General features: G+C 41.2%; 2 pseudogenes; both read right to left on the bottom strand.

The window, feature by feature from the left end:
- Positions 1-18,479: 18,479 nt before the first annotated feature.
- On the bottom strand, positions 18,480-19,555 carry LOC149127833 (GPN-loop GTPase 1 pseudogene; annotated as a pseudogene).
- Positions 19,556-41,867: 22,312 nt separating this feature from the next.
- Positions 41,868-42,662, bottom strand: LOC149127832 (small ribosomal subunit protein uS2 pseudogene; annotated as a pseudogene).
- Between the last annotated feature and the right edge of the window lie 29,427 nt (positions 42,663-72,089).

Here is a 72,089-nt window from a genome sequence, read left to right as displayed (position 1 = left end):
TCTAAACCAGTCATATTAAGTAGAACAGACAAAAAAAACTACTAAGAGGGATAATGTATTTAGTTGTTCATTAACAGTCAGGGCTATGCTGATCAAGCCACCATTTCCCATAGTGTCCACCTCACTCCAACAGGTTTCCCTCTTGGTGTTCAGTCAGTCGTCACCGATCAGGGAGAACATATGGTATTTGTCCCTTTGGGACTGGCTTATTTCACTCAGCATGATGTGTTCCAGATTCCTCCATTTTGTTGCAAATGACTGGATTTCGTTGTTTCTTACTGCGGTATAGTATTCTAAAGAGTACATATCCCATAATTTCTTTATCCAGTCTATCGTTGATGGGCATTTAGGTTGGTTCCAGGTCTTAGCTATTGTGAATTGAGCTGCAATAAACATTAGGGTGCAGACCGCTTTTTTCTTTATCAATTTAAACTCCTTTGGGTAAATTCCAAGGAGTGGGATGGCTGGGTCGAACGGTAGGGTTATCTTCAGGTTTCTGAGGAATCTCCAGACTGACTTCCATAGTGGCTTGACCAGTTTGCATTCCCACCAACAGTGGGTTAGTGTCCCTTTTTCCCCACATCCTCGCCAGCATCTGTTGTTGGTAGATTTCTGCATGTGAGCCATTCTAACCGGGGTGAGGTGAAACCTCATTGTGGTTTTGATTTGCATTTCCCTGATTGCTAATGACCTTGAACATTTTTTCATGTGCCTGTTGGCCATTTGGATTTCCTCTTTTGAAAAATGTCTATTGAGGTCCTTGGCCCATCTCTTAAGTGGGTTGTTGGTTTTGTTTTTGTGCAGTTTATTGATCTCTTTGTAGATTCTGGTTATTAACCCTTTGTCTGTTGCATAGTTTGCAAATATTTTTTCCCATTCTGTCGGTTGTCTTTTCACTCTCCTCACTGTTTCTTTTGCAGTACAGAAACTTCTCAATTTGATGCAATCCCAATAGTTGATTTTGGCTTTGACTGCCTGTGCCTCCCGGGTCTTTTCCAGAAATTCTTTGCCTGTGCCAATATCTTGAAGGGTTTCTCCAATGTTCTCTAGTAACTTGATGGTGTCAGGTCGTAGATTTAGGTCTTTAATCCATGTGGAGTGGATTTTTGTGTAAGGTGTAAGGTAGGGGTCTTGCTTCATGATTCTGCATGTGGAAATCCAATTTTCCCAGCACCATTTATTGAATAGACTGTCCTTGCTCCAGGAATTAGTTTTAGATCCTTGATCAAATATAAGTTGGCTGTAGATGTTTGGGTTGATTTCTGGTGTTTCAATTCTGTTCCATTGGTCTATCCATCTGTTTCTGTACCAGTACCATGCTGTTTTAATTACAACTTCCCTGTAGTATGTCCTGAAATCTGGTATTGTGATGCCTCCGGCTTTGTTTTTGTTGTACAAGATTGCTTTAGCTATTCGAGGTCTCTTGTGCCTCCATATAAATTTCAGCACCATTTTTTCCAGATCTGAGAAGAAGGTCTTCGGTATCTTGATTGGTATTGCATTGAATCTGTAAATTGCTTTTGGGAGAATGGACATTTTGATGATGTTGATTCTTCCAATCCATGAGCATGGAAGATTTTTCCATTTCTTGGTATCCTCTTCTATTTCTTTCTTTAAGGTTTTGTAATTTTCATCGTAGAGATCTTTAACATCCTTGGTTAAGTTTATTCCAAGGTATTTGATTGTTTTTGTAGCTATTGTGAATGGGATTGATCTTAGAAGTTCTTCCTCAGCCATGGCATTGTCTGTGTATACAAAGGCTGTTGATTTTTGTGCATTGATTTTATACCCTGCTACTTTGCCAAACTCTTCTATGAGTTCCAATAGTCTCTTAGTAGAGTTCTTTGGGTCCTCTAAATAAAGAATCATGTCATCTGCAAAGAGGGATAGTTTGAGCTCTTCCTTCCCAATTTGTATCCCTTTAATTTCTTTTTCTTGCCTAATAGCTCTGGCTAGAACCTCCAGAACTATATTGAATAGCAGTGGTGAGAGTGGGCATCCCTGTCTGGTTCCAGATCTCAGTGGAAATGCTTCCAACTTTTCCCCATTCAATAGGATGTTGGCTGTGGGTTTTTCATAGATTGCTTTGATTGTATTGAGGAATGTTCCTTCCAAACCCAGTTTGCTTAGAGTTTTCATCATGAACGGGTGTTGTATTTTATCAAATGCTTTCTCGGCATCTATTGAGATAATCATATGGTTTTTCTTCTGCAGTCTATTAATGTGGTGTATCACATTGATTGTCTTGCGCACATTAAACCATCCCTGCATACCAGGGATGAATCCCACTTGGTCTGGGTGGATGATCTTTCTGATGTGTTGTTGCATTCTATTGGCGAGAATTTTATTGAGGATTTTTGCATCTATGTTCATCAGGGATATTGGTCTGTAATTCTCTTTCAGTGCTGCATCTTTTTCCGGCTTAGGAATTAAGGTGATGCTGGCTTCATAGAAAGAATTTGGGAGGACTCCCTCTTCTTCGATTGTTCTGAATAGTTTGAGAAGAATTGGAGTTAGTTCTTCTTTAAACGTCTGGTAGAATTCAGCAGTGAATCCATCTGGTCCTGGGCTTTTCTTTGTTGGGAGGGCCTTTATTACTGTTTCAATTTCTGTCTCAGTTATGGGTCTGTTTAGGTTTTCGATGTCTTCCTGGTTCAATTTAGGCAGGTTGCATGTGTCCAGGAATCTATCCATTTCTGATAGGTTTCCCTGTTTGCTGGCATACAAGTCCTTGTAGTAATTTCTGATGATTCTTTTTATTTCTGTGGTGTCTGTTGTTACATTTCCTTTTTCATCTCTGATTTTATTGATTTGGGTCTTTTCTCTTCTTATTTTAGTTAGTTGGGCCAATGGGGTGTCAATTTTGTTTATTTTTTCAAAAAACCAGCTCTTCGTTTGGCTGATTTTTTGTAATGTTTTTCTTGATTCAATCCTGTTGATTTCTTCTCTGATTTTAATTATTTCTCTTCTCCTACTAGATTTGGGTCTGATTTGCTGTAGGTTTTCTAGATCCTTGAGGTGAATGGAAAGCTCATCTATTTGGTGTCTTTCCAATTTCTTGATGTAGGCACCTATTGATATAAACTTTCCTCTTAACACTGCTTTTGCTGTGTCCCATAAGTTTTGGTATGTTGTGCTGTTATCCTCATTTACTTCCAGAAAGTTTTTGATTTCTCTTTTGATTTCTTCTATGACCCATTTTTCATTCAGGAGCATGTTGTTCAATCTCCATGTGTTTGTGTATGCTCTAGGGATTCCTGAGTTGGTAATTTCCAACTTCATTCCTTTATGGTCTGAGAAGCTGCATGGTATGATTCTAATTCTTTTGAATTTGCTGAGACTCGCTTTATGGCCTAGTATGTGGTCAATCCTAGAGAAGCTTCCATGTACTGCTGAGAAGAATGTAAAATCTTTAGCTGTAGGATTGACAGTTCTGTATATATCTGTTAGATCCATTTGGGCTATAGTGTCGTTTAAATCTACTGTATCCTTGTTGATCTTCTGACCGGATGATCTGTCTATTTCTGAGAGTGGAGTATTGAAGTCCCCCAGTACTACTGTATTGGGGTCTAAGTCTCCCTTTAAGTCCGTTAATAAATCTTTTAGATAAACTGGTGCCCTGTAGTTAGGTGCATATACATTGATAATTGTTATATCTTCCTGTTGAATTGATCCCTTAATCATGATATAGTGTCCCTCTTTGTCTCTCTTAACAGTTTTTGTGGTAAAGTTTATGTTGTCCGATATTAAGATGGCTACGCCCGCTCTTTTTTCATTTCTGTTGGCATGGTATATCTTTTTCCAGCCTTTCACTTTCAGTCTGTATGGATCTTTGTTGGAAAGATGTGTTTCTTGTAAGCAGCAAATAGATGGGTTTTGTTCCTTAACCCAATCAGCCAATCGGTGTCTTTTAACTGGACAGTTCAGGCCATTCACGTTCAAAGTGACTAATGATAAGTGGTAACTTTGCCCTGCCATTTGCCAAAGATAAGTTCTAATATATGCTTTGAATTCCCTGTGATCTTTTGCTGTGAGGTTTCCTTCCTTGGTTTCCTTCCTTTACCTTCTTTCATATTGATGACCGTGTTTCTGTGTTTCTGTGTGTAACACATCTTTAAGCATCTTTTGCAGGGCTGGACGAGTGGCAACAAATTCTTTCAATTTCTGTTTGCAATGAAAAGTCTTTATTTCACCTTCATTCACAAATGATAGCTTTGCAGGATATAATATTCTGGGCTGGCAGTTGTTCTCTCTTAGTACCTGGGCTATATCTCGCCATTCCCTCCTAGCTTGTAGAGTTTCTGATGAGAAGTCAGCTGTGAGTCTGATTGGAGATCCTCTGAGAGTAATCTGACGTTTCTCTCTTGCACATTTTAGGATCTTTTCTTTATGTTTCACTGTGGAGAGTTTAATTACAACGTGTCGTGGTGAGGATCTCTTTTGGTCATGTTTATTAGGGGTTCTGTGGGCTTCCTGTACTAGGATTTCTCTGTCCTTCTCCAAACCTGGGAAATTTTCTGCTAATATCTCACTAAAAAGGCCTTCTAATCCTTTTTCCCTCTCCATGCCTTCAGGAACTCCTGGAACCCGAATGTTGGGTTTTTTAATAGTATCCTGAAGATTCCCGACAATATGTTTCAGATTTCTAATTTCCTCTTCTTTTCTTTGGTCTGACTGTATCCTTTCCTGTTCTCTGTCTTCTAAGTCCGATATTCTCTCTTCTGCTTCACCCATTCTGTTTGTAAGGCTCTCTATTGTGTTTTTCATTTGATCTATTGAATTCTTCACTTCAGTCACTATCCCAGTTTCCTGTTGTACTAGTTGTTTCGTTTCATTTTGATTCCTCCTTAATATTTCATTTTCACGAGAGAGATTTTCTATCTTGTCCATTAAGGATTTGTGTAGTTCCAGAATTTGTTTTTGAGAACTTCTTAATGTTCTTATCAATTTTTTGAGATCTGCTTCTTGCATTTCTTCTATGTCATCATCTTCATAATCTTGAATTGGGGTGTCTTTTTCATTTGAGGGCGTCATGGTGACTTCCTTGTTTTTATTACCTCGGTTTTTGCGTTTGTTATTTGGCATATTGGAGATATTTGGTTTCTTCACTGTGGTGCTTTTTCTTGTTATACTATGACTCTAGATTAAGTGGACTATCTGTTTTTGATGGAGCCTTAGGGCTTGAGATGGGTGTGGCCTGAGAGCTCTGTTTGGTGTGCCAAAGGTGACACTCCCAGGTTAGGCGTGGTAAATTTCTCTCTCTCTCTCTCTTTTTTTTTTTTTTTTTGATTCAAAAGGGAAGTAATTCCGCACAGCTGAACGAAGTTGGAGGTAGTTAGCAGGCAAATGATATACCCACAGGAGCCAGAGATCGGAAGCTCTTTCCCAAGATCCCCACAGGGAATCTGTTCGGCCCTCAGAGTGGGCTCAAATTCTCCTTCAGCCTCCCACTGGGTTGCCAAAGTTACGGAATTGTAGCGTCTCTGGAGAGTGCTCACATGAATTCCGTGAGTTCTCTCCCCCACCGTCTCTTTTTTCACAGTCTCAGTTCAGTAGCACCACAAATTTACTAGCTCCTAATCTCCTGTTAATTCGCCCCGCCCAGAGTCAGGTTTTTCTGCTAGGCTCAGGGCCGGTGCAGACCTGAGGTCGCTCTGCTTATGACGTATGTCCAAGATGGCGCCTGCTCTTTGTCTTGCTCACCCTTGAGAGGTGAGCGGAGAGAGAGAAACCCGTGTCCGTACTAGTCACCCTTTTTTCTCTCTCTCTCTCTCTTCCAGTTAGCCTTGTGAACTTCCCCCCCCCCGGGGGTCGTTCCCTCTAGTCTCCTCTCTCCGCTTGCCTGCCGGTGTCTCGGGCTATTGAGGTTCGGCTCACCTCGCGTTCCAGCGCTGGTGTGTTGAGTCTGCCGCTGATGTCCCGAACTGTGGGCTCCCACGCTCTCCACGCAGGTCCGCTGTGAGTCACGCGTTCCGGAAGAGTTTCTTGTGCTGTTTCCTCCCCTACTCTTCCTTGAACCTGCAGTATCTCCACTTTTATTAAACTATCTCTCCCCAGACTATCAGTGTGCTCCCTTCCTATTCCGCCATCTTGCCGGACTCGGTATCTTCTATTTCTTTCTTTAATGTTTTGTAGTTGTCATCATAAAGATCTTTGACATCCTTGATTAAGTTTATTCCAAGGTATTTGATTGTTTCTGTAGAATACTCAGGGACTGTCGCTGTAGTGTAGTGGGTAAAGCTGCCACCTGCGGTGCTGGCATCCCATATGGGCACCCATTCGAGACTCAGCTGCTCCACTTCTGATCCACCTCTCTGCTATATCCTGGTAAAGCAGTGGAAGATGGCCCAAGTCCTTAGGGCCCCTGCACCCACGTGGGAGACCTGGAATAAGTTCCTGGCTCCTGGCTTCAGATCAGCACAGCTCTGGCTGTTGCAGCCATCTGCGAAGTGAACCAGCAGATGGAAGACCTCTCTCTCTCTCTCTCTCTCTCTGCCTCTCCTTCTCTCTGTGTGTAACTCTAACTTTCAATTAAATAAATAAATCTTAAAAAAAAAGTTCTTTCTCAGCCATGGCTGTTGATTTCTGTGTGTTAATTTTATATCCTGCCATTTTACCAAACTCTTTTATGAGATCCAATAGTCTCTTAGTGGAGTCTTTCAGATCCCCTATATATAGAATCATGTCATATGCAAACAGGAATAGTTTGATTTTCTCCTTCCTAATTTGTATCCCTTTGATTACTTTTTCTTGCCTAATGGCTTTGACTAAAACTTCCAGGACTATATTGAATAGCAATGGTGAGAGTGGGAATCCTTGTCTGGTTATGCATCTCAGTGGAAATGCTTCCAACTTTTCCCCATTCAATAGGATGCTGGCCATGGGTTTGTCATAAATTGCCTTGATTATGTTGAGGAATGTTCCTTCTATATACTGCTTGAAGTTTTCATCATGAAAGGATGCTGTATTTTATCAAATGCTTTCTCTGCATCTACTGAGATGATCATATTGTTTTTGTTCTTCGATTTGTTAATGTGATATATCACATTGATTGAGTTGGGAATGTTGAAACATCCCTGCACACCAGGGGTAAATCCCACCTGGTCTAGTTGAATGATCTTTCTGCTATGTTGTTGGATTAGATTGGTAAGAATTTTATTGAGGATTTTTGCGTTTATGTTCATCAGGGATATTGGTCTGTAATTTTCTTTCAGTGCTGCATCTTTCTCTGGCTTAGGGATTAAGGAGATGCTGGCTTCATAGAAAGAATTCAGATGGACTCTCTCCCTTTCAATTGTTTTGAACAGTTTGAAAAGAATTGGAGTTAGTTTTTCTTTAAATGTCTGGTATAATTCAGCAGTGGGGCCAGTGCCATGGCTCACTTGGTTAATCCTCTGCCTGTGGCACCAGCATCCCATATGGGCTCCTGGTTCTAGTCCCAGTTGCTCTTCTTCTAGTCCAGCTCTCTGCTGTGGCCTGGGAAGGCAGTAGAGCATGGCCCAAGTGCTTGGGCCCCTGCACCCACATGGGAGACCAGGAAGAAGCACCTGGCTTCTGGCTTCAGATTGGCATAGCACCGGCCATAGAGGCCATTTGGGGAGTGAACCAACAAAAGGAAGACTTTTCTCTCCGTCTGTCTCTCTCTCCGTTTATAACTCTACCTGTCAAATAAATTTTAGAAAAAAAAAAAGAATTCAGCAGTGAAGTTATCTGGTCCTGGGAGGGTCTTTATTACTGATTTAGTGTCTATTTTAGTTGTGGGTCTGTATAAGTTTTCTGTGTCTCATGGCTCAATTTAGGTAGGTTGCATGTGTCCAGGAATCTGCCCATTTCTTCTAGGTTTCCCTGTTTGTTGGTATATAGCTCTTGATAGTGATTTCTGCTGATTCTTTTTATTTCTATGGTATCTATTACATTTCCTTTCTCATTTTTAATTTTATTGATTTGGGTCTTCTCCTTTTTTTAGTTAGTTGGGTATATGGTGTGCCAATTTTGCTTATTTTTTTCATAAAACCATCTCTTCATTTTGCTGATTTTTAATAGTTTTTTTAGTTTCAATTTTGTTTATTTCTTCTCTAATTTTGATTATATCTTTTCTCCTACTAGTTTTGAGTTTTGTTTGCTGTTGATTTTCTAGGTCCTTGAGTTATTTGGTGTCTTTCCAATATCTTGATGTAAGGCACTAATTGCTATAAAGTTTCCTCTTAACACTGCTTTTGTTGTATCCCCTAAGTTTTTTTTAAAGATTTATTTATTTATTTATTCGTAGTCAGTTACAAAGAGATAGAGGGAGGAGCAGAGAGAGAGAAAGAGAGAGAGAGAGGTATTTCACATTTTAGAATCTTTTCTTTATGTTTTACTGTGGAGAGTTTTATTACAATGTGTCATGGTGAAGATCTTTCCCAGTCGTGTTCATAAGAACTCCTGTGTGCTTCCTGTACTTGGATGTCTCTTTCTCCAGTTTAGGAAAGCTTTCTCTTATTAATTCAGTAAAAATTCTTTCTGATCCATTCTCTTTCCACACCTTCAGGAACTCCTAAGACCCATATGTTGGGTTGTTTGATACTGTCCTCTCCAAAAATGTTTTATAGTTTTCTAATTTTTTCTTCTTGTGTTTGGTCTGACTTACAATTTCCAGAAATTTGTCTTATAACTTGGATATTCTTTCTTCTGTTTCTCTGGGTCTGTTGGTAAGGCTTTCCACTGCATTATTTATTTATTCTATTGAATTCTTCATATCTAAGATTTCATTTTGATTTTGATTTTTCTTTAAGATCTAAATTTTGTGGGAGAAATTTTCTTTCATGTCATGTACAGATTTCATTAGTTTGTAAATTTACTTCTGATTGCTTACAAGTAATCCTATGATCAATTTTTTAAATTCCATTTCTGGCATTTCTTCAATCTCTTCATCTTCACATTCTAGTATTGTGGTGCTGTGTTCTTTTGGGGGTGTCATGTTGTCTTCCTTATTCTTGTTTCTTGAATTGCTGTAGCTATTATTTGGCATTTGTAGAAATATTTGTTGCAATTATTCTTAGGTGTTTAAATTTTAACTGAAAAGTGATCCCTGTTAAATATAAGAGTGGGAATAAGAGAGGGAGGAGATGTACAATTTGGGACATGCTCAATTGGACTTGCCCCAAATGGAGTTAGAAATGTGCCAGGTGATTCCAATACAATCCCATCAAGGTGGCATGTACCAATGCCATCTCACTAGTCCAAGTGATCAGTTTCAGTTCACAATTGATCACACTGATAGGTCTAAGAGTCAAAGAGATCACACAAACAAGACTAGTGTCTGCGAATACTAACTGATAGAATAAAAAAGGGAGAGAACGATCCAACATGGGAAGCAGGATACACAGCAGACTCATAGAATGTCAGATGTCCTAAACAGCACTCTGGCCTCAGAATCAGCCCTTAAGGCATTCGGATCTGGCTGAAGAGCCCATGAGAGTATTTTAGGCATGGAAAGCCAAGACACTCTGGCAAAAAAAAAAAAAATGACCTAAATGAAAGATCTCCGCGAGTGAGATCCCAGTGGAAAGAACAGCTCATCAAAGAATGAGGTACCTTTCTCTGAAGGGAGGAGAGAACTTCCACTTTGACTATGACCCTGTCGGAATAAGATCGAAGTCGGCGAACTCAAAAGGCTTCCATAGCCTTGGCAACTCATGACTAGAGCCTAGGGAGATTACTGACACCATAAACAGGAATGTCAAATTGTTAAGCCAACAACAGGAGTCACTGTGTACGTACTTCTCATGTGGGATCTGTCCTTAATATGTTGTCCAATGTGAAGTAATGCTATAACTAGTACTGAAACAGTATTTTTACACTTTGTGTTTCTATGTGGATGCAAACTTATGAAATCTTTACTTAATATATACTGAATTGATCTGTATATAAAGATAATTGAAAATGAATCTTGATGTGAATGGAATGGGAGAGGAAGCGGGAGATGGGAGGGGTGCGAGTGGGAGTGAAATTATGGGGGGGGGGGGAGCCAATGTAATCCATAAACTGTACTTTGGAAATTTATATTTACTAAATAAAAAAAAAGAATTAAAAAGGAGAGATTGATCCAACAAGGGAAGCAGGCCACACAGCAAACTCATAGAATGACAAATGCCCTAAACAGCACTCTGGCCTCAGAATCATCCTTTAAGGCATTTGGATCTGGCTAAAAGCCCATGAGAGCATTTCATGCATGGAAAGTTAAGACACTGTGGCAAAAAATGACCTACATGAAAGATCTCTGTAAGTGAGATCCCTGTGGAAAGAAGGGGCCATCAAAGAAGGAGCTAACTTTCTCTGAAGGGAGGAGAGAAGTTCCACTTTGATCATGGCCCTGCCTAAATAAGGTTGGAGTTTGTAGACTCAAGTGGCTTCCATACCCTTGGCAGCTCTTGACAAGAGCCTGGGGTGATTACTGATGTCATAAGTAAGAGTGTCAATTATTAAATCAACAACAGGAGTCACTGTGCACTTGCTCCCCATGTAGGACCTCTGTCTTTACTGAGTTATGCTATGAGAATTAATGGTAAAACTAGTCGTCAATCAGTACTTTATACTTTGTGTGTCTGTGTGGGTGCAAACTGTTGAAATCTTTACTCAGTATAGAGATGATCTTCTGTATATAAAGATAACTAAAAATGAATCTTAATGAAGAATGTGATGGGAGAGGGAGTAGAAGGTGGGACGGGAGTGGGGTGGGAGTGCAGGTATGGGGGGAAGAACCATTATATGGAATTTACATTTATTAAATAAAAGCTTTGTAAAAAAAAAAAAAAAGAAATATTTGTTGGTTTCTTTTTTGTGTTTTTTCTCTGTGATGCCTTTTATCTTTGGACTATTCCTCTGAGGCTTAGTGGAGTGTCTGCTTTTTCAGTGAATACCCAGAGGTGTGTTGTAGAATGTGGCCAGGGAGCTCTGTTCAGTGCTCCAAGGTGAAGGGGGCATCCAAAGTGACACCCAGGTTGGGTGTGATAAATCTCTCCACTTTTTTTATTGGGGGGAGGAGTTGCTGCTCTGTTGGAGTTGTCTCATGCTCACCCCCTCTTTTTAAAGGACACCAGTGCCTAGGAGCTAGCCCAGTTGGTACAATATTCATCCACGCTGCCCCAAGAACCACACAAACGATATGTGCAGTCCTTGGTGTGAGCACGGATACAACAGCAATGACCCTCACCAGGGAATCAGGGATCCCTGAGCATGTGGAGCCACCCAGAGAGACCGTGCAAAGTCCCAGCAACACCCTGCACCCTCCCACCTAGCCACAGTGTTATCATTGTTCCAGAATGCAAGCCTCCCACAGTCATGAGTACCCAGTCCCCTTTCAGTTCTACCAGCCAGACTCAAGCATCTCTGCTTGTCTGGTTGCTGGGTACACAGACAGGAGCTGGTGCAGCTATTACGTGTGTCCAAAATAGTGTCTGCCTTCTTTTGGCTTGTTACAGGTCACTGGTACAGGGTGTTTGGAGAGAGAGAAACATGACCTCCTTTATTCTCATCCAGTTTGGCAGATATACTGTCCCCCATAGGGCTCCAAGTTGGGTCTACTCCAGGCTCTCCCCACAGCTTTATCTCCAGTGGCTTGGGCTGCTGCAGTCTGGTCTCACCTCAATCTCCAAGGCTGGTGCTGAGGCTCTGGGCTGCTGGGGTCCTGAGTTTGTACATCCACACCCGCCACATAGATCCACAGTGTCCCTCTAATTTGAATGAAGTTTACTCCACCATTTTTCCCCTAACTCTCCCCTAGGACTGTATTCTCGCCACTTTTTTTTAAGCTATCTTCCCTTAGACTAGAGTAATAAGCTCCACCTTGGTTCACTCCCCCATTATCTTCTCACCATGGTAGATGTTAATATTTATTTTGTGATGCAAAAGATGTTTTATTACTTGAAATGTATATGTAAAAAGCAAAATATAAAAATTGACATGACAAAAATAGATTCAAGAAGTAGATTAGTAAGTAAAAAACAAATAAAACATTTTCAGAGCATTTGGAATATATATCCAGCAAATTAAATTTCATAATTTTTTGTCCAAATGAATAATGAACTAAACTCTTGCATATCATTGTAGAAAGTGGAAAACTACTCATTTTTTCCCATAGAATGACATTTAATTCCAAACATTAATAAAAATTTTATAAAAACTATAGACATATTTGTACTGTGAATATATACATAAACAAAGAAAATACCAGTGAAGAATTTTTAGTAATGTACTTCACTCTTAAAAATATCATGAACATTCTGTTTCCCTGCAGGCTCATGGCCTTTGGGTCACCTGCTCTCTGCTTCCCTGCCTGCATACTTGCTCCACCTGACTCTCTGCCCGCTCTCTGCCTTTTCTTTGCTGCCATGCTAAGCTACCTGTGGCTTCTCATAACCATACACTCACTGCATGTGGCTGGCTCCTGGTCTGCTCTCTGCCTGGTATGGACCTGTAGCTTCTAGATCTCTCTTTCTCCTCTAAATAAAGCCATCACTTTCCTGTGCATTTCTCTTACTGAATAAAAAGTTTTAAAAACTTTAAAAAAAAAATACCATGAACAAAGAGAATTCAACCCAAGAATATAAGTCATTCAACAACAAATTTAAGAAAATGTGTTATACAATGCATGATTGGGCAACCCTTGGGACATTCGGATCTGACTAAAAGGTCCATGAGAGTCTCTCAGGCATGGAAAGCCATGACATGGTGGCAAAAAAACAATCTAAATGAAAGATCCTGGTGAACAACACTCCAGCAGAAGGATCAGGCCATCAAGGAGAGAGGCGCCTTTCTCTGAAGGGAGGAAGGAACCTCCACTGTAATATGGCCTTGACTAAACAAATTCAGAGTTGGTGAACTCAAGGGGCTTCCATAGCCTAGACAGCTCATAGCAAGAATCTCGGGTGATTGCTGACATAAATAAGAGTACCAATTGTTAAATCAACAACGGGAGTCACTGGGTTCATGCTCCCCTCGCAGGATCTCTGTCCTTAATATGTTTATCTATGAAACTCAAATACAACACTACTAGTCGAACAATACCCTATACCTGGTTCGGTTGTGTGAGTGCAACCTGTTGAAATCCCTGCTTAGTATATACTAAATTGATCTTCGGTATATGAAGGTAACCGAAAATGAAACGTGATGAAGGGGGGGGGGAGGGGAGAGGAAGTGGGTGAGGGGAGGGCCACGGGAGGGAGGGAGGTCGGGGGGAAGCCACAACAATGCAAAAGATGCATTTTATATTCTACTTAAAACTATTGGTTGAGCTCTGTAATTAATACACAATTACTCTTAGGTGTTTAATTAATGCTGTAACTAGTACTCAAATAGTATTTTACACTTTATGTTTCTGTGTGGGAGCAAAATGTGGAAACCTTTACTTAATATACGCTAAATTGATCTTCTGTATATAAAGATAATTGAAAATTAATTCTGATGTGAAGGGGAAGGGGAGAGGGAGTGGGAGAGGGGAGCGTTGTGGATGGGAGGGAAGACATGGGGGGGGGAGGCTATTGTGGTCCAGAAGCTGTACTTTGGAAATTTATGCTCATTAAATAAATTAAAAAAAAAAAAAAAAAAGACTGAAAAAAAAAAAAAACAATGCATGATTGGGGCAAGCATTTAATACAGCAATTAAGACACCACTTGGGACACCCAGGTCTCATATTTTAGTGTGTGAATTCCAGTCCGGGCTCCACTTATGAGTTCAGATTCCTGCCATCGTTTACCCTGGGAGGTAATAGATGATGATTCAAGTTCTTGGATCCCAGCTACCAACATGGGATATCTGAATTGAGTTCTGAGCTCCAGGCTTCAATCTAGTCCACTCCTAAAAGTTATAGATGTCTGGGGAGTGCTTTTCTCTCTCTCTCTCTCTCTCTCTCTCTCTCTCTCTCTCCCTCCCCCGACTCTCTACCCTTCTCTAATAAATAAATAAATTTTATAAATACAGGATTATGGGTTTTTTTATTTTTATTTCACAGGTAAAGTTATAGGCAGTTAGAGAGAGAGACAGAGAGAAAGGTCTTCCTTCCTTCACTCCCCAAATGGCCGCTACGGCTGGCGCTGCACCGATCCGAAGCCAGGAGCTGGGTGCTTCCTCCTGGTCTCCCATGCAGATGCAGGGACCCAAGCACTTGGGCCATCCTCCACTGCCTTCTTGGGCCACAACAGAGAGCTGGACTGGAAGAAGAGCAACCGGGACAGAATCCGGCACCCCAACTGGGACTAGAACCTGGGGTGCTGGCACCACAGGTGAAGAATTAGCCAAGTGAGCCACAGCACTGGCCAGGATTATGTTTTTAAAAATCGATATTTGAGATTTCTCCTTACAGGTTCAGCTCCGCCTGTCCCTTTCTACCTGCCCCCTGTCCATCGGATGCTTATGGCCCTGTCCATCCTCCAGTACCCGCAGGCTTCCCACCATAGCCTAGCCTCCCCAGCTCATCACCCCCATCTCAAGTTTTCCATGAAAAGTGGGACTCTGGGGATTCCCGAAGCTCTTGCAGGTAGTGCTATCCCTTCAAGGCCATTGCAGCCACACAAGATCTCCCAGCTGAGGACTCACCAAATGCGCTTAAGGAGTTGTGGAAAGGGGGATATGTGAAAAGGGAGTAAAAATATGGATGGAGTCAAAACTAGTGGAACTGATACAAAAGTTATCTTAGCCATTGTTCAGGCTATCCCACAGTACCAACAGATGCACAAAAAACTGCATCAAATTTCAACTCCACTCTGTATCCAAAGAGAGCACATTCTGACAATTGAGATGTGGGATAAAAAAGTAGTATATTCATTTTGGAGTAAGATTTCAGCAAATCCAATCCAGTTTTGGGGTCTTATGGTGGAGAGGAGGGCAGCAATTAGAGGGGAATAGAAATGGAAAATGTAGTCAATATACAAGAATGAAAGAGTATTCCAACTCCAGCCAAATGAGTGTGATTCCAGGCAGGGCTTGGTAATTGTAAAGGAATCAATACACAATCAGGAAAGCAAAACAGTAGTCTAATCTTGGTTTGAGTTCCCTCAACTGGAAACTCTGAGACAATTGAATTAAAGTTGTTTATTCAGGAGCTTTGCAAATAAACTGTGAGGAAGATTACAGGAAACACCACATCCTCCTTCCGGGCAACAGACAAGGATGAGGAACGAAGAGTTATCCACCAACTAAAGGAAATGGCCCCTGAAAGATGCTGGTGTCACGAACATGATCCACTACACTCAGTTACAGACTTGGGAAACAGCAGAGGGGTCAGAGAAAGGACAGGCACGTTGCAAGCTCACTGCAGTCACATTGGATTCTGGATTTGAAGAAAAATACGAATTGTGCCACCACAAGTGGTCCAAATCTGCTCATTTTCTGCCTCCCTCAGGACAAGGACGAGCAATACCTTGTGAGTCCTAAGTACCTACAGCTGGGTGAGAGCAGAGCTGGCTAAATGAACATCACTACCATGGATTAGAAGAGATTTTAAGAAAGAAAAAAATATTTACATCTACTTCAATTAGTGTCAGAAAATTATTTTACAAAAGCTGAACTCTTTTTCCCAATTAACAATTTTGAAAAAGGAAAAAAATCGCTTCTTCCTTAATATAAACCAAAATTCCTTCAAACCATAGGTTGGTACTGAAATCATTGCAACCCTCTCCTCACTAACCACCCCTGCTTGGAGGATCTGACATCACCTGAAATCTTCAAAATTCCCTCTCTCCTGATTTCCACTAGTGCTAACTTCTACCTCCTATTTCATGGCTTCCCCTGTCATTGTATCTTGAGATGCTGAAATGCCTTTCTATTATCATTTCTTCTTAATTTTTACTGTATGTCAAAACCACACTATTTACTAAGTTCACATCTCTGATTACTGTAATTTGATTTTTAACGTGTAACTCTTGTATATCTGGTCTGTTCTTTAGACTGAAATATTTATAAAAATCAGTACAGCATCTAATTCATCATTGCATGACCAGTGCTTTCTTAACACAGGAGTTAGCATATAATGGCTAATTACTAGATATCTGTTATGTAAGTAAATATATAAAATTATTTTATGTTAAAGTATAAAGTCTTCATAAAACTTTGGCAAAATTTTTTTTGCTTTCAAAATATTCTGAAATAGCCTGGGATTCGAAAGCTTTCTGGAATATAGAAATATTCTAAATGTTATTTTATTTTAATTTGAGAGGCAGAGAGAGACAGAAAGACTGAGAAAAAGCTCCCATCCACTGGTCACTCCCTGAATGCTGCAAAGGTAGGGGCTAGCTAGGACTGGACACAGGAAACAGCAACACAATCCAAGTTCTCAAGAGGGTGGCAGGAGTCCAATTAGCTGAGCCATCACTGCTGCCTCCTGGAGCCTGTCTCTCCTGGAAACTGGAGTCAGGCACTGGAGTCAGTGACCAAACTCAGCATTCCTGCCCTGGGATGCAGGTACCTGAACTGCTAACTAAATCCTCATTTCCTAGAAATATCTTTTAAAATAAGGAAGTTGAGAGAGTTCTATCAGACCATATTACACATAACCAAATGAAGTCATTTGATAAAACTGCAATAAGATATGACTACACACCCACTGGTATATCTAAAATTGACTATGCCAAGTGTTGCCAAGTGGAACCCTCAGGCTGGTGGTGTGAATATAAAATTTATAGGACTTTGGAAAACAGCTTGGCAATTTCTTATGAAGTTAAATACACATTTTTAGGAAGTAATCCAACAAAGATAAAAGCATATGTATATACAAAATTTACACACAAATGTTTTATAACAACTTTGTAGAGGAGGAAAAGGAGACCAAAAAAGACAACAATAGTTTCTACACAAACTTTTCTTCTTTGCTAAACTCCAAGCCAGTGAAAATGTGAGAAACAGATATAGCAGAGTACCAGGTATTGAGGAAAAAATATGGCTCCTATCCAAGATGAATCCCTGACCACAGATAGTGAAAAAGAAAAAAGTACACAGCAAAATGCATTCATAGACACTTGTGCCCAAACCCCGGGTGTCCTGCAATGGGTTTTGCCTAGGAGATAAGTTGCAAGCAGGGATGTTTGTTTCAGGTGATGTCAGTGAAACTAAGTGAAAGGATAGAAGAATGGATATCTGAGTAGAAAACATCACTCTGAAATTAAATCTTCCTTGACACTGCCTGCAGTAACTTATTCTGCCCTTTCAAGGGGGAGATGACTGAGAGCAGAGTTGCAGGTGCATGGATTCTTAAAGAAATCTGCTCATGGGGCTCAGATATACACTACTCCAGGTATTTTTTCTGATACCGAGACACAAGCCTGTTACTGGCACCTCTGCAGCATCAGTCCACTAAAAGAACATTTCTGTGTGTTTGCTTTCTTTCTCCACCATACTCCAGAATTACACGTGTGCAATGCTGACTGTGCAACAGAACAAAACAATTGATGTGTAAAATAAGTGACAAACATAAACATACTTCAAAAATTTTGTGAAAGGTTGAATTAAGAGATATTTATTATGGTGCAAAAAAATTTTGAAAACCATGCATATAAAGGGTTTTCAAAATTTTTATGAAAATGTATATAATGAAAAAAATTTTTCAAAGTTTTTTTTTGCACCAAAAGAACCTTATTTTTTTCATTCTATTTTTCCATGAATTTTTGAAGTACCATCCTATGAGGCCAGTACAAATCAAAAATAAGAAACATAATGGTCTGGGGTTGTAATTGATAAGATAATGAATACATGATTTATCATCTATACAGCTAACACTTTCAAATTGCAAGGAATGAATCTCTACAAAATAAGAAGAGAACAATCTCCCTGCAGAATTCTAAGTAACTGAAGTGGGCACTCCATCCTCAAGAGGAAGAACATAAATCACCATTCCTAAACAATGCATCACAAATAGTGGTTCTCTTCCTCAGAGTACAGTATGGAGGTAATTTAACCTCAGAGAATCCTAACCAACACCTCCTCAGACAGGTGACTCTGGAAAGCATTTACAGTGACAAATCATATTGATTGTATGCATATTTGATAAGATGTTGTGAAAATGGCATTTTGCTTCACTTGTCTTTAGTCCCAAAACCCGCAACCTCATTCAGATAATGATTTAAAAAAAATAAACTCCAAAAGAGGTGCATCCTACATAATAATTGACCAGTGCTCCTAAAAACAGTCAAGATCATCAAAAACAAGGAAGTCTGAAGTAAAAGCTTGAGGTCAAATTATAAAACTTGAACTTTTAGGCTTGAAGGGAATCGGCTTCCAGGAACAGTCCATTAATCTTTCCTTGCATAAAACAAGGGAAAGGCCAAGGGGGAATCAGCATCTACTAGTCAGGTTCACGGGCTTTCTATCCCTGACTTCATCGGAACCCTAAGATTACCCTACTAAGAGAAATGCTACTACTGTGAAGTAAATTGTCTTTCATAATAATCCCCATCTGGGGTTCCAAAATTCTGGATTTCTAGAAACAAATGAAATTCCCTAAAGTCTCCTATTTGTTTTTTCTCTGTTTGTACTGTGCCAGTGATTTTTGCATACCCTCTGGAATGCTGGCACTTCATGACTTCTTCTGTAACTCTGGGTCAGTGTCATCAACATCACTGTCAGTTTCTCATCCTCTCCATTCAAGTTCCTCAAGTCAGAATCACTGCAGAAGGGCCCAGCACATGAGACAGACTGTCTTTGGCAGTTTCTGTGTCCAAGGCTACAGAGCCCATATCTTTCTGAAAGCATTTCAACTGTTCTTTTTGCTGCTGGCTTTGTTCACTGGCCAGTGATTTCTTCAGAAGCTCATGTTCAGGACCTTACTCCCTTTCATATTCTTCTGCAACACTGATGATATGCACCAAGAGTTCATCTAAGCCAGAACTCAGATTAGAAGAGACACCTACCACCTGGAGTGAGCTGTGAAACTCATCCAGCACCAGGTTCATTGAACATATCATACTGATATATGTAGTTTCTTGATTCAAAGCATCTTAAAAATCCTTAGAATCCTGCATCCAATCCACTGCAAAATGTGGTCAGTGATGTCAGTTTTATTCCCAACCACAATGAAAGGCAGCTTAGTTCTGTATAAGATGCTGCAGGTACAGAGCACATTGGACATAAAGGTTGCTGGGTCAGTACTTCATAACGTATCCTCTACATAGATAACAATTGTTGGAAATGAGGGTGTCAGGACTTCAGTAATGATTGTCTGAGGGTCTGGCCAGGCGATCAATATGTCAATCAAGACATATTTAGACATACTATGGGACTTCTCAATAAATTTCATCACCTGATCTAATCTGGTAGCAAAGAGATTAGGTGAGGACACCCAAGTTCCTATTATTTCATGGTTTCTTTATAAATCACAGTGTCATGAATATCAATATTTGCAGAAAAGGGGACTTCACACACAGCTGGCCACAGGTTGATCATATAAGGTAGAGAGCTTTGGCTATTCAGGAGTCCTGTGAGCCTCTGTACAAAAGTTTTCCCAGATCCTGGCATCCCCAACATCAGCACACACACTGGGAGCCAAGAACCCCCAGAAGCCAGGGGCTCCGCTGCAGCCATGGGTGCTGCCACCTTATCTCAAGATAGTCACAAATTTATGAAACAAAAATCATTAAGTAGTAATGCACAGAGTAACCATATACCCCACATAGTACCTCTAGCATTGACATCTCATATTAGTATATTTGTCACAATGAATGAACCGCACCTAACTTTCCCTATTTTTTTAATCCAAACTTCTTCTTTCTATTCCTCCCCCACCCTTCTCTGCCTCTAGTAATCAACATCAGAATTAGATTTTTTTTCTTTTTTAGGGCGTCTGGGGCTTGAGCAGACACTTTGATGTGGAGCAAAGGCTTCCCGGGCAGGAACTGAACCACTGTGCCACATGCCCACCCTGTGGGTGTGGAGTTTTACCTTCTGGCTTAGTATCGTTTTTTGAAGTTGGAAAGGGAATAAATGTGCTTACATGCATATGAGGTGTAGAAAATGAGGATTAAAAATACATATAATAGGGAGGTATAATAATTAAGACTACAGTTCTCAAGCTGTTGGAAGGAGATGGGACCCAAAGCACAGATTTGGAAAATAGAAAAATTCTGTAGAAAATACTGGCTTTATGCCCAATTTTACTGGAGAAGGAGAAAGAGGAAATAATAGATGTGGATAGAGACAAATCTATAGCATTGGTTTAATGGGAACTAGAACTCTGAGGGCAACTGGTTTCTGTTTCTCCAAGGTAACTACAGGCAGTGTAATGGATTGGGAGCTTGGTAGTCAGAGTTTGATGAGAGTGGAAAATCCTGAAATATCTCAGGATGAGGATGAGGAGATAGAGGTGGCTAAGGAAAACACACGAGGACTCCCAATTATTGAGGTTAGGGACTGGGAATTCAGAGTGATAACAATCTTTGAATTTGTAGAATTTATTTCCAGCAGTTCTGACACTCCCATTTGAACAGATAGAAAAAGTAGACACTAAATTTATGACACTGGAATTCAGTATGACAAAGTTTTCAGATAAAGCAAGACAGTCTGTGAAGTTATGTGTCATGAAGAGTGTTATTTAAATTTAAAATTTCATAGCACAATACCTTAGGGCAAAGTTCAGGTGGAGAAGAAAAAGTAGCCCTGGTTTCTATAATAAATAACATAGAACAGCAATGACACATTGGCACGGTGGAGGATGCTTAGCTGAGGGTCATAGGCTTCAAAAGGAGCAAGGTTTCCTGCACAGGTGGTGGAACAGTTGTTTGGAAGTACCATGCTAAGTTTCAGGCTTGTAGCAGAATGAGCTTCTTCTATCTAAAGAATTGGCAGGCAAAACACCGTGCTCGGTGGAAATCCAAGTTTCAGCTAAACAAAAAGGTAGGGAAAAAGATTCAGGAAAGATTTTAAAAATCGGAGATAACTTATGGACAAGGGGTCGATAGCCTGAGTTTATGCCAAATTGGGAAATGGTGAAAGACTATGTGAGGAGATGAATAGAATATATCAAGATAAAAGAGAGATGCAGATAGAGATGCAGAAACAGGAACATCTCCAGATGACTGTGAAGAGAAAGGATGTCAGAAGTGCTGAGTACATATGGCACAAATTTTTTAAGCTGATTAATCCTAGAATTCTCTTCTTATGCGTCAAGGGGCTGTAGGGTGATAACTTAGATCTCTTAACTATGACCATATGCTTATGGCCAAAACGAATGTTCTCATTTCTCTAAAAGCCAGCCACTGTAAGGGAAAGCCACCAATATGAAAACAGAAGCATTCTGCAGAAGTGAGCACGGACCTGCAGTCTAAGAAAGGACAGGACAGACCTGAAGCTGGCAACCGTAGCCTTTGGCAGAGACCAGCCCTAGAGACAGGGCGTAGGGTCAGAAAGTCTCCTGCGTGACCTCTGACTCCTCCAAGTTCACCCTCTATCAGTTTTCTAGAGACGGACATTTGCTCCAAGCCCAGAATTCTCTGAATCTTACAGGCATTGGAGCAGAGCAATTCAGACAGGGACCTCCTGCTCTCCTGACTTTGGGCACATCTCACTTCTCTCAGCTTTCAATGCTTATCTGTAAAACAGATGTGACTTTCTCACTGCACTGTTGGGAGAATGAAAGTAAATAGATCTAAAACACCTCACACACTGACGGAATAGAATGAGTGCTCAGTGAATGGTAGCTGTTATTATTTTTTTCAGCAGAATTTTATGACAACAATCATAAGAGTAGAGCTCTTCAGAGATTCTGCTCTTGGGAGAAGAAGGATCCAATTTTAGAACAGGTGTCTCACTTTCTTCACGTAATTTTCCTGGTGTGAAGCCAAGCCCTTTTCCTTGCCTGCCATTGCTACCTGCCTTTTAAACATTGCAAGCCAGTGGTTTTTGGATCTCAGCACTGGAAATTCTAATTCTTAATTCCAAGGAAGGACCACACAGCACATATTTTTAAGACACCATAGGAGAGCTTGGTCATAGCCAGATTTGCAGACTGCTAGAAACAGTAGATTCTAGAAAGTCATTAGACTCTCCTTCACTGTAGTCCCTTCAATGTAGTCATTAGGTGAAATGGCACTCATAGAGGCCAGGTAATATCTCAGGAACTTTACTACCAAATTAGTGGAAATTTTGAACAACCTCTAAATTACTTGGCTCAGTTATTAGCCTTTATTTCCAGCTTGGAGACCAGCTTGGAGACCAGGCCTGTTTTCTTCTTTAGTCACAGATCATTTCAGAATGAAGGTCACAATCTCACAGTTGCCCAAACTACTGTGCATTCTCACCTCAATAGCTCTACTCCTTCTTTGCTTTGGTTTCCCAATGTTAAAAATAAAAGTTTTTTGTCCTGTTTTTAATGGACATTAGCAGAATACAGTTATATCATTTAAAAAATCAAAATTCCAGGGCTGGCACCATGGCACAGTAGGTTAATCCTCCACCTGCAGTGCTGGCATCCCTTATGGGCACCCATTATAGTCCCAGCTGCTCCTCTTCCAGTCCAGCTCTCTACTGTGGCTTGAGAAAGCAGTAGAAGATGGCCCAAGACCTTGGGCCCCTGCTCCCTGCATAGGAGACCAGGAAGAAGCACCTGACTCCTGGCTTCCAAGCAGCGCAGCTCCAGCTGTTGTGGCCATTTAGGCAGTGAACCAACAGAAGGAAGACCTTTCTCTCTATCTCTCCCTCTCACTGTCTGTAACTCTACCTCTCAAATAAATAAATAAAATCTTTTAAAAAAATTCAAATTCCCTGGAGTAAAAAGGATTTCATTCTTTTCCATCTCTCAGCCTCTGCATTCCCCTAATTCTGAACAAGACCTATTACCAGTTTCTAAGATATAACTTACATGTTGAATATACATTTTCTTTGCATAATTTTCATATTAAAATGGGTAATGGACAATTTTTTGCATAAGTTTATGTATATAACAATACTTCAGAAAGTTTGTAGAGGGGGTGGGTACTGTGGTGAGGAGGTTTAAGCCTCCATTTGGGCCATCTCTACTGCTATCCCAGGCAGAGAGCTGGATTGGAAGTAGAGCAGTGGGGTCTCGAACCGGCACCCATATAGATGCTGGTGCTTCAGGCCAGGGTGTTAACCCACTGCCCCACAGTGCTGGCCCCAGAACTATCTGAGGTTTTGAAAACGTGCTTTTACAATTTTGATGAAAACAAAAAAAATAAAAATTATATGTGCTGATACAGGCCATCACTAAAACAGATTAAAATTGAAAAATAGGTGCTAAGAAAAACATGAGTTTCAGGAGCAAGCATTTTTTTTAACTTTTATTTAATAAATATAAATTTCCAAAGTACAATGTTTGGATTATAGCAGCTTTTTCCCCCCATAACCACCCTTCCACCCACAACCATCCCATCTTCCTCTCCCATCCCATTCTTCATCAAGATTCATTTTCAATTATCTTTATATACAGAAGATCAATTTAGTATATATTAAGTAAAGATTTCAACAGCTTGCACCCACACAGAAACACAAAGTATAAAGTACTGTTTGAGTACTAGTTATACCATTAATTCACATAGTACAACACATTAACGACAGAGATCCTACATGAGGAGTAAGTGCACAGTGACTCCTGTTGTTGATTTAACAATCGACACTTATTTATGGCGTCAGTAATCACCTGAGGTTCTTGTCATGAGTTGCCAAGGCTATGGAAACCTTTTGAGTTCGCCACCTCCAATCTTATTTAGACAAGGCCATAATCAAAGTGGAAGTTCTCTCCTCCCTTCAGAGAAAGGTACCTCTTTCTTTGATGGCCCGTTCTTTAGGGGCAAGCATTTGGCAGCATGGTTAAGGGGTCATTTGGGATGCCCACATCCTATGTTACTGTGACTGGGTTGGAGTCTTCGTTCTGCTTCTGATTCAGTTCCTACTAATGTGCACCATTAGAGGCAGCAAATGATGACTCAAAGTTTGGGTCCCCAACATGGAAGACCTGGATTGAGATCAGGTCTCCTGGCGTCAACCTGACCAAGTCCTGGTTGTTGTGGCCATTTGGGGAGTGAACCACAAGATGAAAGATTCTCTCTCTCCCCTTCTCCCCTCTTCTGCCTGTCTGTCTCTGTATCTCTTCTCTATTTCTCTCTCTCTGCCTTTCAAATAAAATAAAAATAAATGAGTAAATGAAAATTTTAATTTTGAAGAAAATGTTAATTAAAAGCAGAGTTTCAGTGAGTAAGTGCAAAAGCTTAAATTATCACTTGAAAAATACAGAACTTGGCACAGTAATTGAAGCCCCAGCTTAGAACACCCACCTTCCATATCAGAGTGCTGGTCAAATACTGTCCCCTGATAATGTGCACCCTGGGGTACAATAGATGATGGCTGGAGTATTTGGATCCCTTCCCTGGATGGAGTTCCTGGCCCAGTCCCAGCTGCTGTAGCCATTGGAGAGTGAACCAGCGGATGGAGGACATCTCTCCCCCCCCCCCCCATTTCAAGTTTTAAAAAAACATTCCATTAAAAGGAAAGGAAAAATATAGAACTCACTAATACACACCTATAGGAAAGGGAACTTGGTATCTCAGAAGTAGTCAAAGGGCCAGTGCTGTGGAATAGCGGGTAAAATCCTCCACGTGCAGTGCCGGCATCCCATACGGATGCTGGTTCGAGTCCCAGCTGCTCTACTTCCAATCCAGCTCTCTGCTATGGCCTGGGAAAGCAGTAGATGATGGTTCAAGACCTGTGCTCCCGCACTCACATGGGAGACCTAGAAAAAGCTCCTGGCTCCTGGCTTCGGATGAGCACAGTTCCAGCCATTGTGGCCATATGGGGAGTGAACCAGTGGATGGAAGACCTCTCTCTTTCTCTGCCTGTCCCTCTCTCTGTGTGACTCTGACTTTCAACTAAATAAATAAATCTTTAAAAAAAAAAGTAGTCAACATTTTCTACTATCGTAACTTTGTATTTTGTGTATATACTATTATTCAAAATAAATAAGTTACTTAAATACAAAATAATCTAATTCATCTGGGTTTTTTCCTCCTTATGTGTTATTAGTACTTCCCAAATTCTGTCTGAGCAGTGTTTGACTATCACAAGGTAACAAAGGTATTCATGTTTTCTTTGGAAAGCTTGGTAGACTTGGCAATTATATTTAGGTTTATGTCCCACCTTAGAATCACCTTGGCTTAATTAAGAAAATGTAAATAAATTATAAAATATTTCTCTCAATGATATTTTGCAGTTTTCTGTGTAGGTTTTCAAGATTTCTGAACATACCTTGGAATTTCCCCTGTGCAGAGAAAATCATAAAAATATGTGGTCATTCAAAGAAAAATTAGTAGTAAATAAAACATAAACTTACCAGGAAATATTTCCAATACATTTATCTGACAAAGAATTTATATACGGAATATACAAATAATTCTTATCCTCAGTAGTATCAATAATAATTGACTAAATATTTAGATAACAAGCATTTCTCAAAAAAAAAATTTTGATCAATAAGTACATCAAAAGTTCTAGAAATCATTGGGCATTAAGGAAGTACAAATTAACACAATTATCAGTTCCACTACAAGGCCACAAGACTTTGAATAGATTGTGTATGCCAAATATTAGTAACAATGTAGTTGAAGTGTCAAAAGATACAACACTGGGGCCAGTGCTGTGGCATAGTGGGTAAAGCCACCACCTGCAGTGCCAGCATCCCATATGGATGCCGGTTCGAGTCCCGGCTGTTCCACTTCTGATCCAGCTCTCTGCTATGGCCTGGGAAAGCAGTAGAAGATGGCCCAAGTCCTTGGGCCCCTGCACCCCAGAAGAAGCTTATGGCTCCTGGCTTCATAATAGCACACCTCCGGCCATTGTGGCCATCTGGAGAGTGAACCAGCAGATGGAGACTCGCTCGTGCTCTCTCTCTCTCTCTCTCTGCCTCTGCCTCTCTGTAACTCTGCCCTTCAAATAAATAAACAAATAAATAAACTATTTTTTAAAAAGACAATATTACAAAGCAATTTAGGGGGTGGGCATTGTGACAGACATTAAGCCTCTACTTGGGACACCAACAGCCTATCCTGAAGTACTTGGATTCAAGCCCTACCAGTGCTTCCAGTCCAGCTTCCTCCTGATTCACACCCTAGGAGGCAGCAAATCATGGCTCAGATTCTTAGTTCCCTTACTACCCACATGGAAGACCCCAACTGAAGTCTGAGTTCTGGGCTTCAGCCTAGTCCAGCCCTAGTTGTTGTAGGCCTTTGGGAAATGAGCCAGGGAATGGAAGATCTCTCTGTCTCAAAAATTTTTAAGTAAATAAGTAAAATAAAATTAGAAAGTTATTCAGCAGGTTCTATAAACTTTGCCTAGCCTATGATTCAGCAATTCTACATGTATTTACATTTGAAAAAGAAAACACATATACTAAGACCTATATAAAAGTATTCATGAAACTTTATTCCTAATAGCTAGAAACTAAAAGCTGGTCGGGGCCGGCGCCATGGCTCACTTGGTTAATCCTCTGCCTGCAGCGTCGGCATCCCATATGGGCGCTGGGTTCTAGTCCCGGTTGCTCCTCTTCCAGTCCAGCTCTCTACTGTGGTCAGGGAGGGCAGTGGAGGATGGCCCAATGCTTGGGTCCCTACACCCACACAGGAGACCAGGAAGAAGCACCTGGCTCTTAGCTTTGGATCAGCACAGCGCCGGCCATTGCGACCATTTAGGGAATGAACCAAAAGAAGGAAGACCTTTCTCTCTGTCTTTCTCTCTCACTGTCTATAACTCTACCTATCAAAGAAGAAGAAGAAGAAGAACAAGAACAAGAACAAGAACAAGAAAGAAAGAAACTAAAAGCTAGCCAAATGTTCAGCAATAGAAAACAGTATAAGCAAAATGCAGTATATTCACATACTAGGATACATACTCAACAGTGAAAGGAAGCAAATTGGTCATATATACAACATCATGGGCGAATACCAGAACGTGCACAGGGAAAGAAGCTACAAGCAATACTGCACACAACCTGAGTCCACTTTGATGATATGCTACCACAAGTGAAGCTAGTATCTACTCAAAGAAATCAAAACTCTTGGGCCTGAGGTGAGAGACAACTAAGAAATGCTGCTACGGATTGACCAGGAAAATGCTCGAGGGAATCTGCTGAGATGATTAAAAGGGAAAAGCTCTTTGTAAACACGAGGATTATAAACGTGTGTGCACTTTTCAAAGCTCATCAAACACAAGACCTGCGCATTTCACTGAGCTTCATATTAGCACACTGGAGGAGCAGGCATTGTGGCACCGCGTTGTATACGCTGTTCCGCCTGGAGCACATGCATCTTGTATCAGAGGCCAGTGTGTGCCCCAGCAACTGCATCTCCAAACCAGATTCCTGTTGATATGTCTTTGGAGGCAGCAGACGATGGCTTACGGGCTTGGGCCCTAGAAACCACGTGCGAGACCTAGATGGAGTTCCTGCCTCCTGGCTTTAGCCTGGCTCAGCCACGGTTGTTTCAGGCATTTGTGAGCAAACTAGCAGATGGAAGATATTCCTGTCTCTTTTCTGTATCTTTTAGTCACTCTGCCTTTTGAATAAATAAAACATAATTTAATAAGCTTTAAAAATATAAGCTTCTTAGTAATCAGAGAAAGGAAATTTAGTCTTCAAGGAAATTTCATGATATATTCAATACATTGGTAAATAATCAAAGTATAACATAAGTAGAAAAATTTAATCAAAATATAGAATAATAGGGAATACTTGGTGAGAGAATTATAATGACTTTGGAAATCAATTTGACATTATATCATAAATAGAGCATGAGCAGCCCATCCCAGCGTATGCAGGTTGGAGAAGTCCAGTCTGTGTGCCTTATAAGGCTTACATGCTCATTTGGTCTGGCTTGGCCAAGGCAATGGCAGGCAGGGCTCAAAATTCAATAAATCTATAGCAAGCTAATTTTTAAGTTGATAATTTTGTATGGCCCATGAATGATTTGTGAGTATCCAAATGACCCTTGGCAGAAAAATGTTCCCTACCCTTGCAAGAAATTTTGTCCATTTGCACAAGGAATCATGTAGAATAATATGTTTATAGCAGTATTAATAAGAGTAAAATGCTTCAAGCAACCCAAATGTCTATTGGTGAGAAAATGGATTTTAAAAATATTAATATATTCACAAATTGAACACTATGCAATGGTGGAAATGTATACACTTGAACTATGTATGTCACATGGCTGGAATATATAAAGTTCATACACAGAGAAAGCAAATTGTAGAAACCTAAGAAATGTGATACTATATAGAATTCAAAAGCAAACAAAGTGAAGCAGTTCATCATTACATATGCACTACACATGTGGATGGAATTACAATGAAAAGTCACAGGGCAGGGGAGTAGGATGGACAAAAGCAGAGAAGGAAGCAGTGCTCCCTGTTTGGATTTGAGTAATGAGTTCAAAGGTGTTTCTTCAACTATTTCATTTTCTTTTTTTTTCAACTTTTATCTAATAAATATAAATTTCCAAAGTACAACTTTTGGATTATAACAGCTTTTCCCCCCATAACTTCCCTCCCAGCCACAACCATCCCATCTCTCTCTCCCTCTCCCATCCCATTCTTCATCAAGATTCATTTTCAATTATCTTTATATACAGAAGATCAACTTAGTATATACTAAGTAAAGATTTCAACAGACTGCATGTATCTGTATTATGTACCTGTCATCTCTCTATTGTCAATGTGTATGCTTGTGTGTGTATAAATATATCTGTCACAAGTATTCTCTTGTGCTTACCAAACATTTCATAATAAAAACAAACAAAATCTCCTAACTCCCCAGTACTGTTGTTTTGGTTTTCCCTTCTATGTCTTCGTTTATAAACTTAGTGTGTGGATATTCTCCCTTCCATTATATATAAGGTTACCTCCTTATTTTGTCCTTTAGCTCTATTAAGGTAGAGGTGACAAAAACTGGATATATCGGCTTGCGCCGCGGCTCAATAGGCTAATCCTCCACCTTGCGGCGCTGGCACACTGGGTTCTAGTCCAGGTCGGGGCGCTGGATTCTGTCCCGGTTGCCCCTCTTCCAGGCCAGCTCTCTGCTGTGGCCCGGGAGTGCAGTGGAGGATGGCCCAAGTGCTTGGGCCTGCACCCCATGGGAGACCAGGAGAAACACCTGGCTCCTGCCTTCGGATCAGCGTGGTGCGCTGGCCACAGCGGGCCAGCCATGGCGGCCACTGGAGGGTGAACCAACGGCAAAAGGAAGACTTTTTTCTCTGTCTCTCTCTCTCTCTCACTGTTCACTCTGCCTGTCAAAAAAAAAAAAAATTGGATATATAAAAGGTGTACAATACGATTGTGTAATACAAGAAAACATTGTGAAATGATTACTACAATCATGTTCATTAACATAAGTTACCATGTATAAGTAGGGGGAAAGGACATTTAAGATATACTTTCAGGAGCTGGCATTGTGGCAAGGTGGAGTAAAGTGTCAATCACCACACCAGCATGCCATATTTGAATACCAATTTAAGTCCAAGTTGCTGCATTTCTGATCCAGCATTCCTAAATACCAATGTGGGAAGGCAGTAGAAGATGGCCCAAGTACTTGGGAACCTGCCAAGCATGTGGGAGACCAACATGGAATTTCTGGCTCCTGCTTTCAGCATGGCCCAAACCTGGCTGCTGTGGCAATTTCATGGCGGGGAGGGGAGCAGATGGAGTTTCAAGTTCATAGCAAAATTTACCAGGATATACAGAGAATTCTGTCTCTACCCCTCATCATGTACACACATACACATACACACACACACAACCTATCCCACTTATGAAAATTCTCCATCAGAGTGGTGCATTCATAAAAATTTATGGACCTATATTGATGCATAATTATTATTCAAACTGCATGGTTTACCTAAAGGGTTCACTGCGGGTGTCATATAGCCTAATGATTTTGACAAATGTGTAGTGACATGTATTCACCATTACGATATTGTGTAGAATAATTTCATTGACCTGAAACTCCTCTGTGCTCTGCCTATTCTTTCCTATTATCCCTCACCCATGGCAACCACAAACCTTTTCACTGTCTCTATAGTTTTGCCTTTACCAGAATGTCACATAGATGAAGTCATACACTATACAGACTTGTTACATTGAACTTTTATTTAGCAATATGCATTTAAGGTTCTCTGTGTCTTCATGGCTTAATAATTCATTTTTTAACACTCAATAATATCCTATTATATGGAGGTATTAGTTTGCTATTAATCACCTACCAAACAACATCTTTGTTGCTTCCAAGTTTTGGCAATTAAATGAAGCTACCATAAGCATCCATGTGCAGACTCTTATGAGAACCTAAGCTTTCAACTCATTTTAAGGTAAGTACCAAGGAGTACATTGCTGTATAGAATAGAAAGAGTATGTTAAATTTTTAAACAAACTGTCAAACTGCCTTTCAAAGTGACTGCACCATTGTATATTGGCACATTCCAACAGCAATGAATGAGAGTTTCTATGGCTCCTCAACCTCACCAACATTTGTTTTGAATAGTCAACCTTCTAGTAGGTGGAATCCTAACATTGTTTTAATTATTATCTAATGATATATGATCTTGAACATTTTTTCATGTACTTACTTGCCTTATATATATAGCCTCTGGTGAGATATCTGTTCATGCTTTTTACACATTTTTAATGAGGCATTTTGTTTTCTTATTGTTGTTTTAAAAGTTCTTTCTATGGGGAGCTGGTGTTGTGGCATAGTAGGCTAAGCCTCCACCTTCAGTACTGGCATTCCATATGGGTGCTGGTTCGTGTCACAGCAGGTCCTCTTCCAATCCAGCTCTCTGCTTAAGGCCCAAGGGCTTGGGCCCCAGCATCCACATGGGAGACCTGGAAGAAGCTCCTGGCTCCTGGCTTTGGCTGTTGCAGCCATTTGGGGAGTGAACCAGTGATGGAAGACCTTTCTCTCTGTCTCTCCCCCTTCTCTTTCTGTAACTCTACATTTCAAATAAATAAGTAAAATATTTTTTAAAAAATTTATTTGTATGAAGATACTTCAAAAAGTTTAAAGAAATGGGATTAAAAGTTTATTTTGCTGCAAAAAAATTGAAATCCATGTACACCATGAAGTCTTCAAAAAGTTCATGGAAAATGGATACTATGAAAAAATTGGACATGAATTTCAAAGGTTTTATGCATTTGGATAACAGTGTTTCATCAACTATGTCATTTGTGAATATTTTCTATTAGTCTCTGGCTTGTCAATCTCCGACACTCTCTTTTGCAAAGCAGAAGATTTTTTCTAATGAAGTCTGGCTTATCAATTATTTCTTTCATGTATCATGCCATTTATATGCCTCTAAAATATAATTGCTAGAGTAAGCATTTGGAACAGTAGTAAAGTCACCTTTTGGGACACCCACACACCCAATTAAAGTCCCCAAGTTCTAGTCCCAGCTTCTCCATTTCTCATCCAACTTCCTGCTAATGCATACCCTGGGAGGCAGCAAGTGACAGCTCAAGTCCCTGAGTCTCTGCCACCCACCTGGAAACCCAGGCTGAATTCTTGGTCCCTTTCACTGATCTGACTTTGACCTGGCCTATGCTTGGATGTTGTGGACATTTGCGAGTGAACTGGTGACACTTTAAAGGTGACATCAGTTTTCTCAATATAGAACTTACACAATTTTTATTAGATTTATCTCTTGATACCGGGTGTCCATGTATAGTTGTAATCACACACACACACACACACACACACACACACACACGTTGTTTTTCTTGTAAATGTTGTTTTCAAATTACATTTTCTATAGCCTTATTGTTCATGTATAGAAAGACAATTTACTTAAATATCAATAATGAGCATTCATCTGAACTATTCCATTCTAATAATTTGTACCTACGTGTGTAGGGGAGCAGGGAGAGGCAGGGATTTCTATGTAAAGAATTGCATGATTTATTAATAATGGCAGGTTTTATTTCATCCTTGTCTTACTGTGATTTCAACAAGAATAGGTTTATAGTATTTTCACTTCAATTTGCTTTAGATTTTAAATAGGTAGATTTTATCAAGTTAGAGAAATTCTCCACTTCTAATTTGCTGAGAGTTTTACAAGAATAATGAGTTTTATTGAAAGCTTTTTTCTGTTTCTACTAAAATGACCATATATTTTTTCTTCTTTAAACTTTTAAATATGAAAAGTTTTTCTAATATTAAACATTTCTAATATTAAAACATTACTGCATTTGAAATAAACCCTAGTCATGATGCTGGTTTTACTTGCAAATATTGTGTCTCAAATATTTGCACATATGTTCATAGTTTGTTCTTAGATTGTGTTATTCAGAATTTATTGAGAACATCCCCTCTTTCCATTCTCTGTATGATTTTAGATAAGACGGACATTAAGATTTTGGTCCTATCATGTTGAGTGAAATAACCAGACCCAGAAAGACAAATAACACATGTTCTCCCTTGTATGTGAGAGCTAAAATTGAAAAAGCAAACAAAAAAGAAAGAGGGAAAATAAAGGAAGAACAGAAAGAAATATCTGTATGCATCAGTACTGCTGAAAATATAGTTTTCTTAAAAAAATTAAATTAAAAATATATATAGTGTTTTAAAACTTCATTTTATGACTCTGTCAAATCAATGGTTAAGAATGTTATACTACTATGGTTTTAAAAATGTGTAATTACTTTAAACTGTATATGGGTGAAATGGACATTATACCATTCAATTTTTTTTATTTTTTTATTTTTTGACAGGCAGAGTGGACAGAAAGAGAGAGAGAGAGAGAAAGGTCTTCCTTTGCCATTGGTTCACCCTCCAATGGCCACCGCGGCCGGCGCGCTGCGGCCGGCACACCGCGCTGATCCGAAGCCAGGAGCCAGGTACTTGTCCTGGTCTCCCATGGGGTGCAAGGCCCAAGGACCTGGGCCATCCTCCACTGCACTCCCTGGCCACAGCATAGAGCTGGCCTGGAAGAGGGGCAACCGGGACAGAATCCGGCGCCCCGACCTGGACTAGAACCCTGTGTGCTGGCGCCGCAAGGTGGAGGATTAGCCTAGTGAGCCGCGGCGCTGGCCACCATTCAATTATTATTCATGGCTGTTGTCTATATTCCCACTAAACTAGAGTCTTTTTGTTTCTTACTTTTTAAAATACTTATTTGGTGAAGTATTAAGCTTTTTTACTGTGTTATACATTTAAAATATGTTATCTCAAAAACTAAAAAAAAAAAAAGGGAGAAGGGAAGATGGTGGGAGAAAGAGAGATGGAGGGAGGGAGGGAGGGAATGTCATATGTTCTTAGAATTGTACCTACAAATCACATTGAATCTATTAAAAACTAAAATTTTAAGTTAATTTAAAAAAAAAAAAAAGCAATACCAACAACTCCAGCATCCCATATGGGCGCTGGCTTGAGACCCCCACTGCTCCACTCCAATCCAGCTCCCTGAAAATACTCCTGGAAAAGCAGCAGAAGATGGTCCAAGTGCTCGGGCCCCTGCACCCATGTGGGAGACTCAGAAGAAGCTTCTGGCTTCTGGCTTCAGACCAGCCCAGCTCCGGCTATTGCAGCCGTTTGGGGAATGAACCAGTAGATGGAAGATCTTTCTCTCTCTCTCTCTCCCTCTCTCTCTCTCTGACTCTCCCCATCTTTCTTTCTGTAACTCTGCCTTTCAAATAAATAAATAAATCTTTCAAAAAAAGAGTTATATCATTTATTTAACAGGCAGAGTTACAGATAGAAAGAGAGATCTTCCATCTGCTGATTCACTCCCCAATAACTACAACAGACAGGGCTGAGGCAGGCTGAAGCCAGGAACCAGGAGCTTCATCTGGGTCTCCCATGTGGGTGTAGAGACCCAAACACTTGGACCGTCTTCCACTGCTTTCCCAGGCCATTAGCAGGGAGTGGAAGTGGAGCAACCTGGGCAAGAACCAGCACCCACATGGGATACGACACCAGCATCTCAGGGGCAGCTTGACCCACTATGCCACAATACTGGCCCCCAGTCAACTTCTCTTATCTTCATTTATGGCCTGCTTTGATGAGTTGCCTGTTCTTTCATGATCTCTTATGTGTTTGGTGTTCTCTTGTTGCATTATAATATGCCCTAGAATTGGTTTGTAATTATATGCACTTCTTTGGATTTATTATGATTATTGAGTTAAAGGTATTGTGTCTTAGAAAAATAATTTCAAAAAATTATCAGCCATTATATATTTAAATAATTTCTTTTTCAAGGCTTCCATAGCCTTGGCAGCTCATGACACATGATCACTGATGTCATAAGTAAGAGTGTCAATTGTTAAATCAACAACAGCTGTCACTGTGCACCTGCTCCCCATGTAGATCCTCTCTCCTTATGAGTAGTACTATGAGAATTAATGGTAAAACTTGTCTTCAAACAGTACTTTATACTCTGTATGTCCGTGTGGGTGCAAATTGTTGAAATCTTAGTATAGTGTTGGTCTTCTGTATATAAAAATAATTAAAAATGAATATTAATGAAGAATGGGATGGGAAAGGGAGCAGGAGGTGGGACAGGAGTGGGAGTGGAATGGTGGGTATGGGGGGGAAGAACCACTATATCCCTAAAACTGTACCTATGAAATTTATATTTATTAAATAAAAGCTTTCTAGGGGTGGGCACTGTGGCATAGCTGGTAAAGCCACCACCTGCAGTGCCGGCATCCCATATGGGTGCTGGTTCAAGTCCTGGCTGCTCCACTTCCGATCCAGCTCTCTGCTATGGCCTGGGAAAGCAGCAGAAGATGGCCAAGTCCTTGGTCTCCTGCACCCACGTGGGAAACCCAGTAGAAGTTCCTGGCTCCTGGCTTCGGATCACTGCAGCTCCGGCCGTTGCAGCCAATTAGGGAGTGAACCAGCATATGGAAGACTTTTTTTCTCTCTCTCTCTCTCTCTTTCTGTGCCTCTCTTTCTCTCTCTGTGCAATTCTGACTTTCAAATAAATAAATAAATCTTTTAAAAATTACATATTTAAAATAAAAAAATAAAAGCCTTCTAAAATAATAATAATTTCTTTCTCACCTTTTTTCTTTAATCTCCCTCTCAAATTTTGATGAGCTGTATGTTGAATTTTCTCAGTCTCTTTACCATTTCTTTTTTAAAAGCATTGATCTCTTTTTGTTATGTTCAACCTTACATTCCAGATAATGTACCAATTATTTTCTCATTTCTATTTAATCTGCTATTTTAACTCTTTTTCTATTCTTGCTTAATTTATTATCATTTCTATTTCTAATATTTCCTCCCAAATATTTGGCTTTCTGTTCATACTTACTCATGCTTTTCATTTCTGCTTCTACACATTTAAACAGATTAAGCCTACTTCTTTTAAGGTCTGTGTTGAGTAATTCCATCATCTGATGGTTTTGCATGTCTGTTTCTGTTGGCAACTCCTCATGACAACTTACGTGTTTATGGCCTCGTTTTATGGAGTCAAAGTTGTTACCACTCTCCCTGTGAAAGTGAAGGCTTTTCTGAGGATTATTTCTCCAGGGAGTATTGACATTTGCGTCTCTTAGTTACCTGGGGACACTATAGCCTCCACACATTTTAAATTTAAATTATCTGCTATAGTTTTCAGACCATATAAGCAATGGGAACCCAAACTCCCACCCAGGTAAGAGCTGGCAAAGGATGTTTTTTAAGTCAACACTGAAACTGCAGCCAAGGCTGCGGTAGATACGTCCCTTGCTGTTTTCCTCCAGTTGTAGGACAGTGATTTCCCATCCAGCCTCCCTCCCTTAGGGAGCTGACTTACTCACAGCTCCCTTCCCCTTTTCCAAGACAAAAATGAGTCCTAGCTTGTCTGATGCCTCCAGGCTCTGGCCTGGACTCGTGCTCTCTTTGTTGCCAACCTCATACGATTTCCCGGTCTTGCAGCTGTAAAGTTTCAGAACCAGTGGCTCATCACAGTGCCAAAAAACACAAAACCAACAAAAAAATAGTCTGGAATATTTGTTTGTCATCATATATCTTCTTGTACTTGAATTTTGAAGAATTTACATGAATTATATATGATAAACAAGTGTATTAAGTAAAATTTAAAATGTTCTGAATGTCAGCTTGACCCTAGATTTAATAAGAATAATTTTAAGATATATTTAAGCATATTGTTTTTGTCTTCAACTTGGTCTCACAGTTTCAATACAAAAAAACTCAACCTTAAAGGAAAAAGAAAAAGTTCCTTATCTAATTCATTCAAACACAATAGCTCTTCAAGATAGCACTTCATAAGGAAGTCACAGGTAAAGTTTCTTACTTTGTTCTGGTGCATTTGGAAAACATAATCTCAATACTTGTTGACATTGACAAAGGATTTCCAGAATTTGCAGTGTTATTTGCAATTGTTTTTTACCTTCCTAGGAATATATTAAGTTCCACTACAGATTTCTCTTCAAAACTGAGACTGAAGGGACCATCTCACCCTAGCCGTGCTCCTGGCCATGTGTTCCATACTTTTCTACTCCCACATCACCTACCTGGCAGTTTCCCATCTTTACCCTCAAAGCAATCCTCATCCCTGTGGATTTTAGTGTTTGCTTATATATGTACTCCAAGCTTCTCCTTTTTAACATTATCACATCAGTCATTTCTGTTGCCCTCCAATGTGCTATGCACCTCTTGAAACATTATTGTCATCCCTGATTTTTCTCACTTACTCTACTTTAAGGAGCCACCACCAACTCTCCTCTGTTCTCAGTGTTTTTGGTAGGATTGTGGCAATGTAAAGGACCAGGGAGAGGGCACATTTTAAACCCCTCTTTGGTGGAAAATTATTTTTTAAGATTTATTTATGTATTTGAAAGTCAGAGTTACATAGACAGAGAAGGAGAGGCAGAGAGAGAGAGAGAGGTCTTCCATCTGCTGGGTCACTCTTCATTTGGCCACAATGGCCAGAGCTGCGCATATCCGAAGCCAGGAGCTACAGTGTCTGCCCCCAGAAAAATTATTTCCTAAGCAGAATCCATGAGATGGCTCTACAGTAGCAACAGACAAATTTTCTCCACTTTCCAAGGGACCTTAGCTCAAAAAAATTACTCTAAATCTAATTTTGGCATGAATAAATTAAGGCACAAAAATTTTTAAGTTTACTTACATGAATTTATTAATTGATTATGTTAATGTCATTATCAATATAGACATAGTTTTATTCAAGAAACAATGTTCCTATTTCGAAGTCTCCTATGAAAAAAACATCATTATCATGCTATAAGAAAATACAATACAAAAGGATAGAGCCCGCTGTAAGAATCCTAACTTTTCACGTAATCACTCATCTGCTTTGGAGTTTTGTGTTGTTAGGTTTTGTTTTCTAGATGTTGAGGGACATTTTTCTCTTGCTCCTGGAATAATGCCCATCTTCACCTCCATCTCTTTAACTCGGTCACTACCTGTGAGAACTGCATAGCAATAAATGGAAAAATTAGAACATCAGGGGTATATGTCTGCTGTCAGCACAGAGCTGTCTTGAATAATTCATGAGAGAGATTCAAGGGGCACTTTCAGTCCCTTTTCAAAGTACACAACATGGCCATGGCAAAACCTGTGCCGAACCCCAAGGGAGGTGTACAGAATTACTCATAATAGATTTTGAGGCTGATAAAATGGTATCCCTATGAATAAGTAACCAATAGAACACATTTTCTTGCATCAAAGGAAGGAAATTTATAAACTTGAGAAGAAAGGGGTCTCCACAGACCCTACCCTCCCTCTCTCTTTTCTCTATTTTTCTTTATTTTTCTCTAATCTCCCAATTTAATCATTCCTTTCCTCCCCTTTTTCCCTCCTCGTATCTGGTAAACTTAAAAAGCCTTAGACCTAGTTCAGATGGCAATGGCTAATGTCTCCTTCTGTTGAGCCTGTCAAAGCTCATGTGTTCTGGACTCGGAAAGCTTTTAGGCACATGTGAATGAAGGTGGAAGGAAGAGAAGCTAAAGCAGTCTCTGACAGGTATCAGCCAGGAGCTGACCAGACACAGCTTGGGCATGCATTCTGCTGAACAGAAACAACTGCATCAAGACGCTCGTTGACTGTGATGAAGGGAGACAAAAACAAGACCACCCCATAAACATGTCTGAACACAGGTTAAAAATAAGAACACCATACAAACCACAGCCTATCCAAACGTCCCCCTCATCCAGCTGAAATGAACAACTGTCTCATCACGAATTACAATGTAAGCCCTGCTGTTTCTCCTGCCGACTAGCAAAAATTTGTTACGATGCTTTTCTGGGGCCAGCACTGTGGCTTAGTAGGTTAAGCCTCCGCCTGTGGCAGCGGCATCCCATGAGAGTGCCGGTTTGTGTCCAGCTGCTCCTTTCTGATCCAGCTCTCTGCTTATGGCCTGGGAAAGCAGAAGAAGATGATACAAATGCTTGGGTCACTGAACCCACACAGTGAACCCCAAAGAACTTCCTGGCTCCTGACTTCAGATCGGCCCAGCTCCAGCCATTGCAGCCATTTGAGGAGTGCATCAACAGATGAAAGAACTCTCTCTCTCTCTCTCTGTAACTCTGCCTCTCAAATAAATAAATAAATCTTTAAAATATACATATATATGTATTTTAAAAGATGCTTTTCATATAGAATTTTTTACATCACAGAAATGTCACTAATTTCTCACCACAAATCACCTAAAATAACCCAAACCCCATGATGAGCCCCTTCTAACTCAGCCCTCTGAAGATGTCCCTTGAATCCCCACAGTATGGTCTCCTTCGATGCTGCTTGTAACAATCATCTCATTAAAGAAGAAAGTACATCTCAAAAATTAGCATTTCTTTTCTTCACGACAGAAGTCTAGCTTCAAATAAGGAAAGAATATTCTTCCTGTTAAGAAAACTTTGATCCTGTCCTTTGAGAATCGGTGATCACAGTATTACTATGCTAGGGAATGTTTAACTCTTTTCCCAGCATATCCTACATTATATGAGTTGCTGTAATAGGCTCTTTAGAAACCCGAGGGCATTAATATAGCTTTCTGTTAATTCCATTCAAAATCTCACTGAGTTCCCTCTTGTCCTTGTCAATGGAGAAGGATCATGTTCCAGTACATCTCACTATACAATAAAACCAGTTTTACGAGAATTGTGCTTATAACAAGATTATTTTCAAATGTTGGATATTGACCAAAATCTCACCAATCCAGAAAGTTACCTTCATTCTAATATTGTTTCCATACTTGTTATTCAGAGCCAGTCAGCCCCAAGGCAATGTTAATATTATTTGAGAAGCACAAATAAAGATTTCCCAGCTGAAAGATTTCCTTCCCACTAGGCTGTCACTGGGGGAAGAAAGAAATTAACATTTATTGAGTTTCTTCTAAATGTGAAGCACTCTCATAAAAATTTATCTCATTTAATCCTCACAACATGCTGCAAGATGGATACTATTCAAATTTAGACACTTGAGAAAACTAAAGGTTGATAGTTTTCTGTGCATGCAGGGCCTCCGCCCTTTCCCTTCTATTCTTTTGGGACAGGTCAGTTGTAGATCTATGGTAGGTGCTCAATAGAAGGTCAGTTGAATAAATGAGGTTAGAAAAAGATAAGAAAATTGTCCAGGATTGAAAACATCCTAAGAAACAAACTAGGATTCAAACTTCTTTCCAATTCCTAATCCCTGATCTTTATTAAGAAACTAAAATATATAAGTTGATAGAGATTCTGTTATTTGACAATTAAACCTACATTAGGATATGACTATAAACACAGTAAAGGAGAAAAATATTTTTAAGTGCCCAGCACATCAATCTCTAATGAGTGAACAGGAAGCATACAATAGCATTTATTCCCCTTTTCCTAGTCAAATAGCTTCATTAGGATTTTCTGGAGCCAATTTTCTCTTTGACTAGATACTATAGAAGCCAAACAATAGCTCACATTGTGCTGTTAACTGGTATCGAAGTATTTTCTTGGCTCGTACCTACAGCAGGGTTTTCTGAGACTATATTCCAGAATAAAAATAAGCTTCTGATGTGGGCCAATTACATCCTATGTATTATGAAAGAAGGGCCACATCAAAAAAAAATTGTTTTATTTTCAGAATGTGCCAGTCCCTAGGCCTGGACACCCAACTAGAACTGGAAGAACTTGGAATGCAGCCAGCTGGAAGGACTTGGAATGCAGCCAGCTCTACCTAACTTCCATCCTGCATCTCATGAGGAAACAAAAATGAAGAAGCGGGGAATAAAGCAGAGGAGTATACCATAAAATAAAGGATAAATGGGGACTAGTCTTTGGCACAGCAGTTAAGGCATTGCCTGGGACCTCTGCTTCCCATATTGGAGTGCATGGGTTAAAGTCCTAGCAATGGTCTTCATTCCACCTTCCTTCTAATATGCACTCTGGGAGGCAGCTGGTGATGGCTTAAGTAGGTGGCTCCCACCACCCACATGGGAGTCCTGAATTGAGTTCCTTGCTCTTCGCTTCAGCCTGGCCCAGCCCCAGATACTGTGGGCATTTGGGAAGTGAACCAGTGAATGGAGGACATCTCTCCCCCGCCCCTTCTCTCTTTCTCTCTCTCTCTCTCTCTCTCTCTCTCTCTCTCTCTCCATCTATCTATCTATGTCTGTCTTTCAAATAAAAAGATGATAAACTATATTTCTGCTTGAGTAAGTGAAATCCAAATCCAGAGTTGGACCAGGAAAAAAAGATAGAAGAAAGAAGATGCCAGCAGAAGAGAGAGATGAAAAAATTTAAAAAAAGCTTTTCTGGCTTTTCACTCTGACTCCAGCACAGCACAAAGATATACGAACCCACTGAGCTGTTCCTGCTTCTGAGTCCACTCAACTTTCACAATTCCATACTCTTTTTACACCCCAATAATCCAACAACTGTCCCCATTCTTAACATGATGGGCTGCTCAGATCCACCTTCTAATCATAGAAGGATGCTGCCTAAACCAGAATGTATAAAATTGATCCCAATCCTAATGAGCCCTTAGGAGTTTATTGAAAATCTTTTATGCTTTCAACTTTGCTTGTAAACAACATCAATTTACCCACAGACAAAAGATATTTTGCCAATAGCAGACAGAATGCATCATCAATAGAGTCGGCAGGTGAATCTGCCAGGAGCAGGTCTCCCTGTGCCAGCGGCCACTGCATTAGCAGACTGATGTTAACACTTTAAAGAGCTTTCATCCTGATCCTGAGCTAGGTGGGCCCCAGCCCTTGACACTAAACTGACACTCGGTGTACAAATGTGACCGTGATCATTACTTTCAAATAAGAAATTAAGTTTGGAGCAAGCACTTGGCCTAGCAGTTAAAGACACGAGTTAGGATGCCCACTTCCTATACCCAAATGCTTGTGCTCAATTCCTAGTTCCAGCTCTTGGCTCCAGCTTCCTGCTGGTGTGCACCCTGGGAGGTCCAGTAATGACCTCTCTCTGTCTCTCTCATTCTTCCTCTCTCGTAACTCTTTCAAATAAAACAAATAAATCTTTAAAAAAAAAAAAAAAAGTCTTTTAGTCTCCTCAACCTTTCCCTCTGCCTATCTCCTTAATCTGTATTAATGTTTTCTTGCTGTTAAAACAAATTATTATAGGTTTAGCAACTTAATACAATAAATACAAATTTATTATCTGGTAGTTCTGGAGGTCACAAGTCCAAAGTCATTTTTGCTAGATTCAAAATAAGATGTAGGTGAGTCTGCAATGCTTCTGGAAGATCATGGGGAGAATGGGTCCTTATCTCTTTCAGCCTCTAGAGGGCACTCGCATTCCTTGGCTTGTAGCCCCATCTTCAATCTTCAAAGGCCAGGGAGTAGCACTTTATTTATTTATTTATTTATCCATTCACTCATTCTGTAGAAACTGGTGTTTATTTTCCATCAACCTCATCTCCATGTTTGCTTCAGAGACCATGAAAAGCAGCTTAACACCACTCAGTGGTTGCTCCTACACACTCAGTGGCCTGAGCAGTGGGCACTGCAGACCAATCTTCAGTGGCAGGCTGAGCACTAGTCTTCAGTGGGAAACTGCTGAATAGGCACGGATGGGTACCTGCTGCCTTCACACCAGTCTGCAACCTCAGGCTGAGCAGCAGTGAACTCAGGTGCTGGGGCCGTCCATTCACCCTGAAACTCCTCCTTGGTCACAGCTTTTTCAGCAGCAGCCTGCTCTTCTTTTTCATTCTCTTCAGGATCTCTGTAGAAGCAGAGATCAGGCATGACCTCCCAGGGGTGTTCATGGCAGAAGGTACCACGCATGCGCAGATCCTCCCAGGCCAGCATCCACCACATCAGACCCACTGAGTGGGCTCCCTTGTTGCATGGGATGGCAATGTCCACAGAGCACAGAAAAGAGTCTGTGTGACACATAGCAGTGGTAGGCAGGTTCACATGAGACGCCTCCGTGAGAGGCTGGTGGTCAGCCCTGGGATCAGGAACCACCAGAAGCTGTGGCTCCCAGAGGCTGCCTGGATCTAGTTAGTGAGGGTTCCAGGTGTGCCACAGCCAGCAGTAGGAGCAGCTCCAGGGGCAGCAGCAAACTTCAGCACAGCCCTCTGGCCAGCGTATCTGGAGGATAGCACACTGACATCAGCAGGGTCTTCAATGGCCGCAATGGCCAACAGAAGGTCCTCCCAGGTCCTCTTCAGATTCATGACGTGGATGCCACCACTTTTCCTTTTGTAGAGGTGCTGTTGCATTTGGAAGGAATCTGAGGACATCCTCCTTCATTTGCAGGAAATCGAGGGCTCCAGACATTGCAACAGCTTCCCCTTAAGTTATGCAGGGAATCAAGAACAAAGCCCTATGGACCTTTCGCAGGGTAGCACGGAAAGGGAGAGTAGCACTTTATCTGCCCTCTGCCTGGACTTCTGTCCCTAAGTCTTGTCCACAGCTCCCCTAGGTAATCATTTCCATTTCCTCTCATGCCCTGTGAAACTACTCTAAATGGCTGTTTCAGGCTGTGGTGGTAGATATTCGAAGTCAAGTCAGATACTTCAGCCAGGCTGTAAGCTTTTTTCAGCCCCGAGGCAAACACCCCTCTACTGTGTAACCACAGCCCCAGGGATGCACGGGAAGCTTTCGGTGGCCTGAGGCAAGAGCTGAAGGGAAAGTAAGCACCATCCTTCTCCTACAGCGGGGACCTAAGGGTCCAGGTGTTAAAATTACTCTTTCCAAAGAAAGCCTCTGTGAAATGAGAAACTTTAGACAAAATACTTTTATTGCAGTTTATTTAGGTGTTAAAGGATTCATGAATCTGGCAGCACTCAAAACCAGAAGAGGTATAGAGACACCCCCCCCTTTTTAAAACATTTTTTAAAGATTTATTTTATTTGAAAGACAGAGAGAGAGAGAGAGAGAGATTTCATCTGCTAGTTCACTCCCCAAATGCCTGCCACAGCCAAGTCAGGGTCAGGATGAAGCCAAGAGCCAGAAACTCCATCCAGGTCTCCCATATGGGTGACAGTGACCCAAGCACCTGAACTATCATCTGCTGCCTTCACAGGCACATTATCAGGGAGCCCAATTGGAAGAGGAGCAGCTCGGACTCAACATAGCACTCTGATATGTGATGTCAATGTTGCAAGTTGTGATTTAACCTGCTGTGCCACATGTCAGCCCCAGAGAGCCCTACTTCAACAGCATAAACTTTGATAAGCTTCAACAACATAAGTAGGCTTTGATAGGCTGAACAAAATAATTTCTTGATTGACTACTGCTAGGCATTTGCCTTATTGGGGTAAGAGCCAGTGGAAATGCATTTGTTCTTTAAAGGCTGGTTGTATGATTGTGACCAGCTACTGGTTGAAGGTGATTGAATGAAACTTGATTTAGGTTTGGGTTTTTCTTTTCCCCTCCAAATAATTAGTTACAAGCAATACCTGAAAGTTTCCATTTTCTTTTTTTTTTTAAGATTTTTTTCTTTATTTGAAAATCAGAGTTACACAGAGAGAGAAGGAGAGGCAGAGAGAGAGAGAGAGGTCTTCCATCCGCTGGCTCACTCCCCAATTTGCTGCAACAGCTGGAGCTGCACCTATCTGAAGCCAGGAGCCAGAATCTTCCTCTGGGTCTCCCATTCAGGTGCAGGGGCCCAAGGACTTGGGCCATCTTCCACTGCTTTTTCAGGGCACAGCAGAGAGCTGGGTCGGAAGTAGAGCAGCCAGGACTCAAACGGGTGCCCATAAGGGATGCCAGCACTACAGGCAGCGGCCTCACCCGCTATGCCACAGAGACAGCCCCTCCATTTACTTGTGTAAGAGTTCTGAGTGCGGAAAAATCTGTTGGCTAATGGCCTCCTACTTATTTTGCTTTAACATCTCTGATCTTTAATTTCTAATAAACTACCATCACCATATTCTTTAACTCCTGCCCACCTAATGCAAGAGTATATAGAAAAGCTTTTTTATTCTCAACCTTTTTACAACTTTAACATAAGAATAAAAGTGAGGATACTAGCACTGGATGAACTTGGACCTTCAGTGGAATCCTAAAGAAAAGAGTGCCATTTTATCATCCTGTCATATACAGTCAGTACTGCTAGAAGGCTGCATACATACGTGTGTCTAAAAATCACCACAATATGCAAAACTATGCAAAGAAAAACAATAGTGTTTGTGGGTTCATGGGCTTATTGTCAGTTGCCATATTAAAAAATAATAGGAGGGGTGAGTATTGTGGCATAGTGGGGTAAGCCATCTCCTGCAACACCGGCATCCCATATTAGGAGACCTGTATGAGTCCCGGCTGCTCCATTCCTGACCCAGCTCCATGCTAAGGCATCTGGAAAGATGGTAGTGAATGGCCCAAGTACATGGGTTCCTACCACCCACATGGGAGACACAGATGGAATTCCAGGCTCCTGGCTTCAGCCTGGACCAGCTGTAGCCATGGCAGCCATTTCAGAAAGGAACCAGCAAATGGAAGATGCCTCCCTTTCTGTCTCTCCCTCTCTCTCTCTGTTACCCTGCCTTTCAAAATAAATTTTAAAATCTTCAAAAATATTATAGGAACTTTATATATATATATATACACACACATATATTTTTAGTATAGTTTTACAATTGATAAGAAATACATGCATAGTATTAATAAATACATATGGGGCCGGCGCCGCGGCTCACTAGGCTAATCTTCCACCTTGCGGCGCCAGCACACCGGGCTCTAGTCCTGGTCAGGGCGCCGGATTCTGTCCTGGTTGCCCCTCTTCCAGGCCAGCTCTCTGCTGTGGCCTGGGAGGGCAGTGGAGGATGGCCCAAGTGCTTGGGCCCTGCACCCCATGGGAGACCAGGAGAAGCACCTGGCTCCTGGCTTCAGATCGGCACGGTGCGCCAGCCGCAGCGGCCATTGGAGGATGAACCAACGGCAAAGGAAGACCTTTCTCTCTGTCTCTCTCTCTCACTGTCCACTCTGCCTGTCAAAAATAAATACATACATACATACATACATATGGCCCCATATCTTGAAAATTAACTGAAGCTTGGTTGTGGAAGTGGATATCAGAAGAATTGCAGCTTGCGAGTTACCATGAAGTTACGAGAGGAGGGTTATCAGAAGGGATAGAAAATAAAGTCAATCAGACAGAGGATTATCAAAGCCAAAGGTAGCTGGTGGATGTTACAGGGTAGGGGGAGGTAAGAGTATGTGTATGTTTTGCTCATTCTAGAGTAGCTTGTTCAGCTAGGTGCAATATTCTCTGCTCACCTGGTGTTTCTCATGGATGAAGCCATGCACAAATATGAAATTCACATTGCACTCAAATTGTTTTCTGATACATCAGTTATGTTGGAACAAATGTGTGTTTTCAAAACAAGTATAAAAGAAGACTGAAATTTTATTATATGAATGATCTGATCAGACTCCTGAGGAGGTAGTCCATCAAGCTATTCAACACAAACTGTTCTCAGTTGTCAGGCATCTTTGAGTATGGATGCTGATAACTGGGGATCATTCCACTCCATTAAAGACAAAATGAAGAGTGGGGTATGAAGATGTCTTACAGAGGCCTAGGAGAAAATACTGGCAAGTATCACAGCGTACACAAAAGGGCTACTGTCGCTCCTCCTCTTCGCGGAGGAACGACACAGGACCCTGTGCTGTTCTTTTGTCTGCTCGGCCCTCCCCGGGTTTGCTGCTGGTTCTTCCCAGGTTGGCTACCGTCCCTTCCACCTCCGTGGAAGGGCGGTTCCCCCTGCCACTTTCCCCACTTCCGCGGGGGAGCGGCACACCGCCGGCCGGCTCTCTCGGGGGCTGCTCAGGTGTTCCCCAGGTGTTCCCCTTAGATGTTCCTGGTGCATGTTGTCTCTCTCCTCCTTTATAGTCCTCTTCCACCAATCCCAACTCTGCTACCCACACGCCGAGTACGCTGCTCTCCTCCAATCAGGAGCAGGTCCTGCTGCTTATTGGTTGAACTGGAGGCAGCTGTGTAGAAGCTGTTTCCTCCTCTCCCAGCGCCATATTGTGGGAGAGCAGATGCATAGAATAAGTCTTAATTCCAGTAACAGTCTAGTCCGAGTTGCTCCCCACAGGCTATGAAATTCTTAGTCCAGCAAAATTCTAACCATGTACTCTATGATTTTAGCTACATAATATTCTGGAAAAGTCAAAACTCTGGGGCCTGTAAAATAAATCAGTGGTTTCCAAGGGTCAATGGAGAGAGAGGAATGAATAAGTAGAGCACAGAGGATTTTCAAGGCAATTAAGCTACTCTATTTGAAAGTGCCATGGTGGGTCCATGTCCTTCTACACTTTCCAAAGCCCATGGAATGTGTAACAATGAATGAACTTTGGTCAACCTTCCCTTATTTGGTAAACCTTCCCTTACTATTCCCTTCGAATAATTAGAATGTGTCAATGTAGCTTCATCAGTTTTAGTAAATGTACCCTTCTGCTGGAGGATATTGATAATGGAGGAGACTGTGCAGGGAATTTATGGGAAATCTCTGTACCTTCTTCTCAGCTTTTCTGTCATCTTCAAACTGCTCTAAGAATCTGAAACTTGGGGCCAGCACTGTGACATGGTGGGTTAAACCACTGCCTGCAATGCCAGCATCCCATATGGGCAATGGTTGGTGTCCCTGCTGCTCCACTTCTGATCCAGCACCCTGCTAATGCACCTGGGAAAGCAGCAGAAGATGGCCCAAGAACTTGGGTCCCTGCACTCACATGGAAGGCCTGGAAGAAGCTCCTGGTTTCTGGCTTTGGCCTGGCCTAGCCCCAGCCATTGCAGTCATTTGAAAAGCAAACCAATGGATGGAAGACCTCTCTGTATAAATCTTTCTAAAAAAGATGAAAATAAATAAGTAAAAATTCTGAAACCAAGGCCAGTATTGTGGCACAGCAAGTTAAGCTGCAATGTGCAGGGCTGACATCCCATTTGAGCACAAATTCCAGCCCTACGTGTTCCACTTGCAATCCAACTCCCTGCTAATAAACCTGGGAAAAGCAGTAGAAGATGACCCAAATACTTGGACTCCTGCCATCCATGGGGGACCCAGAAGGGGCTCCAGGCTCCTGGCTTCAGCCTGACCAGGTTCCCGCTATTAAATCCTTTTGGGAAAGAACAGTGCATGGACGATCTGTCTCTTCCCTTTCCTCCCTCTCTCTCTCTTTCACTCTCACTCTGTGTGGGGGAGGGCATTGTCTCCGTCTTTCTGTAACTCCGCCTTTCAAATAAACAAATCTTTTTTCAATTTTTTTATTTATGTAAGGTGAACAAACTTCATGTATTTCATTATGCGGATTTAGGAGCACAGTGATACTTCCGACCCTGCCCTCCCTTCTGCCTATGCTCCCATCTGCCCTCTCCTTCCCTTATTATTCCTTCTTTTAATTTTTACAGTGACATACTTTGTCAATTTATAATCACAAGCTTAACCCTCCATTCAACAAATAGGAAAAACAAACAAACAAACAAACAAAAACACTGTCAACAGTAGAGACAAGGGCTGTAAACAATAGTCAAATCTCAAAATGTTAATTTTTCTCATATATATTACAGTTTTTGTACTCTATTAGTTACCACAGTTCAGGGGAAACATGATATTTATCTTTTGGGGACTGGCTTATTTCACTAAGTATAATGATTTCCTGTTGCATCCATTTTGTTGCAGAAGCTAGGATTTAATTCTTTTTCACAGCTGAGTAATATATCGTGTATATATACCACATTCTCTTTATCCAGTCATCGATTGATGGACATCTGGGTTGATTCCAGATATCTTAGCAATTGTGATATGAGATAACTCTTTCATATGCTGATTTCATTTCATTTGGATAAATTCCCAGGAGTGGGATAGCTATGTCATACGGTCAAACTATTTTCAGATCTCAAATAAACAAATAAGTCTTTTTTTAAGATTTATTTATTTATTTATTTATTTGAAAGGCAGAGTTACACAGAGAGAAAAGAAGAGGCACAGAGAGAGAGAGGTTTTCCATCCGCTGGTTCACTTCCAAGTTGGCCACAATGGCCGCAGCTGTGCTGATCCAAAGCCAGGAGCCAGGAGCTTCCTCCAAGTTTTCCACAAGGGTGCAGGGGCCCAAGGACTTGGGCCATCTTCTACTGCTCTCCCAGGTCATAGCAGAGAGCTGGATTGGAAGTGGAGCAGCTGAGACTCAAACCCGCACCCATATGGGATGCCAGTACAGCAGGTGGCAGCTTTACCCACTACACCACAGCGCCAGCCCCAAGGTGTGGGGAGCCATTGCACGGCGCCCTAAAGATGGCGCCGGCTCCTTTCCCCCGGAAGGACTGGTGAGAAACAAACATCTCCTAATAAGGAGATGTTTGAGCTCCCTTCCGGCTTCCGCATTGCTGTACCTATCAATCCTTGCCACTTGGCTGCTTTTGATTGGTGTGCTGATGGCTATAAGAGGGATGGGAGAGGGAAGGAGGCGGAAGAAGAAGCTTGTTCAAGGTTCCTGAATAAACTGCTTGAAGAAGAGTTCGGGTCGTGTCTTCCTTGCTGGTCGAGGGACGCGACAACTGGTGGCCCGTACGGGGAACCATCTCAAACGCGAACTCAGAACTTCCTGCAGTCAGGGCAGCGCTGGTAAGTCCCCCAGGAAAATAAGGTGGGGATCCGCGACAAGAGCGGGCAGTCCTGCGACAATAGCGGGAGGATAGCTCTGCGATTAAAGCAGAGGAAGTTCTGTGACAAAAGCAGAAGGAGCTCTGACCCGTGGCCAGGGAAAGAGTAAAATTTTAGACGGTGGGTAATTCACAGTCCCATCCAATTTTTCTGGCACTGAATGCGCTGCTTTGAGAAAACGGTTTGAAACTTAAGCCTAGTACATTGCATAGGTTTTTACGTAACTGCGATACCATTGCACCCTGGTATGGGGTTTCGGGAAGCCTTACTATCCCTTCATGGGACAAACTAGGCAGGGATTTGGATTTTGCATTCGAACAGGGTAATCTCGAAAGGGGAGTGAGACCAATATGGAAGTTAGTGCGAGCATGCCTCGAGGATGAGCAGTGTAGTGAAACTATTCTGAGCGGTCAAGCTGCCTTGGAGGAGCTTTAGGAAGAGCGCTCCGAGAGAGCTGCCAGTGAAAAAGGGAAAACTTTGAAGGATAGTCAGAAAAGAACTAGGAAAAAACTGTACCCCAATCTTTCCGAGTTGCGCAGCCCCTCCTCAGTAAGTAGTACTAGTGTAGAAAGTAGCTCAGAAAGCAGCAGTGAGTCTGAAGAGTGTGGCGATAACAAAGAGTCTGGTATAAAGCAAGTACGGGAATTGAATCGGCAAATGAGGATTTCCAAGAATTACAGCTGCTGAGCCATTAGCAGTTGTTGTCAGATTCCTTATATGTGGTGAACGCATTAAAGATATTGGAAACCGCAGGACCGATTAAACCTTCTAGCCCAATTGTATCCCTAATGTCAGGTGATTGCTCATTGTCTGGATGCATGGGCCGCCTGGGGGAGACCCCAGGTGCTAAAAACTGATAATGGCCCGGCCTATACATCTCAAACCTTTACCACCTTTTGCCAAAAAATGGAGGTTCAACTTGTCCATGGATTGCCATACAATCCTCAGGGTCAGGGCATAATTGAGAGAGCACACCGCACACTGAAAGAATATCTTTTAAAACAAAAAGGGGGGCACGACAGGCCAGGAGAAAGAGAGAGGAAAAATTCCACAGGTATCTTGACCTAGAGAAAAGTCTTAATTCGATAACCCTTTCCAACTTGATGGGTTTTTCTCTTTACAGTTAATAAAAACTTAAGCAATGGGCTCATACGCTGATAATCAATTCTTTTCTGTGCTGCTGTAGCTAACTTATCTAATGAGAGTTTTCATGTGTCTTGAAGGTTTCGCATTTTTCTATTGCCAGTATGACTCTTGATTGGAAAAACTGAATGTGAAGCTGTTTACGTTATATCTTTAATGTTTGAGTGAGTACCTAACTTTGATCAGATCTAGTCCACAGCCTTGGTTAAACGTACTAATTTTTGACTAAAATGGTTTGACTCTCTGACAGTTTAAATTCTAAACCGAGTCTTTCAACTTTGGGGCTTCCAGTCGGATCCCTGGAACTCTCAAAGGATGGGACTCTAAATTTGTTGTTTGAGTCAATTCAAATTATACAAAGTGTATTAAAATGTAGTAAATGATGTCAAATCTATGTTGTATTCATGTTTTTGCTTTTCAGCTAAAGTAGTCTTATAAAAATGAGAGTAAATTCTGTGTATATAAGCCTTTATGTTGTTAACTCAAGTAAGCCAATACAGATTGGTTCAGAAAATCGGGTTAATGCAAACGCCCTTTGGTTCACTTGCTCAGTTTTACATTTACATGTCTTTGATATGCTTTAAACTTGTTTCTCTTAAGGATGAAGATCTTTTCAAAGTTGTAAATATGCACTAGTGACTGTTGCTGCCCAAGTGGTGTTATCCTTATGTTACTTAAAAGCATGGAAATGTAATTTTGACTTTTAATTCAGATAATGGTGTGGTATTCATTAATAGCTCAGTGTTTTAAGTTATCCAGGCATCGGTGCTAAGTAAAATATGGAAAATGTATTATGTGTACTTTTAACATCTTAAATTTGATAAGAGAGACTTTTAAGTTTGCCAGCATGTATTCTCATAGGTTGTCCATAAATGATAATTCAAGACTGTAAAAGTAACTACAGGTATAAAGTTTCAGAAGGTGTGAGCAAGTCATGAAAAGTTGTAAAAAGTTTACGATTTTAAAGCATTGTTTACAGAGTTTTCTAAAAGTTAAATGTTAATGCCAAAATTACACTAACCTAAAGTTGAAGTCTGATCTTCTGTTATAACAATGGGATTTTTTTAAAATGTGTACTAATGTTATTAATTATCTGGAAATGGTCTCAATTGTAAATCTTAAAATCTGTTGTTGCAAAAACTGTAACGTCTCTTTTTAACAGTGTCTGCTTAATCAGTTACTCTGCCATTTCTAAAGTTAGGCCGTGTAAGCTCTTTTTAACTCTGTTAAATAGTTCTGAGTTATGTGATAATTTCATGTGCTAACTCTTATGTTCAAGGTTTTTGTATTTCTGGTTTACCTAAAAATTCATGTTCTGCCAAGTAAATGTGTACTCTACTGTCTGTTAAGTTATGATTGATAAAAAGTATTAAGTCTTAAAAAGTTATGTTAAATATTATTATGATCAGATCTGGTCTAAAAGTGTTAAAATCGCCCTGACTAAATGTTAAGGAATTCTATTTTGACCAGATACTCTAAGTTCTCTTGGCACCTTTAACAGACTTTCTGAAAGTCAAAGTTCTAAATTCTCTGGACTTTTGGTATCTCCAGAGGGCCCCTGGAGATGTCAAAAGATATATCTCTCATCTTGCAGAGATAATAACCAATCGGGCTGTTTAGATTAAAAGTGGTGCCAAGATGTGAAATGATGCTAAACTTCAGTTATAAACGTGTTTCTTTCTAGCTGCTCCAGTCTCTGGCTCAGAAGTCAGATCCTTTAAAGAGGGACTGACAAAGTCTAAGAAGCATCCCATGGTCATGATTTGCATCACCTCAATGTCCAAACCTTAAGCTTTGGCAGATGGATGTTACCCATTTCCCTGAATTTGGTAAACTAAAATACATACATGTCTCTTTAGATGCATGTTCAGGTTTTGTTTTTGCCACCCCGCAATGCGGCGAGGCTGCCAAACATCTCTCATTGCCTTCAGGCCTTTGCTGTTCTAGGAACCCCTATACAGATAAAAACTGATAATGGCCCAGCGTATACTTCCAACTCTTTTAAGCACTTCTGTACTAACTTCCACATCTCTCATCACCGGGATTCCTTATAATCCCCAGGGACAAGGTATTGTGGAACGAGCACATGCCACATTAAAAAATTATTTACAAAAAATAAAAAAGGGGGAATACGGGACCATGGCATATTCCCCACAAAAATGGCTATCACATGCTCTTTTCATTTTAAATTTTCTAATACTGGATAATCAAAGGAAAACTGCAGCTCATCGTCACTGGCATCCTGAAACCAAAAGACAACAAGTCTATGTGAAGTGGAAAGACCCTCTAACTGCTCAATGGTATGGACCTGACCCTGTTTTAATATGGGGACGTGGACATGTTTCTATATTCTCGATGGTTACCTGAGCGACTGGTGCGGCAAACAGACAATGTCACAAAGCAGCCCCTCGATCTTCATTATAACATTGCTGATTGGGATCGTTACTGCAGCCGTTATAACCGCCATTTCCATTGCAGCTGTGGGCGCTACAACAGCTGCTATAGCGCTCACACGGACAGTTCAAACTGCTAATACCCTGAATAATTTGACGGCCTCCGTGGCTGCTGCTTTGGATACTCAGACATCCTTAAATGTACATATAAAGGGAGGCTTGATGATTGTTAATCAGCGTGTGGATTTGGTACAGGAGCAGGTGGATACTCTCTGGCAGCTTGCTCAGCTAGGATGTGAGTGGAAATTTTCAGGGTTGTGTGTGACCTCTGTTCAGTACGATAACATGACTCAGGCAGCAAATTACTCTAAACAGTTGTCTCAGATGCTCTTGCAGAATTGGTCCGCAGAATTTGACTACACCTTGAAGCAACTGTGCCTTGCCGTGGTCACCATGAACTCCACATGTGTGGATGTCTCCTTCACATCTGGATTGTCATCCTGGATCCGCACAGCCGTCTCCTGAAGGAGTGGGCGGGACTTGGAGCTTTGACGGGGTTGCTGTTACTTGTTGTGTTATTTTGCCTGTGGTGTTTGTGCAGGATGAGGACAGCTCATCGGCGGGAATTGGCCATGATAGCTCAAGCCTTTTATGCCCTTGAGGCTGGACAATCACCGCAAGCATAGCTGGCCTTCCTTGAATGCTAGGCATGGGTGCAGGGTGCGAGGCAAAGCACTGCAGAGAGAACGAGCCATTACGTTCTCTGGAAGGCAAGTCTGTCTGCATGTGGGTTGGCATCCCAGATCCCACCCCCGCGAAAAGGATGCTGTTCCAGGTGGATGCCTGGCAGTGGGGGACAGACCCCTACCTTCTCCTGTAATCCTTAGATGCCTGGTTCTAAAACAAAAAGGGGGAACTGTGGGGAGCCATTGCACGGCGCCCTAAAGATGGCGCCGGCTCCTTTCCCCCGGAAGGACTGGTGAGAAACAAACATCTCCTAATAAGGAGATGTTTGAGCTCCCTTCCGGCTTCCGCATTGCTGTACCTATCAATCCTTGCCACTTGGCTGCTTTTGATTGGTGTGCTGATGGCTATAAGAGGGATGGGAGAGGGAAGGAGGCGGAAGAAGAAGCTTGTTCAAGGTTCCTGAATAAACTGCTTGAAGAAGAGTTCGGGTCGTGTCTTCCTTGCTGGTCGAGGGACGCGACACCAAGGACTGATTTATGATACCACAGTTCCTAATGAGTTTCATCTTGATCTATTTCCTTGTATTTTTTTTAATATTTATTTATTTGTAAGTCAGTTACAGAGAGAGAAAGAGAGAGCCGGCCCTACAAATGAGTCTTCAAAAAAAAAGTGCCAAACACAAAGAAAAGTTAAGTTTACCAAAGTTTATTTGAGCAAGGAAATGTATTTAGAACCTGGCAGCATTCCCACTGAAGCTGGTTCGGAATGTCCCAGCCACTGAATGTGCCGGTTCTATTTGCAGCAAGACAAAAGAACATGACACACAGCAGTCACTAGATTGGCTATTTGCCTTGTATGTAGTTGGTTATTTGCCTTGTATGAACACAGTCTGCACAGTTGTCAGCCTGTGATTGGCTGAAGCTCAGTTGCTTGGTTACAGGGCAGTACTCTTGGGTTATAATTTGTCTACCTATCAAGGTAGGGTACAATTCACTATGGAGACAAGCATCTTTGGTTTAACTGTGTCACCAAGTATGGAGGCTAGCTTAGGTCAGACACTCAGTTTAATAAAACTATGTATTGGGGTTGGCAGAGACACTCTTCTAGCCTCAAATCCTGATGGATGCTGCGGAGAGACCACTTATTAACTGAGGAGTATTACATGAGAGAAAAATGCAATTCCCTATTACGAGTATTTAATCCCTGGTATCTAGGGTTATTGTTACAGCTCATGGCCTTTACCCTGCTCTTACAACAGCATAATATTCCAACAAGATCACCAACTTGAAATTAGCATGAGTTGACTTAGTGAAATTTCTTTGATTCTATTAAAAAGAGAAAATTTGTTCTCAAACTCTTTTAAATAGATTTCTTAGATTAACTAAAATGCCATTTCAGCTCATTGATTTTTTTCCCTCTCAATTTTTTTCTGCTCTCGATTAGCATGCACAACAATGAGGTGTTCAGCATTGGCCCAAATTGAAAAAATGATTTTCCTTTCTTTTACTTCCAGTCATTTAATAGTAAGTTTCCTAATAACTTTCTCAAACATTTCTCTCCAATACAGTGTAGGAATATAGCCCTTAAGGCTGTAGATCTCAGTAGAAGGAAAAGGCAAAAGAAGTCTTGAGCTTTAAAACAAAACAAAAAAAGAAACTTCTTTTTTTTGCATAAAATGTTAATTTTTTTTCTTTTTTTAACTTTTATTTAATAAATATAGATTTCCAAAGTACAGCTTGTGGATTACAATGGCTCCCCCCCGATAACTTCTAAAGAAACTTCTAAAGGATGCTAAATTGGTAAATATATACAAAATATATTTTAATGTATGGGAATTATTACTTTTAAGGACTATTTTTTCTTTTTTAAGATTTATTTATTTATTTGAAAGGCAGAGTTACACAGAGAGAAAAGGAGAGGCACAGAGAGAGAGAGAGGTCTTCCATCCACTGGTTCACTTCCCAGCTGGCCACAATGGCAGGAGCTGTGCCAATCTGAAGCCAGGAACTTCTTCCTGGTTTCCCACATGGGTGCAGGGGCCCAAGGACTTAGGTCATCTTCTACTGCTTTCCCAGCCATAGCAGAGAGCTGGATCAGAAGTGGAGCAGCTGGGACTCAAACAGGCACCCATATGGGATGCCAGCACAGCAGGTAGCAACTTTACCCACTATACCACAGCACCGGCCCCAAGGACTGATTTCTTATGGTGCTGCAGTTCCTAATGAGTTTCATCTTGATCTATTTCCTTGTATTTTTTTAATATTTATTTATTTGTAAGGCTGTTACAGAGACAGAGAGAAAGAGAGGAGGAGGGAGAAGGAGAGGAAAAGGAAGAAGAAGAAGAAGGAGAGAGAGAGAGAGAGAGAGAGATAAGAGAGAGGTCTTCCATCTGCTGGTTTGATCCCCAAATGTCCTCAAGGACAGAGACTGGGCCAAGCCTAAGCCAGGAACCAGGAACTCCAACTGAATCTTCAATATGGGTGGCAGGAGCCCAAGTACTTGGGTCATCTCCCGCTACTTTCTCAACAGGGAGCTGGATCAGAAATGAGAAGTGGAGCCAGGACTCAAACTGGTACTCCAATCTGGAATGCCCACATCTTAGGCAGCAGCTTAACTTGCTGTGCCATACCAGATGCTACTTCCTGGTATTGATATTTAGATGATAAATGTCTGTTACCCAAGATTTTGACACTCTATCTAATTATGCCATGTTGTCAGGAACATGCTGATGGACGTATCTATCTGACAGTTAGCAAATTCTCAACCATATTACCAAAATTACTGATTTTTCAAGAGATCCAGAGTATTGATATTGTTTGAGATTGTTGGTGTCCACTAGTTACTCAATAACCAAAAAGTGAGATTCTGTTTTATGACTAAATTTTGCTGCCATTTTAGGATTCTATGAATTTTTTTGAATGCATTTTTCCAACTGTGCTGGTCAACCAAATGCAAATAAGCAAAAGTAGAAGGAAGCATTAACATAGAAAATAGGAAAAAACCTGGAAGTATTACGCCTTTCCACCCATGATGTTTTAATTTGGTCTCTTAGAAATTCCTTATCATTGGATTTGATACCATTAAAATACAGTTGTTCCCCCTCATCCACATGGGATATTTTTCAAGACCCCCAAGTGGACGCCTGAAACCATGGATAATAGGGAACCCCAGAAATACTGTTTCCTTCTTGCCTTGCCTTAAATCTTGGCACTCAGCGTGTGGTTTTTCTTTCCTCATTAACTCAAGAACTTTCACCTTTTCACTTCATGGCTTCATGGCTTCTCTTTTAGCATATCTAAGGTCACCAAATCACTATTGTTGTACTTAAAAGACTCATTATTAAGTAAATTAGTGATTACTTGAACACAAGCACCGCAATATTATGATAGTCAGTCTGACAATAGAGATGGCTAAAAGTGATTAACAGACAGGTAGTATATACAATGTGCATATATAGACAGAGATGATTTGGGACTAGCATTGTGGTATGGTGACTTAAGCTGCCACCCGCAATGCCGGCATCCCATATGGGTACCATTTTGTGAACCAGCTGCTCCACTTTCAATCTAGCCTCTGGCTAATGTGCCTGGGACAGCAGCGGAAGATGGCCCAACTGCCTGGGTCCCTGATACCCATGGGGGAGACTTGAAAGCAGTTCCTGCCTCCTGGCTTTGGCCTTGCCAGCCCTGGCAATTGTGGCCACTTGAGGAATGAACTAGTGGATGGAAGATTCTCTCTCTCTCTGTAACTCTTTCAAATAATGAAAATAAATCTTTACCCAAAAGAAAAGAGAAGGGGGAATTATTCACATCTTAGATTGAATGAAACTGGAGTAACATTTATCATGCTACTCAATACAGTACACATTTAAACATGTGAATTATTTATTTCTGAAATTTTCCATTTAACATTTTTAGATCTCAGGGAACCAAGTGAAACTTAGAAAGCCATATCATGGGTTAAGGGTTATTGTAGTGTTCCAATGACCATTGCCTTTATTCAGATGCCATTCCATAGATCTTTATTTAATATTCCTCCACTCTGACCTACAGCTTCATCAGTTTTCTTTAAACAACACTAAACTGAGTATTTCTTCTAAGACTCACAATTTGAACTAATGTTCTTTTTTATATTCAGACTCTCCTGGAATAAAGTGAACCTATCAGACAATTTCAGTTATTACCTATACGGCAGTCACTGTAAAAAGCTTTCCCCCACCCCTACCCTGTCAGCAGAACTGATTCTCTAATCCCTAAAAGCAAGGGATTACCCATTCTCTACACATCCATGTATCACAATATCCCTCAAACTAAAGTATTTAATCAAACAAACTGGATCCTATTTCTATTGAATAATAACGTCCAGTGGTTAAACAAAAAGCCTGTAGAGCTAATAAACCTGAGCGGGTACCTAGCTCTTCCACTTGACATTGGACAATTTCTGTGACCTCTCTAACAGGAGTGAGAATATTATGCGCAGTCTCTGGCCTATAATAGATGTCCTATACAAGTGAGAAATAGTTGCCCATCTGGGATACATTATCTAGGAGATTAAAATCTCAGTAGAGAGAAAACACATACGCATAGGAAATACTTCAAGTCACAGGCATTCCCTTTGCCTGGATTTCATGAACATTTAAAGGAACTTCAAAGCAGCAGTTCAAGGGTGGGAATTGTGTGCAACAGTTAAGATGCCACTTGGGTTGGCTGCATTCCTACATCTGAGTGCCTGGGTTTGAATCCTAGCTCTAGAGCCCTATTCCAGCTTCCTGCTAATGCTAAGGCAGCAGGTGATGGCTCAACAAATTGGGTCTATGACAGCCATATGAGAGATCCGGATTGAGTTCTCAGCTCCTGGCTTCAGCTAGGCTCAGTCCTGGCTATTATGGTATTGTAAACATTTGGAAAGTGGATGGAGCTCACTTTCCTGCCCCCCGCCTTTTCAAACAAATAAAACATCTTTTAAAAAAATTTTTTAGTCCGGGCACTGGATTCTGTCCCGGTTGCCCCTCTTCCAGGCCAGCTCTCTGCTGTGGCCTGGGAGTGCAGTGGAGGATGGCCCAAGTGCTTGGGCCCTGCACCCCATGGGAGACCAGGATAAGTACCTGGCTCCTGCCATCAGATCGGCGCGGTGCGCTGGTTGCAGCGCTCCGGCCACGGCGGCCATTGGAGGGTGAACCAACGGCAAAGGAAGACCTTTCTCTCTGTCTCTCTCTCTCACTGTCCACTCCTGCCTGTCAAAAAAAAAAATTTTTTTTTAATGCTTCAGCTTAGAATATCTCAATGGACTCGCTCATCTAGGCACTAAGTTGTGGTGATATCAGTCATCAGAGAGGAAACGAGGGTGACAGACACTAGAAACACAAGTTCCTTTTCCAAAAATAGAGCCAAGATATTGTCCATGAAGGGAAAGATAAAGATGATTTTTTTTAAAAAGGGGAGTACATAAAACAGAATCTTGTCTCTAGCGGCAGAATGCTAACAGCATTATCTTATGGTTCATTTGTCTTCATAGCTTGCTCTTTTTAAAGACTTAGTATCTTCCCTGTAGTAGCTAATCAGTAAAAAATCAAACTATTTGTCCAACTCCTGAATGATAAATATGAACAAGTTTCTATATTTAGTATGTGAAAGATATGTTTTATCCTGCAGCTATGATAATGGTTAAAAATCAGAGACGGCCGGCACCGCGGCTCAATAGGCTAATCCTCCGCCTAGCGGCGCGGGCACACCAGGTTCTAGTCCTGGTCTGGGCACCGGATTCTGTCCCGGTTGCCCCTCTTCCAGGCCAGCTCTCTGCTGTGGCCCAGGAGTGCAGTGGAGGATGGCCCAGGTGCTTGGGCCCTGCACCCCATGGGAGACCAGGATAAGCACCTGGCTACTGCCTTCGGATAGGCGTGGTGCGCCAGCCGCAGCACGCAGGCCATGGCGGCCATTAGAGGGTGAACCAACGGCAAAAGGAAGACCTTTCTCTCTGTCTCTCTCTCTCACTGTCCACTCTGCCTGTTAAAAAAAAAAAAAAAATCAGAGACTTGCAACCAAACCACCCAGGTTCGTATCTTACCTCTAACTACCTGCTAACTCTGTGAACATGGAAAAAATTACTCAACTCATTGTGCTTCAGTTCCTCACCTAGAAGCTGGAGGTAAGAACAATAATTATTGTTGGAAGAACAAATAACTTAATGTGTTTCAGCAGTCAGAGCAGTCCCAAGCAGAGTGCATTTGCTCTCGTTATTACTATTATTTTTGTTCTCAGAGGGACTGTCTGCTAATGAGAGCAAAAAATAATTTAGATGCCTGCGATGGATCTGAGAGCAATCCCCTGCTTGGTGGGGTTCTAGGTTACATGGGACAGCTTGCTGTTTACAATTATATATGTACCAAAAGTGTATATCTATGTAAATATAGACAATAACCCCTGAAGAGCAGACACATTTGAGCTATAAAGGTGGGATTTATGATCAATTTTTGCATCTATTTCCACCCTAAATTGTCTTATACATATTATATAAAACATGTTAAACCCTAACAATTAAGAGTCTTCCCTCCCTGATCCACAGCAAATCTTCCTGCTTACATACATAGGGAGCCCATTGTAAACACATAGACACAATAGGCTCTTTTTTTTTTTTTCTTAAAGATTTACTTATTTATTTGAAAGTCAGAGTTACACACAGAGAGAAGGAGAGGCAGGTGGGGGGAGGTCTTCTAGTCACTGGTTCATTCCTAATTAGCCGCAACAGCCAGAGCTGAGCCTATCCAAAGCCAGGAGCCAGGAGCTTCTTCCAGGTCTCCCACGCGGATGCAGGGGCCCAAAGACTTGGGCCATCTTCTACTGCTTTCCCAGGCCATGGTAGAGAGCTGGATCGGAAGTGGAGCAGCCAGGACTTTCAGCGCCCATATGGAATGCTGGTACTGCAGGTGGTGGCTTTACCCTCTAAGCCACAGTGCCAGCCCCACAATAGGCTCTTTAAACATTGTTCCACTATCAGAGAAGCACAAGGATTTTAGTGGTTTAAGCTAATTTTATTTTTATTTTATTCTCTCTGTACATGCAAAATATACATTCTATTCTACAGGAAAAAGTCAAACAGTAGCAAAAAAGATTGCCATTAAACCTTCAATAGACCCCAAAATGGTGATCAGAGTTTAGAATATGGTGCAGAGAGGGAATACATATATTTGTATCTGTAACTGCTCTACGACAGAAAATCAATTTAAATGCATAATTAGACATTTTCAAACATGTCTGGGTTGTCTTTGTAAATATCATATAAAGGATAATGCAGGCTGCTTTAGTTGTGATTTTTCAAGAACTGGAGGGAGCTTTGTTCCTGGTCTCAAATAGAGAGTAACTTAAGAGTCTATAACATACACTTCAAGAATGTAGACTTATAAAGAGATAAGTGGAGAGGAGGCAACCACTCCAAGAAGTTTGCCAATTAGTTCAGAGAATGAAGGAGACTTCTATGCCCAAGCATTTTCAAGAATCTGGGATATAATAAAAAATAATGCGTTCTAAAAGCTTGAGGTGGTAGTAAATGGGCTTCCAAGGATTCTCCCTGTATTTTGCTACTATAAATGAAGACCTAATATTTCCATACAAATAAGCTCCTCAAAAGAATCTGGACATGTCTATTTTTTGTTTAATTTCCTAATTTAAAAATCTTGGCAACCACTAGAATTCCTAAAGTCACACAGACACACAGACACACACACACACATTTAGAATTAATCTGTGAATCAGAAGGCTTGGGGAAAAAACCCAAATGAAGAACAACAGTAAAGGACATCTCGTAGAGCCATTTCCCAGGACTGACTGTTATAAAAGACAGAGCCATTATGGGAAGAATAAAATCTTTTTTGCTTAGAAGCCAAGCTTTGCAACCTGATATGTTACCAGGTGCTCTGTAGGCTGCAGGAAGTGAAAGATGTACCTGGGGCAGAAGCTGTTGGAGAAACACCTGGAGGACATATTTTTTTAAATATTGGAATATTTTAGAAAAAAAGGAGGGTGATTCATTACATGAATTGCCTATTAATGGATGAGATGTTTTATTTTCAAATTCTGGAAATTTTCTAGAACAGCAACAAGGTGGTAAAATTCAGAAATAGCAGGGGAATTGAAATGGACCTACAATGGTAAGTGAAGAGAGGAAAGTAAGGAATAAAGGGGCTGACACTGTGGCATAGCAAGTTAAGCCACTGCCTGCAATGCTAGCATCCCATCTGGGCACTGGTTCATGTCCCAGCCACTTCACTGTCAACCCAGTTCCCTGTTAATGCACCCAAGAAAACAGCCAAAGATGACCCAAGTGCTTGGGCCCCTGCACCCATGTGGGCGATCTGGAAGAAGCTCAATTCTCCCCTCTCTGGCCCAGCTCCAGCTATTACAGCCATTTTGGGAAGATCAGTCTCTCTGTCTCTCCCTTCTCTCTCTCTGTAACTCTGCCTTTCAAATAAATAAATAAATCTTTAAAAAAAAAAAAAAGTAAGAAATACAGTTTAAAAAAGAAATCATTCAAGTCTCAGTGAAAAATTCATAGAGCAGGAGCTTGGAAATAATGTCTAATTTAAAGGTATTAGGGGCTAGAAAGCCAGAAAAATCGTGCTACCTCAAATTTAGAGGTTATTTCTACAAATCCAGGGTCATAAGCTTTAGTTCCTGAGGGCAGTAATGTGGCCTTGACTGATGATAATTTTCCAAATGGAGAAAGCAATTTCACTTTAATGACCTTCATGCATCTCCAGAATTCTTTCTACTGGGGCTAGTGTTTTGGTGCAGTAGGTTAAGCTGCAGCCTGAGATGCCAGCATCCTATAGGAGCACCCATTCAAGTTCTGGCTGCTCTACTTCCCATCCATCTCCCTGCCAATACACCTAGGAAAAGCAGGGTAAGATGGCCCAAGTAACATGGGGCCCTGCCATCCATGTGGGAGACCCGGATAAAGTTCAAGGCTCCTGAATTTTGCCTGCCCCAGCCCCAGTAGTTTGGGAATTTAGGAACTGAACCAGTGAATGGAAGATCAGTATCTCTCACTCTTTACCTCTCTTTCTGTAACTCTGCCTTTAAATAAATTATAAATCTTTTTGAAAAAAAAAATTTTATCTATTGTATCAACATGTCCAAAACAAATTTCATGTTTTCTCTTTTTATGTTTTTTTTTTAAAGATTTAATTTATTTGAAAGTCTGAGTTAGAGAGAGGGAGAGAAAGAGAGAGAGAGGGGGAGAGAGAGAGAGAGATCTTCTATTCACTAGCTCACTTCCCAAATGACTGCAATAGCCAGGCAGAAGTCAGGAAGCAAGAGCTTCTTCAGGGTCTCCCACAAGTACATGGGCCATCTTCTGCTGCTTTCCCAGACACATTAGCAAGGAGCTGGATCAGAACTGGAGCAGCCAGGTCTCGAACTGGCATCCATACGGGATACTGGCATTGCAGGCGGGGATTTAACCCCTTATGACACAATGCCAGCCCCTCTCTCTTTTTATTATCCAGATTGTTTTAAGAAGCAGACATCAAACAGGATTAAATGTGCAAAGGTTTAAGAGGCGAAATGCTGATGAAGGCAGTGGTGTGCTGGTAATTGGTTAACAGCTAGGTCTGTGAGTGAGGAAAACCTGATTTGCAATGTGTGCTATTTGATGTAACAACTCCCAGCTTCACCCAATTCAAGCTCTCAGTCTGGTATCACTGAACCCCATGTTGAGAAGAGCTGCACACAATCCTCTCGAGCCAGTCCCAGTCCCACGGGTTCCAGCACACCACTCGGGCGAAGGAAACAAGGAAGGAGCTGGCCAGAGCCACACCCTAAGTGAAGTACAAGAGGACGGAGGATCACATTGAAGGTTGTACGACTCTTTGACAAAGCTGCCAAGCATTCCACAAGCCCAAGTCAGCCATCAGAGGAGTCCTGTGTGTCCCAGAATTGGGTCTGTACTGTCATCCCTATCAGGTAGGTCAAACTCAGAACTCAAGAGCAGACCCATGGATCTCAGAGCGCAGCAGCTGGGCTCTTGGCTAACTGTACTTCCTGTAATGGGAGGTTGCAAGGTACATTCTCATCACCATCATACCTGACAAATGTTTCCCTCCCATTCAAACTTGTTTTCATTCTGAATTGCCTTACCTAAAAATGTAATCTTTCAATCAAGTTGATAAAAAAAATGCCATAAAGTTAGTTCATCCACTGAATAAATGTTAATGCTCAAAACAAGATGAAAATTCATAAATAGAAATTAATCAAAATAAAAAAGAAGCAAGTCACATGCTGATAAAATAAGACAAGGGTAAAAACCCAGTAATGGGGATTTTATGGAAGATAACACATGGAAATAAAGCTACATATACAAATATATTTTTGTATCAATTTGAGACTGTAAGCAGCCATTTAAACTTTTATAGGCAGGAGAATGATATGCTGTTTGTGAATTTAAAATAATGGTGTTGATGTATGGACATTTCAAAAAATAATTTGTTGAATTAAAGGAACACCACATGGATTTCTTTTAATTAAATAATATGGAGCTTTAAAATAGGATTGGCATTGTGGCCTAGTGGGTAAAGTTGCTGCTGCAACGCATTGAGATGATTATTTCAAGTCCTGGCTACTTCACTTCCAATCCAGCTCCTTGCTAATGATCTGAGAAAGCCACAGAAGGCCCAGGTGTTTGGGCCCCTGCCACTCACGTGAGAGACCTGGATGAAGCTCCTAGCTCCTGGCTTCACCCTGGCTTAGCCCAGGACACTGTGGCTATCTGGGAAGTGAACTAGTAGATAGCTCTCTCACGCACTCTTTCAAATAAATAAATAAATCTTTTTTTAAAAAAATGAAAGGCCATAGGGTGGGCATTGTGGTACAGTGGATTAAGCCCAACCTTGCAATGCTGGGATAAATATCGGAATGTCAATTAGAGTTGCAGCTACTCTGATTCTGGATTCAGCTTCCTGCTAATGCACCTGGAAAGGCAACAGATGATGGCTCAAGTCTTGGAACCCTGTCACCCACATGGAAGACCCAGATGGAGTTTCAGACTCTTGGCTTTGGCCTGGCCCAAGCCTGGCTGTTGCATGTATTTGGGGAGTGTACCAGTGGATAGAAGAGTGACATATCCAGTGTGTGCATAAAAGCTGGGCTGTTTGACTCCAAGGGACTCTAGTCTGAAGGCTATTTTAGTTTAAGAGTGCCTTCTGTGTGACTGAGGCAGCTAGTCATTGGAAATGAATCTTGGCTAGGGATACTCCTCTGCCCAATGCTGCTTCTCACCCCACGTGTATAAAGGTCCTGGTCCCAAGAGCATGGCCTGACAAATGCCCCCACTCGCACACATGCTAAACTGCACTCGGAGACTGCTTTGCTGCCTTCTTCCCGGGAACCCAACCTGTAATGAAAGACAACCACTTTTTTGAAAGTGTTTGCTGAAGTACAATTTGCATACAGAAATTGAACATATAAATTTCCACCTCAATGCATTAGTACAAACTGAACACACGATACAACCAATGCCAGATAAGAACACTTACAGAATCTCAAAAGAGACAACACATTTAACAATTACTCTTTAAACTATCTTATAAAATTTTAACTGAGTCTAACAGTTCTTTGGATTTATGCAAAAGGAAGAAAAGAGAAATTTACTTTATTAGCTTTAGTACCCAGAGATCAAACAAATAAAAAAGACTCAGACTTTAAAAACTGGTATAGTATTATTTTCAATATTTATGTTGCTTAAAACTAGCTTTCGAATCATGCTCATTAATAGTAAAGAACTAGCTATAAAATAATTGGGATTAGGTAAAAGCGGCATAAATCCCTCCAGATTCACCTCAAGAGAGTCTCCTGACTTCTTCTGCAGAAAAATAAATGCGCATTGAGATAATATCTGCAAGCATCAGCCTGGTCCTTCTCTGCCTGTTTTCCAGAGCTATTCTCGTTTTCAGTCATTTTCAGAGTTGGTCCCCTAGCTGCAGAATCCCAAAAATCTCCATGAGATTCTCTTCCCCAAAGCCGTCTGCAGAACGAGCTTTTCATTCCCGAGAAACTATATAACTGGAAGATGATGCGGTCTGGGGGAAAGTGGAGTGGCAATCTGAGGGGAAGGGACACAGTGTGAAGGGGCAAGAAGTGAATTGAGGAAAACAGGCTCTGAAAACAAACTGAACTCCCACACAGCTGCCCATGCACCGCCCACACCCTTCCCTGCCCCAGCCACATCCACCTCTCACCTATCAGATAATCCCCTCCCCAGAGCACCCCAGCATTTATCTTCCATCTGAATAGAAGACAGGGGACCCAGACGCTCAGCCTAGAAGAGTTGTCTCCCACCAAAATGAAACCAGACAAAACCGGTACAGACAGGAGGTATTTCCCTCTGAAGCAAGAATGTGGATTCACCACCACTGTCTCAAACACAGCCTAAAAGAAGATACCATCCATGAGGGCCGGCGCTGTGGCGTAGCAGGTAAAGCCGCTGCCTGCTGTGCCAGCATCCCATGTGAATGTCAGTTCAAGTCCCGGCTGCTCCCACTTCCGATTCAGCTCTCTGCTATGGCCTGGGAAAGCAGTAGAAATGACCCACGTCCTTGGGCCCCTCTTTCCACATGGGAGACCTGGAACAATCTCCAGGCTCCTGGCTTCAGCCTGGCCCAGCCCTGGCTGTAGTGGTCATCTGGGGAGTGAACCAGCAGATGGAAGATCTCTTTCTCTGCCTCTGCCTCTCTATAACTCTGCCTTTCGAATAAATAAATAAATCAAGAAAGAAAAAAAGAGAGAAAGAAAGAAAGAAAAGACCAGCTCTGAATGTTGTGCCTTACCATTCAGAGTTAACTGTTTAAACCTGGAGGGAAAGAATGAATCTAATTAAAGACAATACATGAGATATTCTAGAAATTTTTGGAAGATAAGGAGTGAAAGTCAGAATTAAGAATCCAAAAGGACCAGATATCAGACAATGTGCTTTGAGGCTATTTCAGAATTAGACATAAAGTTTCCATTAAAAATAGAACCAGAACCACGAGTGCAGGTATGAGAGTAATAGAGGGCAATCTTCAAATCTCTCAGACGAGTTCTTGGTCAAAACTGTGAGCTGTAGTCATAGAAGGGAGTATACAAAAATGCAAACAGATTCTGGTTAGTGTAGATGTCACAGCGTTGGGGCAAGTACTGTGCTGTAGTAGGTTAAGCATCTACCTGTGGCGCCGGTATCCCATATGGGCACTGGTTCAAGTCCTGGCTTCTCCTCTTCTGATCCATCGCCTTGCTGATGGCTTGGGAAAGCAGAAGATAGCCCAAGTGGTTGGGCCCCTGTGCTCGTGTGGGAGATGAAAGAGACGAAAGATGGAAGAAGCTCCTGGCTCCTGGCTTTGAATCAACCCAGCTTGTGGACATTTGGGGAGTGAACCTGTAGATGGGAGACCTTTCTCTCTGTCTCTCCCTTTCTGTCTGTAACTCTACCTCCCAAATAAATAAATCTTTAAAAAAAAAAAAGTTAACAAGTATTAACTAGTTAATTATACCTTAAATTTGACATTGTTCTAAGTCCAAGGCTTATGTCATTTGACACGTATGGCTACCCTATGAGGCAAAGATTATTTTCAACCACATTTTACAGATGAGACAATGAGGGCACCGGGAAATTAAGCAACTTGCCCAGGGCCAGAGAGGCAGTAAGTGGTAAAGCCATGATTTGAATCTCAGAGGTCTGGCTTTACTGTCTTTGCACCTGGCTATCTAAGAGACAGAGGTACTATGTAGTAAAACTCATTTCAGGCCCCTGATTGTTTGAGATCCTCTAGTGTTCTACACCCAGTTTTATAATTTATAATTTTTATGATTTTTCTCAAAAAGGACTCCTCTCACTTACATAAGCTTCAGAACTCATAAAACCTGCTAACTGTCAATAAGAAAACTATAGCAGGACATCCCAGGAAACTGTGAATATCTTCTGATTCTCCTTCTCTCTCTACACGTGAATGCATGTGTATATGTATTTATACATATATGAGGGCACTTAGAAATTTGTGGGAAAATGAATTAAATATGTTTATTTTGATACAAAAATGAAATCCATGAATTTTTATGTAATATGCATTTCCATGAACATTTTTAAATTGTTAATTTTCATCTAGTTGAAAGGCAGAGTGACAAATAGGATAGACAGATCTATCTGCTGGCTCACTTCCCAATTGTGCACAAAAACCAAGGCTGTAGTAGATCAAAGCCAGGAGCCAAGAACCCCATCTGGGTCTCCTACAAGGACCCAAGAACTTGAGCCTTCATTTGTTGCCTCACAGCATTAGCTGGGTCCTCAAAGTCATGACAGGGACCCAAATACTTGGACCATCATCTGCTGTGCTCCCAGGCACACAAACAGGAAGTTGGAATCAAAAGTGGAGCTGAAGGCCGGCACCGTGGCTCACTTGGCTAATCCTCCGCTGGCGGCGCCGGCATCCCATATGGGCGCCGGGTTCTAGTCCCGGTCGCTCCTCTTCCAGTCCAGCCCTCTGCTGTGGCCCGGGAGTGCAGTGGAGGATGGCCCAAGTCCTTGGACCCTGTACCTGCATGGGAGACCAGGAAGAAGCACCTGGCTCCTGGCTTCGGATTGGCGTAGTGCAGGCCGTGGCGGCCATTTGGGGAATGAACCAACGGAAGGAAGACCTTCCTCTCTGTCTTTCTCTGTCAGTAACTCTGTCAAAAAAAAAAAAAAAAAAAAAAGTGGAGCAGGAACTCCAGTGTGGATGTTAAGCAGCAGCTTAATCGCTGTGACAACATCAGCCCCCTCAGCTGATTTTTATATTAGCACCTTTACCCCTTAAAAAAAAACCCTAGAATTCTTTCAAACACTTAAATGTCTGTGTTCTCCGCACCCTACCCCAACATCCTGTGACTTTTCTGTGCCTTCTGGGAGGAATTACAAAATGAAGCCTTTAATAGGGGAAGGGAGAACTTACAGAAAGCTATTGTGCCCAACTCATTAGTTGCTTTTATGTGTTCTCACGTAATGGTCACGGCAAGTAGGTATTTCAACTCTGAGCGTTAAAGTAACTTGTGAAAGTTAAAATAGCTATTATGCAGTAAAGTCAAGCATTGAAACCAAGGGATGACTGATTTCAACACCCAGACATTACCCAATTCTTCCCAGAATAGTCTTTTTGGAGAAAATAAGATCAATGCTTTTGGCAAAGAGAGTAGGAGAAAACATGTTTGTTCACCTGTCTCAAAGCTAGTGTGTCTGCTCTTTGGTATGAAATGTGAATTTTGGGATCACCTGCAGTGCACGAAGAACTTTGACAAGCACATGGCTCCAGAATCCACAAAGAGCTTTCTTGTCTGCAGGAGACACGCTTGGGAAATAGATACACCCAAGTTTGTATGCACTTGTGTTCATCTGAATGTACCACAGTAGGGGAAGGATTAAATAAATTTAGAGACAGTCAAACAATGAAATATTACTCCCATTAAAAATTGTATTTTCAGAGACAATTAAATTCAATACATGCTCCTATATTACTCCTAGATGCTGGAAGACTGAAAAAAAAAATAGCTGTAAAGAACATTACCAGGACAAATGGAAAATTTTTAATATTGATTATATACTAGATAATATTGCATCATTTTCAAGTGTAAACATTTCTATGTGATAAATGTAATTTAATAACTGTGATGTTTCTTCGAAGACACAAGCTTATAAATGTAGGGATGAAAAATTCACAGTCAGGAAATATCTAGTAATATGAAAGAGGTCCACTAAGTAATGCTGAGGTAATATTAATTTTTATTTTGCTACAAATATACATACATAAGAAACAACACCTAAAAAGATACACACCAAAATATAGGCAATGTAGTGAGATCCCACTTGATTTTTATTTTACCCTTTGTTCATTTCTGCATTTGTCCCTTTTCTTACTGTGGTCTGTTGTTTGGCTCCCATCCCTCCCTCCAAGGTACAGGCCCAGGGAGAAATTTAAGAACATGAAAAAGTGGACTGAGCACATTCTTGAGTTAATTAGTGCAAGAGAGTGATGTAAAGCAATCCAAAGTTAGATAAGGTACCAATACTCTCTAACCATCATAGGTTGAATTACGTCATACCAGAGATGGGAATGGCGATAATAAGACCAGATGACTGGGTGAAGGCCTTACCTAGAGATCTAAGCAGTTTGATTTGTCAATTACATTTCAAGGCAAGATATGTATTTTTTAAGCTGTTCAAGGACAAAGAAGGAAAGTCGGAAAACAAGCTAGTCAAATTGTTATGCAATGTAGAAGGTCAATCTTGATGTCCTCTAATCTCAGAACTAGACATTTTTCCTTTCTTCTAGCTGGAGGGGAGAAGTAGAGAAGAAAATTGCTACGACTCTAGATTTGATTTTCCTAATGCCCAGTGGATAAGAGGCTACTTGGGAACTGCCACTCCTGAAGAAATTATCCACTCCACAAAGGGTAAGTGTGGGAGTCTAGGGGAGAAAATAAGGAAGTAAAACAGAAAACAAAAGGACAGCTGAAGGAATGGTGGTGGCAGGTTCCACACGGGGCACTGTTCCTATCTGAGGAAATGTCCTTTTCCAAAGGCCTGGACAGAGAGACCCAGGCCCTTCCATGCTCCGTTCTGATCACCCTCATTTGCATCCTCACCACCATGTCTGTTTGGCTTGGGGATTGTATGTGGAAATCTTCAGTGAAAAATTTCTCACAACTTTTTCATGGTTATTCATGCAAAGCCAGAAGAGTAAAAGTGGTATAGACTAAGTCTTCCCCACACACCCAAAATCTGTGGCAGGCCCAGTGTAGGCAATGGTGCAACGAAGAGCCATTCAGGATGGCTTTGCTAGAAAGATAAATGGGCTAATTTCCTTAGCGGTGTGAATCCCTTTGAGACAACAAAGAAAAAAGGAGTTATCACCTGAATTCCACTACAATTAAATGCAACACACACTAAATTAAAATACCATTTCACTTTAACACTTCTATATGCTTTAACACAGAAGAGTAATTTTTTTTAATGGTTGAGGGAGAAATAGGGTTCAACGTTGTGGTCTAGCAGGTAAAGCCATTGCCTGCAACACCAGCATCCCACATGGGTGCCGATTCTTATCCCGGCAGCACCACTTCTGATCTATCTCCCTGCTAATGCACCTGGGACAGCAGTGGAAAATGGTCCAAGTACTTGTGGGAGACCCAAAAGAAGCTCCTGGCCCCTGGCTTCATCCTGGCCCAGCACTAACCATTGCGCCACTCGGGAGAGAACCAGCAGATGGAAGAGATCTTCCCCCTCCCCTGCAGATCTCTCTATAACTCTACTTTTCAAATAAATAAAATAAATCTTTAAAAAAGAGGAATAAATATTCCAAATATTTGGTGTTTACTTTTTATAATCTGCTTCTTAGCCTTTTCTTTTTTTTTAAGATTTACTTATTTGTTTGAAAGGCAGAGTGACAGAGAGGGAAAAAGAGATCTTCCATCTACCATGTCACTCCCCAGAAATGGCCACAGCAACGGGGATTGGGCCAGACCGAAGCCAATGGCCAGGAATTCCACCCAGCTCTCCCATGTTGGTGGCAAGGACTCAAGTACTTGAGCCACCACCTACTGTTTCACAGGTGCGTTAGCAGAGAGCACTCCAATATGGGATGCAGGCACCCCAAGCTGCAGCTTAACCTGCTGCACCATAATGCCAGCCCTTCTGAGGTCAAAAATGAATAAGGTCTATCTAATAAAATAGCCAATGGGAAGCAAAGTGGTGTCGGATTGTGCTGTACAGTTCTCTGATTCTGTGTGTGCTGTCAGGGTGAAATATCAAATGATAAATACAGAAGACAGAAGAGGGCATTTTCTGGGATCCTAAGACTGTTTCATATCTGCGTCCCTGCCTTTGAAATACAGGGTAAAAATGTGTAAGGCTGAAGGAGAAAACAGATTTGGATCAATGAGGAGGATGAATACAAACTCTAAAATAAACTGAATTACCTGGTGATCTCTCTCTATGGCCTTGTGTGCTGATTAACACATTCAATGGTCAATGTCCCCACATCCTAATCTTCAAGTCACAAAGGCAAAAAAAAAAAAAAAAAAGAATTAAAACAAAAAAAAGAAAATTCTGTGATGAACTTTTTCCCCAAAATCCCTAGTAATTAGGCTGTTATGTGTTGGTTGGTTAAATCTTATCGGTTGTCTTGTCTGCTTTATGACTCTGACTTATCTGAGTGGTGGGAGGAGGTAAAGAAAATCCCCACTGACTGATGAAATTCTGCAGTGCAGTGCAAGCAAAGCAGAATTCCATTAAAAAAAAAAAAAAAAAAAAAAAAAAAAACACCTGCGGGGACACACCAGTGAGAACAGGGTGGGGAAGAGGGAAGAATGAGACACATGAAATCAGACCTCTACCTACCAGAATGCACTTAGAGGTCAGCAAAAGGAGCTCAGCCGGACACCACCGCCCTGATAAACACTGACTTTCTGAGATAGGAGAGTGGCTTCATTTGACCTTCCAGGGATTGAAAATCTTCTCAACACAAAGAGCAAAAGCACAGGAAATAATCTTATAGGAAGACTAAATGAAATCCTGTGGTGTCCATTAACATGATATATGTACTGAATTGAGACTTTGCTCTGTTGTCTTCTGTTAATGAACAACAGAAGGTTCCAGTCTCTTGTGATTAAGTAACACAAGTGATAATATTCACACCAATGTTTGCAGAATTCTGAACACATGAGTGTTGCTCAGTGTGAATACTCTAGGCCTCATGGGATGGGAGGAAAAGTGACTTTTCAGAGAGCAGGCTGAGTCTTGAGCCCCTCTCACTCACCATGGAGAGCAGAAGACATGCACCAGA

This window comes from Oryctolagus cuniculus, chromosome 2, assembly GCF_051225735.1.
Source record: "Oryctolagus cuniculus isolate XC-2025 breed Fujian yellow rabbit chromosome 2, ASM5122573v1, whole genome shotgun sequence".
NCBI classification, from domain to species: Eukaryota; Metazoa; Chordata; class Mammalia; order Lagomorpha; family Leporidae; genus Oryctolagus; species Oryctolagus cuniculus.
This window is presented reverse-complemented; position numbering and strand designations above follow the sequence as displayed.